Genomic DNA, 71,470 nt, shown 5'->3' with positions numbered 1-71,470 from the left:
TACATAAGCTTTTAGGAGCTTAATCCTACTCATTTGCAAGTCACTAGAAGCAAGCTAAGTTAAAAACTAAGTATGGACTAGCATGAAGATAATGCATGGACTTGCATAAGCAAAATTGATGGATTAAATAAAGAAATGCACAACAAAGTCAAATGGAAGTCAAACCCAAATGTAAAGTCCACAAAATGCAAACATAAGATGCTAAATATTGGATAGTACTTTGAATGCTTTGAGGAGCATGGGATGCCAAAGTGTGATTAATCGGGTGATTAAACAAGCATTAAATCATAAGCATTGGATACCATTTGATAATTAATCACAATTGAAGACAAACAAGCGAGAAACACAAGACCCCGATCGGGGTTGAACAGTCCGTGGGTGTGTTCAATGCTCCATCAAATGCATACGTTTCCCTTATGATCTCCTATAAATAGGGCCTCGAGGGACACCTTTGGCACCATCTTTTCTACACACTTTTACATAGAAATTCTCTCTAAATTTAGTAGTTAGTTTAGATTAGCTTTTAGTTTAGCTTAGTTTAGATTTACTTTATGTTATTTACATTTCCTATTTACATTACAAGTTATAAAACAATTTACATTTACAAATTATTTATATTACAAGTATTGTTCTTCCATTTCCATTTCCAATTGCAAGGTAATTTCTTATTCATATTTTCGTTATGTTTGTCATTTCATTTATCATTAGTTTAATTTACATTTCCACCATGTTAGAGTAGTTGCATTTGTCTAAGGAGTAAGGGAAGCCATGCATGATTAAGTAAATTGTAAATGTCAAAATGAGGTTAAGTTAATATTGATAAATTGTTTCTATCACATGTTTGCAACGTCACGTTTAATCTTTGGTTATTGGCCGTAATCGTAGATTAAGTTTGTTCATTCGTTCTAAAAGTCGAGAGGCATGGAATCGAATTAGACTAAGCATGTGTAGTAGGACGACCTAGTCATGGACGAGAGTTTCTCTAGGACCCGGTCTATGGTTGACACTTGATAAGTAGGAAATTTGTCGTCTACTTCCTATACCAAAACAATTTATAAAGCCCGAAAAAAAAAGCGTAGTATTTAGTCGGGGTCGAACTCAAGGACGGCGGGGGTTGCTACAAAGTTCGATTAAGAGTCAAGTTTAATCAAAATCAAAAGAAAAGGTTTTGGTTATAATCACTAGAGCAAAAGACAAACAAGATGATGATAATGAATACGGTTAATTAAAAGCTAGGGCTTTCGGGGTCATCAATATGGTCTAGGGGCAAACATGAAGATAAAAAAGGGTCAATGGTGAGAGATTAACCTAAGATGAAGAACCAATGTCTTGGGTATCTTAAGGATGGCTACTAATTTTCATTAAGTAGCCCTCCTCTCCTAACATACATCAAGACTCCCAAAAATTTTCATTTCAAAGGAGAATTAAGCAATAATGGAAGAAAGGCAAAAGCTTTCACTTGAGCAAATCAACAAACACCTTGAGTGCAATGAATAGGAAAGTTAAACAATTTCACCAAAGACCAAAATATTCAAAGAATCATGCCCATAAATCCCATAAAGAATCACCCTAAACCCTAGAAGGGATCTACTCACTCATGTTAAGGTAAATTATGCTAAATAGAGAGGAAAAGCAAACAACACAAGGAGGAGACATAATGAAGGTTGCAACGAAATCAAAAGACAAGGAAAATGTAAACAAATGATAAACAAGTAAAAGAAAGGAGAGAAATTATACCAACAAAAGAAAAGATGGAAGCTTGATTGATTAATAGGAAGGAAAACCCTTCAAAATCCCCAATACAAACTTCAACAAACAAGTGTAAACAATTGACTATTACTAGAACTAACTAATTCTTGCTAAATATTAATAATAATTATTGAAAGATTAGTGCTTGATTAAGGAGGTATTACAATAAATAAGGAATGTTTTTCAGATCTAGGGTTATGTGCAAAAGGGTTTAAGGAGGGGGTATTTATAGGCTATCATTGAATTAAGGGAGGAAAGAGTGGAAAAGCCCATTTGCGTGGTGTTCTGTGCTTGGCGGGCGGGCGTCTCTGCCGCCTCCTCTCTGCCGCAGCTGCGTTCTTTCAAAAAAAAAAAGAAAAATGAAGGTTGGGTAATCCCCTGCCGGTGGGCCGGCTGCCGGCCTGCCGGCAGAGAATTTCTCTTCTTGGGATTTTCTCTCAATTCTTCATGTCAGGTGCCTTCTGCCGGCGGGCCGGCTGCCGGCTACCTGTGCCGGTAGCGCGTTGCTTGAACTTTGGCCAAAAACTTCTTCAAAATTTGACTAAGTATGGGGATTGTGTTCCCTGCCGGTGGGCAGCCGGCTGCCGGCTCTTGTGAGAACACTCTCTTAGTCGGTTTCCTCTTTTTCTCCATATAGCCACATCCTCTGCCGGTGGGCCGGGCTCTTCACCTGCCCGCGGAGGATTTCTTCTTCAAAAATCCTTCATCTCCCTTTTCTTCATGTAAAGGCATTAGGATGCCTTTTCTTGCCCCAATTCCTCCATACTCGACTCGGTTCCTACAAAAGGACACACAAAATGACAAGTACGGGGATCGGGCACAAATGCAAGGAAAGGCACACGAAACCGACTCGTTATGAGCCGGAATGCGTGAAAGAAAGAGGGAAATAAGGTGCAAATAATTCATATATCAACCTCCCCACACTTAAACCTTACTCGTCCTCGAGTAAGTCCAAAATCAATGCACAAGTCCCTACTAAAATAGGTACGGAGAGTGAGTGCACAATATAAGCATCACTCAACTAAACTACTACTTAAGCCGATCGAGTATTAGCGCACTCAACGCCCCTTCAACTCACAATTTGACACTCATGAGGGAAGAGTGCCCTATTGCAAGGCAAGTTGAGTCTTGCTACAAAATTTTTGATGCAATCCTTCAATTAAGCACAAATCGACAAGTATGACGCATCACAAAAATCAAACCGCTTTCCTCATCTAAGCGGCCGTTTTACTTTGAACGATTAAAGGTTTTGGTCGGGAGATACCATCTCATAGTCTCGGCGGGTGTCAATGCCCTAATGGTGGCTCAAGCAACCGCAATTTGACAACCAAATGCCTAGGAAACAAATTCAAAGGCGGGAAAGGGGGAAACAAAGCCTAACCTTCGAGAATCACATGACACACTCGAGATTCAACCAAATTGACCCATGACTAAGGGGACCAAGACTACCGACTTCCTCACGGTTTTCACTAATCTCTCATTTCGTTTTTGGAACGGGTGATTTTTGTGCAAAAAGTAACCAAAATCACTCATCTACTCGACTCGTGAGACATGCCCGCAATCTAACATGGAATCTTCTCCTACAAGACCACTAATGAGACGCAAAAAAAAGGAAAATATGCATAAAAGAAACAAGGGTTGTAATGGGGTTAGGCGATGGGTCGAAACGGGATTTGGTGCAAGCACCGTTATGGGTTATTTGGAGTTTAAGATCAAGTTGTTGTCAAAATTTCCCTTCCTTCCCAACTTATCACAACAAATGAATGAATCAAAAAGAACATGATATTAGTTGCCTAAATCACACAAAAATTCGAAAATCCGACTCATTTGGAAAAACATCATTTCCCCTTTATTTTTGCAACGCCTTTTTCTACTCCTTTGATGAAGGAGTGTTGCTTGGCTTTTTCTCATCAACAAAGTAATAGTGCAAATTTTTTTTTTTTTTTTTTTTTTTTTTTTTTTTTTTTTTTTTTTCATTACATTTTTCTTTTTCTTATTTCAAAAACCTCTTTATTCAAAGCATACCAAACTAAACCATCATTCCGACTCAAAAGGATTGTGCACATCCACTAAACTAAGATTCAAATCCCCTTGCTTCATACTACCCAAACTCATAGACAACTTTCTTGATCAAGGTCGGTTGTTTTTGGGTTGTAGTTAGTATTGTAGGTATCAAATGAAAGGTCAAGGCTCAAAAGGGGTAAACAAAATCGGTCCTAGTCTAAAGGGTCGAAAAATTAGGCTTATTTGGCAATGTGAGGCTCAAAAATTGAAATGCAACTTGTTGTTTCAAAATATGCATAAAAATGAACATCTCATGGTCTAAAAGGAAAGGACGCCATGCTTGTGCGTCGTGATGTGACATGCCACGCGAGGAGCCTACTCACACCTAAAAGGGGGACCGGGTATGGATGTACCGGTCCCAAGGAGGCTCTAATCCTCACATTTGAGTAGCTAGGTCGAAATCTAGGTCTAGTCTACGGTCTATGGTCTCACAAGGTGGTCAAAACTCTCCGGTCTAGCCTCATTTCCCGTATATAACGAGGATGTCACAAGGTGCAAGCCAATAGGAGGGGAAAGACGTGGCCAAGACAATATCATCATTGAGGTATCATACTCCCTTCCTAGACCAAATTTGTTCAAAAATTTATGTACAAACTCGATGCAAAATGTAAATAAAGCAACAAACACGTATTCACAAGGTACGAAATGCATTTCTAAGTACTAGCAACCTAAATAAACATGCAACAATTGTCTAAACCTAGCAGCACGTAAGCAACACACACCAAGTTCCAAAATGGAACATCCTCATCAACATAGCCCATCCTCCTCCATACATACAATAATTGTAAAAGAAAAGGAATGGAAAAGGAGAAAGAGATAAGAAAGATTGAACCGAGCGGTCTTCTAGTCTCCTAATGCCTCAAATGTCCCGTATGTGCCTGCACCACTTGTTAGACAAACATATATATACAATGCAATTATTTTTTTTTTGAATTTTTGAATTTTTTCAATTTTTAGGCATTTTTTTGAATTTTTATCAAATTTAAAGGTGCAAATAAATATTCACAAAGTGGATATTTCCCTCCCCACACTTGAAATTTACATTGTCCTCAATGGAACAAAGTATAGGGAGAGAATAGGAAAAATAAACAACATATTTTTGGTATTTTTGTTTTTTGGAAATTAAAATGCATGTTTTTGGTTTTTTTTTTGGGGCCTCCCCACACTTATTCATTTACATGGGAGGGCAATTGAGTGAAATAAAATAACATGTTTTTGGTGGTTTTAGTCGTTTTTGAATTTTTTAGTTGGTTTTTATTTTGGAAATGCAATGCATGCTCTATTCTATATGCAAAATTTAAATGACAATGCAATCTATACTAAGTGAATGCAATTACTAAATGTGACAATATATTACAAATTGAAATCTAATGCAATTCTATATGAATGCAACTATATGAATTTCTAACTAAATGCATACAAAATTTAAATATGAATGAGAAGTTTGGATTGTTGGGTACATACTTGACATTTGGATTGAATAGGGAGGAAAAATAGGCCAAAGTCGAGGCCGCCTAAGACTCAAAGTCCCCGTCATCATCATCATCATTGTTATCATTATCATCATCATTGCCATCTCCTTCCACCGCTCCAAACGCGGACTTGCTAAGGAAGTCATCGGTGTTCATGGGTTCGCCGAAATTTCCGCCGGAAGAAAGGAAGCCGCCGGATGCCGCCCCGGAGCTACTCCCAACCTCGGGGCGGGAGAAAATGGAGGGTGTACCGTCGAACCATTGAGCATCATGCCCCTCCTCTTGAGAAGCGGGAGGGGGAAAAACGGGTGGGGTAAAATAATCCGGCCGGATATTGATGTCGGCGTAGACAAACCGGTTATCCTTGTGGTAACCACCATCCGGCTCAAGGTAGTAGGAGGGGTGAAGTTGTTGAGGGTGCTCGTAGTTCCTCCTCATATAATCATCATACATCGGAAATTGACCCACGGAGGTGTCATAGTAAATCCGATCCAACCTTTGTTCAATACCTCGCCTTTCACTAGCGGCGGTTTCCAAACCCAACCGCATGTCACTCATGAATTTGACCAAGTCGGCATGCATAGGAGGCGGGGGAGGAGGGATGTTGCTAGAGGTGCCTTCACCAAAGTTACCCCCCCAAGGTTGAGGTTGGAAGGTGGAGGGTGGTCGGAAGGAGGGCATGGAGTAGTGGAGGGAGGATGGAGTTTCCCTCCGGTTGTCACGACCATAGGTGATGGGGTTGGTCGGGGGAGGTCGGGTCTCATCGGGCTCTTCCTCAATCTCAAGGAGGTATGACTCCTCACCGGGCTTGATTTTGAATTTGGAGGCATTGGGAATTGGGACGGAATTTTTCTTCTGAACTTGCCAATACTCGATTCCATCAAAAGGATTGACCTTGATCCACTCTAGGTTTTTTGTTAACCATTGCTTGGTGATGTAGGTCTCCCCCCGGATCCACCTCATGTTGTTCAACTTGACCGGGCGGTCAAGGCATTTGGCAATTCGGGTTATTATCCCACCCACATGAAGAGGGACTTTTTGCCCCGGTGATTTAGAAAGTGATTGCAAGTGGAGGGCCAAATGGTGACCCACATTGATTTCATAGGTGGCCGGGGAGGTGAGCAAGTAAGACCCCAAAATCTCCAATTCGGTAACCCGAAAAACCCATGGCTCATGGGTCGCAAAAATAGACCCTCCCACAAATCGATGCCAAATGCGAATGGGGGCATTGTGGCACGCAATTTCCGGCCTTTTCACGCCGGTTTGGTCATCTAAGCCCGAAATGGCTTTCCACACCCGAGAAAAGTGAGCGGTCTCGGGTGCCTTGAATTTTGGGGGGTTGTTAAGGCCGAAAATTCGGCAAAGCCTTCCTAGGGACATGGAATGATCACGGTTCATCAACCGAAAGTGAATTTGCTCGACCATATGGGTTTGTCGGTGCTTATCAAGACGGAAACTACTAAGGAATTCCCAAGTGAGGCGGGGATAAGTTTCCTCATGCAAATCATATAAGCCTTTCATACCAACACCCTTAAACAATTCAAAGGTTTCGTTGTCTAGTCCCATATTTCTCATAGCCGGTCTACAAATGAATTTAGTCGGGGTCAAGGGGCGATTTTTGAACAAGATAAATTTACCTTTTTGCTATTGGGTGACGAACTCAACATCCGGGTAGTCGGGATCAGGGTTAGTGTCGCTCGCCGCCGCCTCAACCAAAAGCCGTTGAGCTTCCGCCATTTCCGACCTAGTTCTCTTGTTTGCCATGGATGAAGAAGGAAATAAGGACAAAAAGGGAAGGAGGATGAGGGGAATGAAGGAGGGTGAGGTGAGGAGGTTGATTAATGGTGATGCGGGTGGGTTAGGGTTAGAGGAGGTGAGGGATGAGGGAGATGTTGAAGAAGGAAAGAGAAAGGAATTTGAGTAAATGGGGGCTCTCGGGCAGTTTTCGTGGGTTATAAAGATCCCCTGCCGGTTTGGCGAACCGGCAGCCGGGTTGCCGGTAGGGGATTCACAATTCTTCAAAAATAAATCAACGCGCTGCCGGTGGAGGGCACCGGCTGCCGGTCCACCGGCAGAGGATTTCCCAATACTCCCTTTTGATGTTCAGCGGTTCCCCTACCGGTGAGCCGGCTGCCGGCCTACCGGCAGGGGATTCCTTCTTCAAATTCCCAACTTTTCACCAAGGCACGAGATCCTCTACCGGTGGGCGTGCCGCGCTGCCCGCTGGGGGAATCCTCCTCTCCTTGCTTCCTTCATATTTGGCACAAGAGCGCTCCTCTACCGGTGAGTGAGCTTCTTGCGCCTGCTGTAGAGGATTCTCCTCCTTCAACCTATCAAAGTTTTCAACAAGTACGGATCTCCCTGCCGGTGGGCCGGCTGCCGGCCTGCCGGTAGGGGATTCTCTTCACCTTAATTCTTTCAAATTTTTCACAAAAAATTTCAACGCGCTACCGGTGGAGGGCACCGGCTGCCGGTCCACCGGCAGAGAGTTACATCTCTTTGTTTTCAGCTTGTTTTTTTTCCCAATGCTCACAAATAAACTTCCAAGTCCTAATCTTGCCTATTTTTCGAGTTTTCAACTTTCAAACCGACGACTCGTGTCGGGATCTCGGGCGAGGCTAGGGGTCCCACCCCCAAATTCAACTTTGTCAAGAATGTCCAATCCAAACTATCTCACACTCTATCTACATGCATGCTATTTACAAATGGTGGTTCTTGTGGAACACCACCAAACCAATTCACTTTTGAGATTTTCAACTTTCCTCTCCTCGGGAGGGGTTCCCGAGATAGAGCACTTCAATAGGACCCTTGCTATCACCGTCATAGTATCGCTTGATTCTTTGCCCATTGACCCTAAAAGTTCCCCCTTCTTCACTCCATAGCTCGAAAGCACCATAAGGAAACACTTTCATCACTTTAAAGGGTCCAGACCACCTTGACTTGAGCTTGCCCGGGAACACCTTTATCTTGGAATTGAAAAGGAGAACGAGGTCTCCAACACTTACCTCTTTTTTCATGATCTTGGCATCATGCCATTTCTTCGTTTGATCTTTGTAGATTTTGGAGCTCTCATAAGCCTCCAATCTCAACTCCTCAAGCTCATTCATTTGGAGAAAGCGTACTTCTCCGGCGGCATCAAAGTCAAAATTCATTTCTTTGAGAGCCCACCAAGCCTTGTGCTCCAACTCCACGGGCAAATGGCAAGCTTTTCCGTACACAAGCTTATACGGGGTGGTGCCAAGTGGTGTCTTGAAGGCGGTTCTCAATGCCCACAAGACATCCGGGAGCTTTTGAGACCAATCTTTCCGGCTCTTGTTGGCTACTTTCTCCAAAATGACTTTGATTTGGCGGTTAGAAACCTCCACTTGCCCACTAGTTTGAGGGTGGTAGGCAAGTGCGGTCTTGTGCCGCACACCATGTGATTCAAGAAGAGCCTTGAAGGTACTTTTGCGGAAATGAGATCCGCCATCACTTATAACTACCCTTGGAGTTCCGAATCTTGGGAAAATCGTGCCTTTAAAAAGTTTCATCACAACTTTGCTATCATTGGTGGGAGAGGCAACCGCTTCAATCCATTTGGATACATAGTCCACCGCAACCAAGATGTATTCATTTCCACAAGAGTTGGGAAAGGGTCCCATGAAGTCTATGCCCCAACAATCGAAAAGCTCAATCTCCAATATGTTAGTCAAGGGCATCTCACTTCTCTTTCCAATGTTCCCGACTCTTTGGCAAGCATCACACGATTTAACCAAGTGGTGAATGTCTTTGAACATGGAGGGCCAATAAAACCCACCTTGGAGGATCTTGGCAATTGTTCTAGAAGTGGCCAAGTGTCCCCCGTAGGCGGAATTGTGAACCCGGTCAACAATTTCTAAGCCTTCCTCTCTAGACACGCATCTCCGGAACATACCATCCCCACACTTGCGAAACAAATGTGGGTCATTCCAAAAGTATCTTCTAGCATCATTTCTCAACTTCCGCCTTTCTCTTGGCTCCATTTCATCCGGCAAGAAACCGCTTACAATGTAATTTGCAAGATCCGCAAACCAAGGAGTTTTGGCGGTAACTTCCATGAGTCCATCATCCCGCAACCACTCATTGATGGGTCCACTCTTGTCTTGTATCCCATGGTCTTCAACGGTCAATCTAGATAAGTGGTCGGCGACAACATTTTCCGAACCGGCCTTATCTTTAATCTCTAAATCAAATTCTTGAAGAAGAAGGACCCATCTCAAGAGCCGGGCTTTGCATCTTTTTCACCATCAATTGTCTCAAGGCGGTGTGATCGGAGTAAACCACCACCTTAGACCCAACAAGGTATTGCCGAAATTTCTCCACGGCATGAACAATTGCCAACATTTCCTTTTCGGTAGTAGCATATCCACATTGAGTTTGATCAAGAGTCTTGCTTGTGTAATATATCACATGATGCTTCTTATCCACAACTTGCCCAAGTACCGCACCAACCGCGAAGTCCGAAGCATCACACATTATCTCAAAGGGAAGATTCCAATCCGGATACCGGATTATCGGTGCCGTGACCAATGCTCTCTTCAACCTATTGAAAGCTTCAAGACAAGAATCATCAAACACAAAGGGGGAATCCTTGAGGAGTAATGAGGTTAAGGGCTTTGCTATTTTTGAAAAATCCTTGATAAAACGCCGATAAAACCCGGCATGGCCTAGAAAACTTCTCACTCCCTTGACATTGGAAGGGGGTGACAAGTTCTCTATGACCGCAACTTTGGCACCATCAACCTCAATACCCCTACTAGAGACAATGTGACCGAGTACAACCCCTTCCTCTACCATAAAATGGCATTTTTCCCAATTGAGGACGAGGTTGTGCTCCTCACATCTCTTCAACACACTAGTCAAGTTCTCTAGACCATGATCAAATGAGTCTCCATGGACACTAAAGTCGTCCATGAAGACTTCCATGCTTTTCTCTAGAAAGTCCGAAAAGATTGCCATCATGCACCTTTGAAAGGTACCGGGCGCATTACAAAGCCCGAATGGCATCCTACGGTAGGCATAAACTCCTATTGGACAAGTGAAGGTCGTCTTCTCTTGGTCATCCGGGTGGATGGGAATTTGGAAAAACCCGGAATAACCGTCTAAGAAGCAATAGTAAGCATGGCCCGCGAGTCTCTCTAGCATTTGGTCAATGAAGGGAATTGGGAAGTGGTCTTTAAGGGTGGCGGCATTGAGCTTGCGGTAGTCAATACACATACGTCACCCGGTCACGGGTCTAGTGGGTAGGGTGGTGCCATCCTCTTGTTCAACCATTTGAATCCCCCCTTTTTTGGGTACCACGTGGACCGGACTAACTCATTTGCTATCGGTAATTTGGTATATGATACCGGCCTCTAGGAGTTTCAACACTTCATTTTTCACCACCTCGGCCATCTTTGGGTTAATCCTCCTAAGACCATCAACTTTGGGTTGACTCCCCTCTTCCAAAACTATTCTATGCATGCACAAACTCGGACTTAAACCTTTGATGTCATCAATGTTATACCCAAGTGCTCCTCTATGAGTTTTCAAGATTTCCAAAAGCTTCTTTTCTTGGGACTCACTTAGGTTAGCATTAACGATCACCGGATAGGTCTCTCCCTCATCAAGAAAAGCATATTTGAGTGAGGGAGGCAAGGGTTTGAGTTGTACCTTTGGAGGGAGAAAGCCCTCCACTTTCTTTAATAGTTCCTCATCAACTTCGTGATCCTCTTTCATTGCCTCATCATGCAAAGAGATTTGAAAGACCTCTTCCATCTCCGCCTCTTCACGGGCTACTTCGTGCACTACTTCATCAATTACTTCGATTGTGCTCAATCTTTCTATACTTGGACCTTTCATCAAATTTGGCAAGTTAAATTCAATTTTGTTGCCCTCAATTTGGAAGGTTAGCCGCCCATTCTTCACATCAATGAGTACTCCTCCGGTAGCCAAAAATGGCCTACCTAGGATGATGGGAGTGTGGCTATCCTCCGGAATATCAAGGACAACAAAATCGGTGGGAATCAAAAACTTTCCAACCTTGACGGGCACGTCCTCAAGTACCCCCATAGGGCGCTTGACGGACCTATCCGCCAATTGGAGAGTCATGGTAGTGGGAGCCAAGTTTTGAATGCCAATCCTTTTTGCAACTTTCAAAGGAATAACACTAACACTTGCTCCCAAGTCACAAAGAGCTCTAGAGATGGGAACACCGCCAACTACGCAAGGAATGGAGAAGCTTCCCGGGTCACCAAGTTTAGTGGGCAATTTGTTAAGGATATGAGCACTACATGCTTCTTCCATAGCCACTATTTCTTGGTCACCCAAGACTCTTTTCCTTGTCAAAATGTCTTTTAAAAATTTTGAGTAGGTTGGCATGTTCATTATCACCTCCGTAAAGGGTAGGGTAACCTCAAGTTTCTCAAGCATATCACAAAATTTGGCATACTTGAGGTTTTCCCTACTCTTTATGGCTCTTGAAGGGTAAGGAATTTTAGAAACAAGTTGGGAATTGGAAGATACCTTTGGAGGAGCCGAACTTTTTGTTACCTTTTTAGAATGTTGCAAAGGTATTTCTTCAATAGCTTCCTCCTCATAAGGGAGGTCTTCCACATATCCATCAACATCCTTGTCCACTTGAATTCCTTCTCTAGTCAAATCTTCACAAGCTTTCTTTCCTTTGGTGTCTTCATTAGCTTTACCCGAAGCCTCAATGGGTGAGCTTTCTTCTTCATCATCCATTTCTACCTCATTCCCCTTGGGATCTTCATCAACTTCCAACTCAAGGTCTTTGTAGGGGTCCTCAAGCTCTAAACCACTCCTTAGCACTACCGCATGAGCATGGTGGCTATTTGAGGCATCTTTGGAGCTTTGCCCTTGAGCCAACAAACCACCGGGTGGCCTTTGAGGGTTAGCCATAGCATGAGAAGCCATCCTAGATTCCATTTCCCTCATGTCCTTAAGAAATGTAGCTCTCAAGTTTGCTTGTTCTTGTTGAGTAGCTTTTGCAAAGTTAGCTATCTCTTGGCTATGTTGAAGTTGCATATTCTTAATCATCTTCAAAAGCTCCACTTGAGAGAGCTCACCTTGGGGTTCTTGATGAGGTTGGTTGGCTATGGGTAAAGGGAACCCATAGTCATATCTAGCATTGGGACCTTGGTTGTTGTTTTGCCCCACCTGGAGGTTACCTCTCGGACCATAGTTGTTGAAATTCGATCCTTGACCTTGTTCTTGAGACCCTTGAGCATACCCTTGCCCAAATCCTTGATTCGCTTGATTTACTTGATTCCCTTGGTAAAACCCTTGGTTGCTTTGGTTTCCTCCAAACTCTTGGTGCCCTTGTTGTTGGTTGCCATAGTTTTGGGGTGGATTGTTGCTTGACCATTGGTTTTGATTTCCAAAATTATTTCTTGGGTTTGGGAGAATTCCCCTTGGTTGAGCAAAACCGGGTGGATTGGTTTGGGTTTGTGGTTGGAGATGTTGGGGGTTTTGAACATTGGTGCTTTTGTAACTAAAGTTGGGGTGGTTCCTTAACCCGGGGTGGTAGAAATTGGTATTTGGATTGTAGGTGTTTGGGTTGTTGTAAGGAGGCCTTGGTGGTCTAGGATTGTTGTTGTAACTTTGAAAAGCGTTCACTTCTTGGGCATTCTCTTCATAGGCACCATTGTAATTGTTGCCACACAAGTCATATGTATGACCACTTCCTCCACAAAGTTCACAACTCGCGACTTGAGCAACTTCTTCCATGGGTGGCCCATATGAGGTCGCGGCTTGGTTCACTTGATTCTTTGAAAACTTCTCAAATTGCTTTGTGAGCAAGTCGAGCTTGGCATTTGTTTCGGAGTTGGAGGCATTTTCCTTAGGATATTTCCCGTTCCTTCGTAGCATGTTCCCTCTAGAACCATAGTTTGCCTCCGAGTCTACCATTTTTTTGATCAATGCCGTGCCCTCTTCATCATTCAAGTGGTCAAAACCTCCCCATGGAGGCATTTACCATCTCCTTAGTTCTTGGTAGTAGAGTTTGGAAGAATGTTTGAGTAATGTACCATTCCGGTATTCCATGGTGGGGGCAACTTGCTATCAAATCTTGATAACGGTCCCAAGCCTCACCTAAGGACTCCCCATCCTCTTGTTGGAACGTATGGATCTCGTTGCGGAGCATCGCGGTCTTTGAGGAAGGGTAGTACTTGGCCATAAATGCTTGGGCTAAGTCATCCCAAGTAGTGAAAGTATCCGGTGGGTGAATGTTCAACCACCGGTCCGCTTTGCCCGTCAATGAAAACGGAAATAACATCATTCTCAAGGTGTCTTCGGACACCCCATTCTTCTTCATCATTGATACTTTCCTCTTAAACTTCCGGAGATGAGCATGGGCATCCTCTTCAAGATGACCTCCAAACAAGTCCTTCTCAACTAACCCGACTTGGGCGGGGTGCATTTCAAAATTGTTTGGGGCCAAAGTGCCAAAGTTGATGGGATTACATGAATCATTATGGTTAGGCCGGTTGTGATCTCTAAGAGCCATTTGTGGTGGGTGGTTCGGTTCTTGATGTGGTGGTGTTTGAGGTGGACTATTGTAATTAAGGAAGTTATGAAAGGGGTTCTCTACTAAAGTCTCAATTGTGGTATTTGGTTGAATCGTAGTTGTTGTATCAAAATTTTGTGGGATGTGTGAGTTTGGTTGATCAATGTTTGCTTGGGTGGAATTATTCCTCACTCTTTCAAGAGTCCTAGTCCTCAAGGTTCTAAAAAGCCTTTCGGGGTCGGAGTTGAATAGGAGAGCTTGGTGATTCCTTCTAGGCATACACTTGACAAATCGTAAGTCTCCTAGTGTTTTTACACACTAGGGAAATGCAAAAATCACACACACTCTACAAACAACAATCAACTACTAAAGCAAAATGACAATTTAGACAAGATTAAAGCAAAGACTCTAAATGAAACTAAGCATAACCTAACGCCATCCCCGGCAACGGCGCCACTTGATAAGTAGGAAATTTGTCGTCTACTTCCTATACCAAAACAATTTATAAAGCCCGAAAAAAAAAGCGTAGTATTTAGTCGGGGTCGAACTCAAGGACGGCGGGGGTTGCTACAAAGTTCGATTAAGAGTCAAGTTTAATCAAAATCAAAAGAAAAGGTTTTGGTTATAATCACTAGAGCAAAAGACAAACAAGATGATGATAATGAATACGGTTAATTAAAAGCTAGGGCTTTCGGGGTCATCAATATGGTCTAGGGGCAAACATGAAGATAAAAAAGGGTCAATGGTGAGAGATTAACCTAAGATGAAGAACCAATGTCTTGGGTATCTTAAGGATGGCTACTAATTTTCATTAAGTAGCCCTCCTCTCCTAACATACATCAAGACTCCCAAAAATTTTCATTTCAAAGGAGAATTAAGCAATAATGGAAGAAAGGCAAAAGCTTTCACTTGAGCAAATCAACAAACACCTTGAGTGCAATGAATAGGAAAGTTAAACAATTTCACCAAAGACCAAAATATTCAAAGAATCATGCCCATAAATCCCATAAAGAATCACCCTAAACCCTAGAAGGGATCTACTCACTCATGTTAAGGTAAATTATGCTAAATAGAGAGGAAAAGCAAACAACACAAGGAGGAGACATAATGAAGGTTGCAACGAAATCAAAAGACAAGGAAAATGTAAACAAATGATAAACAAGTAAAAGAAAGGAGAGAAATTATACCAACAAAAGAAAAGATGGAAGCTTGATTGATTAATAGGAAGGAAAACCCTTCAAAATCCCCAATACAAACTTCAACAAACAAGTGTAAACAATTGACTATTACTAGAACTAACTAATTCTTGCTAAATATTAATAATAATTATTGAAAGATTAGTGCTTGATTAAGGAGGTATTACAATAAATAAGGAATGTTTTTCAGATCTAGGGTTATGTGCAAAAGGGTTTAAGGAGGGGGTATTTATAGGCTATCATTGAATTAAGGGAGGAAAGAGTGGAAAAGCCCATTTGCGTGGTGTTCCTGTGCCGGCGGGCCGGCTGCCGGCCTCCTCTGCCGGCAGCGCGTTCTTTCAAAAACTGAGAAAAATGAAGGTTGGGTAATCCCCTGCCGGTGGGCCTCCTCTGCCGGCAGCGCGTTCTTTCAAAAACTAATATCGTAAGGTGGGTGTCTTTAAGACTAAACAATTGACAATATTGTTATTACCGAGTTTAACATAATCATATATTTACGTAATTGACATGTGTGACCCGACCTCCCTAGACATTTTATTTATTATTGTTTTATCACTCAACCCAATCAATCAATCGATAATCTACCAAGGTAAAATTCAATCCATAACAATTAATTAATAACTTCCGTCTCCTTTGGGTTCGACCCCTAAGTACTACATTCATTTGTTGTTTAGGATATAAATATTATCTTTGCATAGGTGTGCAATAGCCTATCAACATGCTATCTGTTTGATATCGAAGAAACAGGTTCATAATCATAACCAGGACAATAAGGATCATATCTAGAGATTTACCAAAGATGCATATGCTAAAGCCAGAGAGTAAATCGTCGGATAACAATCCAAGACAGCAACAACAACTTCCTCAGTAACTTGAGGAACATGTATTGAACAACAACAACAACAACATCATTAGAGCCTTAATCCCAAAATGATTTGGGGTCGGCTGACATGAATCATCATTTCGAACCGTCCATGGGTGAACGCACGCCTCAAAATGCGAATAGAAAAAGGGAAGATGAAAAACAAAAAGGAAGAACGAAAATGTAATGGAAAGTCAAGGTGAACTTAGGGGTTTTAAAATCGAATTCCGTCTTTCTTTTATAAAAATTTAAAATTTAAATCGAGAGAAAAGATTAAAACGATATTTAAAAACCGAAATAGAGTTAAGGATCCGGAATGAACCAGGTAAAATCTATAAGAAAGTGGTTGTTGAAAAAGTGTGAAGTAAAGGAGAGAAAAATAAATAAATTAATTTCTTTAAATTAAATAAATAAAAAAACACTAAATCTGTCAAAAAACATCAAATACTAAAAATCCACATGTATCATTTCCCTCCATTGTGCCCTCTCCGTCACCATACTCTCCTCAAGCCCCAGAACTCTCATATCGTCCTCTATCACTCTCAACCATGTCTGTCTCGGTCTTCCTCTGCCTCTAGGGACCTTTTCTGTTCTCCAAGTCTCCAGCCTCCTAACTGGTGCGTCCATAGGTCTCCTTCTCACGTGGCCAAACCATCTTAGTCGGTTTTCCATCATCTTGTCCTCTATTGGCGCCACTTTTACCTTTTCCCTAATAACCTCATTCCTTAACCGATCTTTCCTTGTATGTCCGCACATCCACCTCAACATGCGCATCTCCGCCACACTCATCTTTTGAATGTGACAATGTTTCACGACCCAACACTCGGAGCCGTAAAGTAGGGCAGGCCTAATTGCCGTGCGATAAAATTTTCCCTTTAATCTTTGGTGCATATCTTTATCGCATAGAAACCCTGAAGCACTCTTCCATTTCAACCATCCCGCTTTAATTCTGTGAGCCACATCTCCGTCTAACTCCCCATCTTTTTGAATAATAAATCCTAGATATCTGAAGAAATCTGAACCCTCAACAACATTCCCATCGAAAATAATACTCCCCGCCTCTGTCGATCTCAACCCCGCCACCTTACTCAGTCTTACTCCTGTTCAGCCTGAACCCACGAGTCTCTAAAGTCTGCCTCCACAATTCCAACTTTCTCTCCACCCCCTCTTTTGTCTCATCAATCAACACAATATCATCAGCAAACATCATACACCAAGGGATGTCGTCCTGAATATCCCTTGTCAACTCATCCATAACTATAGCAAAGAGAAAAGGACTAAGTGCGGAACCTTGATGCACCCCGATGGTAATAGAAAATTCTTCCGTTCTCCCAACATTAGTGCGAACACTTGCACTAGCCCCCTGCATGAGTTGGGTGGCAAAGAGATCACTAACAGTCATCTTATCAACTTCATTACACTTATTTATGAATTTGTTGTACTCGAGGCAGTGAACAGCGGCATGACAATTAGCTAAAGATGAATCCAGCTGATATTGGTCAGCGATTGCCAGTGTGAGAAAACCATAACGATGAAGAGTGTCACTTAAGCCACTTGTTCTTTGTACGTCAAACCCATCCAAGATCTCCGCAGAAAAAGCAATTTGAAATGCCAGAAGGAAAAGAAAAGTATTAGACAAGTTCAGAATCCTACTCCCTCCGCACATAAGTTTTCACCCCATTTCTCTAATATATGTGAGGAGTATTTTATTAAAATGGGGTGAAATAGGTGTGCCGTGTGTGGAGGAAGTAATATTTTTAGGTAAAATCGAAAATCACCCTTTGATGGTAAAATGAAGAATTACTCCCACCAAATGGCACCATCAAACAAGTTGGTCTTTAAAAATTCTATCAGAATCGTTAGATCAATTGCCTATTTTTTTCTTTAATCACAAATTCATAGCGTTCCCCTCTTCTAACTAAGCCATGGAGTAATCAAATGTCTTCCTGGACAATATGCTGCTCGGTGACTAAGATGGAGGAGTTTCCCCTCCAACATAATATATCTCCAAGCATGTAACACCCCCAACTTTTAAGCTAATTTATAAATTACATTTTTCATTAAATTTTGCTAAAATACGGGGATATCACAATTAAATACAAAGTCTCTCATTACAAATTACATTTTCTTTATACAAAATGAAATAAAACTTCTATAAAGTCTTTAATCAAAAGCTGTGACTTGAAAATCTTTTGAGCGGCATCACAAGACCTGAAAATAAACCATCGCCATGATAGGTAGCCCAAATGAGACAAACACGAGCTCTCTAACACTACACTACCTCATGGAAATTTAAACATTAGAACTAATAGAACAGAAAACGAGAATTTTTAGTTTTATATTTCCAATGATAAAACAAATGAATTAACTTTGTCTCTACAAAATGGTTGGTCAGAAGAGAAGACAATTCAAGTACCTCCTCGAGACTAACAGGTAAACAAGACTGGTCAAGTCAAGAGTATATGAATATATAATGACTGGCTGTCGTAGGATTCACTATACCTTATAGGACTAGTAAAGACACTTTTATATGCCCGGCTCGCCACTACGGGTTATGAACCAAACTTTAATCTTCCTCGGCATTTTTATATGCCCGGCTCGCCACTGCGGGTTATGAACCAAACTTTAATCTTCCTCGGCATTTTTATATGCCCGGCTCGCCACTGCGGGTTATGAGCCAAACTATAATTCTCGGCATTTTTATAAAGAAAACTGTAACACCCCCATACTCCAAGTGCCTTACCAGGACCACTCAGGTATGAAGACATTACCATCTCGGTTACCCGAGGCAATAATAATCAAACAACAATGAAGAAACAACGTTTATTATAAATGATTAACGAATAGTTACAATCCTCAAAACCAAACCAAAAGTACGATACATGTTCTCAAACCGATCGTTCTAATCGAAATGTAAATAAACTAAAAGCTACAAATGGAAGACTCCTGTCATCATGTCGTGGCATCCCAGGCTATCCCAAGACTCATCTCAATACCGCTCAATATCTCGCTCATCATCCCGAATGGATCACCGCAGTTTACAAAACAACACCGGGTCGATACTAATCACACAATCAATATAAACAACAATGATAAGATAAATGCAGATGCGACTTAATCACACACACGCACACAACCAACCAATTCCCATCATCTCAATACGATCGTCCCACCGGACCACCGCCAAAGTGGGGGACCGCAACCGTACCCACCAAATCCCCGCTCCTCATAATGAGCGATAACCTGTCCATTAATGTGCACATCCCTTCTGTGGCGGGTTCCACAGAAGGCGAAACTAGGCGTGAAGCCACTCCCGCAAGTGACCCCACTCGGTAGAGGCCACGCCTCGCGAACCATCAACAACGATCACAACCACAAACACAATACAATTATTATATCAAACAACCAAATACAACACATCAACCAATATCCCATTATGGGACTAATACGAGTAGAAAATCCTACCGGTATGCACACAATCGACGGTCTCTACTGCTGAGTCAAAAAGCCTCTTCTATGAACCCTCCTCCTATCATACAACACATAGAGGCTACCAAATCACATACTACACATAAAACCCCATTATGGGACTAATACTGAGTAGGAAATCCTACCTGGTATGCACACAATCAGACGGTCTCTACTGCTGAGTCAAAAAGCCTCTTCTATGAACCCTCCTCCTATCATACAACACATAGAGGCTACCAAATCACATACTACACATAAAACCCCCAATCTCTAAATTAGGGTTTAACCAAATCAAAGGAAATGCAATAAAAAGGGTACACAGATCTTACCCTCGACGCAAGGAACTCCACGATATAATCAACGACAAGAACCGACCGTCTGAACTCCGGGAATTGCTAAGAATGCGATTAAGAAGATGAACTTGTTTGCTTTCTCTCTTAAACAGTAATTTAGGTTTTGTAAAAGTGATTTAGAATAACGACGACGAAGCTTAAATACCTTAATCGCATAATTAACAAAACCCGAGAAAACTCCCCGTAAAACCGGACACTCGATCGAGTACCCAAGGTACTCGATCGAGTACCCAAGGTACTCGATCGAGTACCCCCTTACTCGATCGAGTGCCCCACTACTCTCGATCGAGTACCCAACAGTCGAAACTATTTTATTTCGCAACTTACCCTTACTCGACAGAGTAAGGCCTACTCGATAGAGTACCCCAAGACTTATAAATACGGAGTATTACAGTCTTCCCTCCTTAAAAGGAACTTCGTCCCCGAAGTTCAAACCACTACTAAACAAAGGTACTCCCATAACATTCCCGACTCAACAACCAAAACAAAATTCACATAAAACATGTTACTAACCCAACTCGTCCCGACAACCATACCGACACAACATATAAAAGGGGTATAAAACTCTTAAAAACTGCTCGCGATCATCTCCTACCCCCTAAAAGAAACAAGGTTACGTCCCCGTAACCATACATACCGATCAAAAGGAAAGGGTAACGCTCTTTCATAGCTTCCTTCGGCTCCCATGTAGCTTCCTCGGTCTCGTGGTTAGACCAAAGGATCTTAAGCAAAACTGTCTCACCACCCCTAGTCTTTCTAACCTTTCGGTCTAGAATCTGCTTAGGCACCTCAAGATATGATAAGGACTCATCTAGCTCTAAGCTCTCTGCCTCTAACACATGTGACGGGTCACTCACATACTTCCGCAGCTGCGATACATGAAACACATTATGCACTCTCTCTAACGCAGCTGGTAAAGCCAGACGATAAGCAACTTCCCCAACTCGCTCTAAGATCTCATAAGGCCCTATAAACTTCTGACTTAGCTTGCCTTTCTTCCCAAATCTCATAACCCCGCACATAGGAGACACTTTCAAAAGAACCTTGTCCCCCAATTTGAAACTCTATGTCCCGTGATGTAGATCTCGCATAACTCTTTTGTCGATCCCGAGCCGCTCTCATCCATTCCCCGATCATCTTAATCTGTTCCACCATCTCATGCACCATCTCTCGGTCCTAAAACCACTTTGCCAAAGACTATCGTCCCAACAGATTGGACTCCTACATCTCCTCCCATACAAAGCCTCAAACGGTGCCATACCTATACTTTGGTGTGATAGTTTGTTATTGTAATAAAATTCTATCAAGTCCAACCTCTGCTCCCCGCTACCACCAAAATCCATCACACAAGCTCGCAACATATCCTCAAGAGTCTTGATTGTTCTCTCGTCTGCCGTCTGTCGCAGGGATGAAATCTCAGTACTCATCTTCAAAGTTGTTCCCAACGATTCCTGCGACTCCTTCCAAAACCTTGATATAAACCTCGCATCTCTATCGGACACTATGTCCTTAGGGACTCCATGTAACTTAAGCACGTTCTTTCGATAGGCCATAGCCAATTGTGCCTTAGTCCATGTATCTTTCATTGGAACAAAGTGAGCGACTTGGTCGACGATCCACTATCACCCAAATCATGTTGTTACCTTGTTGACTCTTCGGCAAACCCACAAAGAAATCCATGGAAATGGATTCCCACTTCCACTCGGTACCTCTAAAGACCGAATCTTACCTTGTGGTCGTCTCTGTTCCCCTTTAACTCTCTCGGCATGTCAAACAACGGGACACAAACTCAATTGTCTCTTTCTTCATCCAGGCCACCAAAACGTTTTCTTCAAATCCTTGTATAGCTTGTCTCCACCGGATGAATCCGAATATGGTGTGCAATGTGCCTCTATCATGATAGTCTTTTTCAACTCCTCATCATTAAAACACACCACCTACCATCAAACCTCAAACTACCATCTCGTATGAATAAAAAACCGGACACTTGTCCCTTTCTCTACTCCACTCTCCACTCAACTATCTTAGGATCCAAAGCACCGCTTACCTCGAATATTATCATAAAACTCAAGTCATCTTTGTCATATCACCCATGGCATCTCCTTTCGCATCATCTCGTATCCCAAAACTCGCTACCTCATCCTCGGCCTCATCAAGGATGAGCTGCATACGAGAATGTACACTCTTCCTACTCAAAGCATCGAGAATAACATTGGCCTTCCCTTCATGGTAGATGATTTCCATGTCATAATCGCCAATCCGCTCCATCCACCTCCTCTGTCTCATGTTCAACTCCTTCTGCGTGAAGATGTACTTGAGACTCTTGTGATCAGAAAATACCTTAAAGATTGCTCCCTAAAGGTAATGTCTCTAAATCTTGAGAGCAAACACCACTGCACCCAACTCCAGATCATGAGTAGGGTAGTTCTCCTCATAAGGCTTCAATTGCCTAGAAGCATAGGCAATCACTTTACCATTCTGCATCAACACACATCCCAGCCCATTCTTCGAGGCATCCGTATAAACCTCAAAGTTCTCGCTCCCTTCAGTAATGCTAAGACTAGAGCCGTGGTCAAACGCTCCTTTAATGTTTGGAACGCCGTCTCACAACTCTAATCCCAACGAAACCTGTTCTCTTTCCTCATCAACGCCGTCATCGGTCTAGCTATCTTGGAGAAATCTTTCACGAACCGTCTGTAATATCCAAATAAACCCAAGAAACTCCTAACCTCAAAGAACATTCTTTGGTGCTTCCCACTTTGTCACTACCTCAATCTTCGCGGATCCACGCTACCCCATCTTTAGAGATCACATGCCCCAAAAAGCAACTTTCTCTAACCGAACTCACACTTGGACAAACAGCATACAACTCATGATCCCTCAAAGTCTGCAACACGATCCTCAAATGCTCCTCATGCTCCTCCTTAGTCTTAGAGTAGACTAAGATATCATCGATAAACACCACTACAAATTTGGTCCAAGAACGTCAAGATTCTGTTCATCAAATCCATAAACACTGTCGGCGCATTAGACAACCCAAACGGCATCACCACATACTCATAATGGCCACACCTCGACGTGAAAGTCAGTCTTTGGTATGTCCACCTCTCTAATCTTCACCCGATGGTACCCCGACCTCAAATCAATCTTAGAAAAGACTGTTGCACCACTCAACTGATCAAACAGGTCATCTATCCTTGGCAAAGGATACTTGTTCTTTATCGTCACACGGTTCAGCTCCCTGTAATCTATGCACAACCTCAAACTCCCATCTTTCTTCTTCACGAAAAGAACTGGTGCTCCCCACGGCGATACACTTGGTCTAATGTATCCCTTCTCTATCAGCTCATCCAACTGCTTCCTAAGCTTCTCCATCTCCTTAGGACCCATACGGTACGGTGCCTTAGAGATTGGCCCCGTCCCTGGCTTCAACTCAACGGTGAAATCTATCTCCCTCTTCGGTGGCAACCCCGGAATCTCCTCTGGAAAAACATCTGCAAACTCTCCCACCACTGGTATCTCATCAACTGTCGGACTCTCTATCCGGTCATCTCTCACATGGCACAAGATTAAAGGACATCCCTTCCTCAGATAAGACTTCAAGGTAACAGCTGCAATCAACTTAACTTTGGGTTTGACTAGAAATCCACGATAAGACACACTAACACCCTTAGGACCTCTGAAAGACACTTTCTTTTGATGACAGTCTATCTTAGCTTTATACTTTCCTAACCAATCCATCCCGACTATCATCTCAAAACCGTTAAAAGGAAACTCTAGCAAGTCTACAAGGAAATCAACTTGCCCAACTATCAAAGATACATCTCTAACAATCTCCCACACGATACGGACTCACCCGAAGGTATGAAAACTTGGTCACTAACGACTCATATACTCTCAAACCCAACTTGTTTGACATGACTCAAGACACAAACGACCGAGAAGCCCCCGAATCAAACAAAACAAAGGTAGGAATACCATTAACAAGGAATGTAGGTGATAACGTGCGCATCTTCCGCAAACCGCTTTCTTCTCCATCATGAATAACTTGCCATCGGTCTTCCGTCCACCTCCCCGGACAAGATCTTGGTTGAGGTGGTCGCTTAGCACCCGACCCCTTGATTGTTGTTGTTGCTCGCCGGTGGTTTCGATAAGAATTACCGCCGTTGCGGTTGCCTCCACTCTGGTAACTCGACTTCCCCGTTTGGCCATGATCCCGCCGCACTGTTGCTCGCGAAGCTCGCGCAGTCTCTGGAAAGATCTCGGTGCACTTGTGCACACATGTCTCTTGTGGCCTACACCACCACAAACTATAGCAGTCACTCCCCAACTATTACTCACACTTCCACGGCCACCCCCAAAGGAAGCTTCAAGATCGAACCCGGACCCGAAGAAAATCCCTTGGACTGATTGTGGTTGCCTTTCTTGTGATTCGATTTGCCACCACCCTCGCTCTCAGACTTCCTCTTCTCACCACCTAACCTCTCCTGAGCCATCTCCACCAACCTCTCAGCTCTCCCAGCCCTCTCATAAGCTTCCTTAACATCAGTAAGGACTCCCACGGGTAACTTATCCATAATCTTAGGGGTCAACCCCTCTCAAACCTCAATGCCGATTCTCCTCACTCAAACCCATATCCTCAAAGATACCTAGACTTCTCATTGAACGACTGTAGTACTCGGCCCACGGACATCTCGGCGGTCATCTTAAAACCATCAAACTCTTCTCTCAACTTACTCCTTACATGTTCCAGTACAAACTCCTTCCTCACCGCCCTACGAAACTCCTCCCAAGGTATAGCAGGTAAGCCCTGGTTTGTATATATCTCCTTAGCACTCACCATCACTGAATCCCACCACTTGCCACCGCCTCCCTCGGATAGAACGCACTGTTCCACTCTCATCTCATCAGGACAGTGAACCAAATCTAATATGTTCTCCATCTCTCTCAGCCAACTATCAAGAAGGTTAGGCTCCCCAACTCCCTTGTACTCTTTCGGGTTAAACCTCGCTATATAGAGGCTGATTTTTGAGTGATCAACCTCCTTCTCCTTATCCTTATTCTTATCCTCATTCACTTTCTTTAGGGTCTCAGTAAGAGCATCCTGGTGCTCTAACATCTTAACGATGTCATCCATGGTCATAAGCTCGGCTCTCACATACAAAGCGCTTCTTGGCGGCATCTTGAAGCTATATATAAGAAAGGGTAAACATAAACACACGTACTAAACCTCAAAACACGAAAACACGCTGCCCAGAACCCACTCGATCGAGTTCCCAAACACACTCGATCGAGTAACTGGCTACTCGATCGAGTGCCCCTCGTACTCGATCGAGTACCCAAACATCAGACCCCAAACAGACCTTCTGATCTCTTACATACTCGACCGAGTGGCTAGGCTACTCGATCGAGTGGCTAGGCTACTCGATCGAGTACCCCTAGTTACTCGATCAAGTGCCCCAAAACTCGATTCTGAACTCAAAACCGTCAAAAACCCACCTGATCGAGTCAGTCCCACTCGATCGAGTCATGCTAATTCATAAAAGCTACCCGCATGTTACGTCATATGCTAACATGCTAAACTTTATAAACCACATTATATCATAATAAACATGCTACGCATCTTTTCTACTATCTACGAGATCATTTCATCATGTTATTGAATGCCACATTGTAAATCATCCAACATGTTATCATCTCATCAACTAGTTCCCACATATCACCATTTTCTTTCACATGCTCAACTTTCTACTTCAACACCCAACAATTAACACATTTCATCACATTCTTACACAAGTTAACCAAACACACATACGACTCGACAAACACTTCCCCCATGTGACCTGGTTCAAAGTTCTAGGGCGACCCTGCGACTTTAGGACGTCTCCCAAGCCTTTGCATTAGCTCCTACAACTTTTACCCCGGTTCATTTTAATTGACTCCCTATGTTCATTAGGTTCATTGGTTACAGTTTCAAGATCGTCGCTCGATACCATTTGTAACACCCCCATACTCCAAGTGCCTTACCAGGACCACTCAGGTATGAAGACATTACCATCTCTGTTACCCGAGGCAATGATAATCAAACAACAATGAAGAAACAACGTTTATTATAAATGATTAACGAATAGTTACAATCCTCAAAACCAAACCAAAAGTACGATACATGTTCTCAAACCGACTGTTCTAATCGAAATGTAAATAAACTAAAAGCTACAATGAAGACTCCTATCATCATGTCGTGGCATCCCAAATATCCCAAGATGCTCATCTCAATACCGCTCAATATCTGCTCACCATCCCCGAATGGATCACCGCAGTTTACAAAACAACACCGGGTCGATTAATCACACAATCAATATAAACAACAATGATAAGATAAACAGACATGCCTTAACACACACACACACACACACACAACCAACTAATTCCCATCATCTCAATACTTGATCGTCCACCGGACCCGACCACCGATGGGGGACCGCACTGCACTACCACCAAATCCCCGCTCCACATAGTGAGCGATAACCTTGTCCATTAATGTGCACATCCCTTCGTGGCGGGTTCCACATGAATATGAAACTAGGGCGTGAAGCCACTCCCGCAAGTGACCCCACTCGGTAGAGGCCACGCCTCGCGAACCATCAACAACGATCACAACCACAAACACAATACAATTATTATATCAAACAACCAAATACAACACATCAACCAATATCCCATTATGGGACTAATACGAGAGTAGAAATCCTACCCGGTATGCACACAATCGACGGTCTCTCTACCGCCGAGTCAAAAGCCTCTTCTATGAACCCTCCTCCTATCATACAACACATAGAGGCTACCAAATCACATACTACACATAAAACCCCCAATCTCTAAATTAGGGTTTAACCAAATCAAAGGAAATGCAATAAAAAGGGTACACAGATCTTACCCTCGACGCCAGGAACTCAACGATATAATCAACGACAAGAACCGACCGTCTGAACTCCGGGAATTGGTAAGAATGCGATTAAGAAGATGAACTTGTTTGCTTTCTCTCTTAAACAGTAATTTAGGTTTTGTAAAAGTGATTTAGAATAACGACGACGAAGCTTAAATACCTTAATCGCATAATTAACAAAACCCGAGAAAACTCCCCGTAAAACCGGACACTCGATCGAGTACCCAAGGTACTCGATCGAGTACCCCCCTTACTCGATCGAGTGCCCCAGCTACTCGATCGAGTACCCAACAGGTCAGAAACTATTTTATTTCGCAACTTACCCTTACTCGACAGAGTAAGGCCTACTCGATAGAGTACCCCAAGACTTATAAATACGGAGTATTACAAAAACAGTATAATTTCTTTTAAGAAAATAACAAAGCCCGCTTAAAATAATCACGGCTCGAAACCAACTCATATTATCATTCTTAATAGACATAACCTTGTAGCTCAAGGTTCAAATAACAATTTTTTGATCTCTCATTGTAAAAGCAAAGTGCTACTCTCCCTATGATATCATGATCCAACAAGAACACTACTAGCAATTTCATAGCTACAAAATCACGAGTATATAGTATTATGGTTATCCTTTTATTAATCTTTAATCAACACTTTAAATATTCATCATTACATTCTGACAAGCACAATATAACCAAAAGAAAAATGACTACTGCTAATTTAACTAATACACATAAGAGAACCAAGTACCGTATCGAGTTCAAGTGACGTTCAAGTGTACTAACGCTAAAGCCGCAAAACAATATTTAAATCTCAATATAGGTCTTAATCATAAAACTCGTCTCAATAGTAATACCATGGTCACACATGGACCTCAAAACAAAATGGTAAAAAAAAGCCCCATATCTCAATACCAATCTTAATATCAATATTCGTATCATCAAATATCCTTTTTTTGAGAACTACTCAAACTTCGGGTTAAATAACTCCCCTCACCCACGAGTCAAAGTTGACAAAATGACACAATATGAGAACATTACGATAACTTGTTATAAGACACAATGTCAAGACTTAGCTTAGATGTCAACCACATTAGGAGTCTAACTCTACATTTTATGTCCATATCTCATACAATAGTCCTTGCTATAATTCAAGTACTCCACCAGGCCAACTATAATAAGTTTATGGAATCTCTTAGTGTTATTAGCTACACTTTCTTAATTACTTAAGAATAGAGTATTGATTTTGTCACTTAAGCCCCACTCTCGAGCCATCTGATTCTAGACTTATCCATCTCACCGAAAATACATATTCAAGTCAAGGTCAAAGGAATCGACAAATCGAACAAACTATCGAAACAATCCACGAAATATTCATTGCTCAAGTTACCAAATCCAATTGTCGTACATGGCTAAAATCAAATAACATCTTAAATCTCCATCAATATTAAACAAATAACCACTGCTGCATATAACAACATAATACTTGAAGTGGCTGATAAATTCTAACTCTCGTCTACTTTATTTATGATCATGGTGTGTACAAGATTCTCCATTATGATGAGCAAACTATCTGATTTTCAGGGGTTTACGCAACAGCCCGTCTCCAATACAAACTAGCTTATAAAGTAGATCAAACCCAGTAGCCTTTTCTTAAAACCTAATCAACATACAATCTTTATCTCATCTCACCTATTATAATAGCAGTATAGAAAACACAATATTATAACTACTGATAAAATTAATTATCACAATTACTACAAATAATTGTCATAAACAGTCACCTTGATCATCGTACTTGATGAATACAAACAATCAGCACATAATCAATTAACCCCAAACAATATATAATAATTAATAAGATCGGAAGAATCGTACTACCTTTAATTAAGAAATTAATCCAAATACTCGTTTGCAAATGTACCAAATACGAACTTAAAAATAAAGGAGGTAGATGGTGCTGATTCTAGAGACAACCCAACAAAGGAAAGCATGGCCGACGAAGAACGACATGTGAGGATCTCATGTGATAAGATTAAGCAGATTACCCGGCCCATGAGTTTGTAATAGATTAATAGTGGTGAAAATAATCAAGGATGGAGGTATAACCAAAAAAAAATTGGTGTAGTAAATAAAAGGGAGTTTGACATCTCTTAGGATTCCAAAGTGATAAGTGTTAAAGCTAGTAATAGCAAACAAAAGGAACCGACCTACAACCAACCAACATGAAATCTTTTTTTTTTTTCTTTTTTTTTTTCAATGAACATTTAAAATTATTTCTGAAAAATCTTAAGGAAAATAAAAAATCAAAATGAGTATTTAAAATATTTGGGGTATTACAAAGCATCAGCTCATCCAGCTTAGACTACGTCCAGCCTATCCTCACCGCACTACATTGAGGACAACTCTAAGGAAATAACCATTTTGATGGAGATTTGTATTGTAATATAACTTGTAGACACCTCGTTTCTGCACCCCTCGCAAACCACCCGGTGATGATTGGGCCGCATGTTTGATTCGCGGAACGATTAGTGACAGTTCGTAAGATTATCGTCAAGTGATTGCTCAAAAATTAATGTCAACCTCTTAGTTGTCATCTACGTCCGATCTGGTCGTTTTGGCGATAATTAGAGTACATTCGAGTCCGGTCAAAAACCGTCTCCATTTTCTCGATAGTTTGTTAAATCCCGAGTCGAAATGTTACGGAATGTTCCGGGATAATTCTATTCCATATTTCTCAAATTTTATCTTTTGGCAAATAATATCCCGTAATATTCAAAAGATAATCGAATTAAATCCGTCCTACCATAACTTAAACACGGAAATCTTTCTTAAACAGAGGAAACCTCACGGGAATAGACAACGCAGTCTTTGCGCCTCTTCCAAGAGACGATGTGGGCTGCTGCGCCTCTTCCCAAGCCCTTCTTTGCATGATTTACGTATCTTTTTTATATCTTTCCGAGATTCACTTCCAAAGAGTCTCTGAAACCCTATTCCTCCGTGTGATTAGTATAAATAGGAGCTTTCGTTCCTCATATTTCTCACGCGAGTGTCCGCCCTTCTCTTCTCCCTTTGCATTCTAGACTTTGTTCTTACTAATTGGCGCCTACGTGCTTGAACATTCGACCACGTAAGCTCGGATCCTTCCGGTACCACCTCTCCGTTGCATGACCGACCAATTTGACCACTACACTCAATCAACCTAATTAATCAACTTGTTAAATCGTTTTCCTCTTTCGAGGGCACTCTTTCCTTGCATTCGCGTCGAGCATCACTAATCGATTTTCTTAGTTCTTCTCGTTCCGTCAACATGTAAGTCTGAGGGTGTAAATCTCTCTTTTTATTTATTGTTATTTATTTTATCGTATCACCATTGTAAGATTTATGTCGAAAACACCATTAAAACCGATTTCTAAAACCGTCTTTTAAACCTTTTTTTTTTGCGGATTTCCGTGAGACGAGACGAAGAGAAAGGACGCGAAAGAATCTGCGCCTCTTGAAGGAGCGCGGCACTTTGCGCCTCTTCGTGAGGGCCGCGATTCTCGCTTCCTTTCTTCTTCCTTCGTCTTCAGTTATTCGTTCTTGTTTTGTTTATATTCGTTTGTTCTGTATTTCTTCGCCATATTAGCATATTATTCGTATGTATATCGTATATAATTCATTCACATGTTTAATTGTTCCGACTTAAATCCTAAATAATCAATATTTACGGGTTTTTCGTCATTAATATTCAAACCCGAGTTTTAGAAGTTCAATTTCATCATGTTGAGTTTAAAGATTCGTCATTGATATATTTGCATCCATGTTCATCATGTTTAGTCTAATTAATTGTTTAGTTTGTTTTATTCATGTTAGTTTAATTAATCATTCATTAACATCGACCCTTCACATAATTAATCCGTCTAATTTCCGTCTCATCCATGTTTTACTGTTTTTATGACTTTAATCATATGTAAATAATCCATTAATCACTTTCATCCGAGTAATTATTATCAATCAATCCTTAAATTTACCCATTAACGTTAACGGTTTGCAGTTCCGGCTTCACAGCCAGAACTCACCTTTGGAACAGACGCAGCAACTGCTGCGCCTCTTCCAAAGGGCGCAGTGTCTGCTGCGCCTGTTCCAGGGTGAATTCTGCCTCTGAACTCCTTTTCTGCCTTGACCTAGTTTAATTAGTCTACGTATTAATCTACTAATATTCGTATTATCACCTTCTGATCTGTCGTGTTTTATCCTTTTATTTCTTTTTCTCAAATCATCCGTTTTAAAGGTATTTTCGACATAAATCGCCTATCCATTGTAATTAATGTAATTTTCATTATTGTAATTCTTCTTTTATTTTATTTCTTTTATCGCTTGTATGTTTTCACATGTAATCAACATTAAATCCAACTTCGACCCAATTGTATGCTAACTAATTGTTCACCGACTTAGTTAATTCTCACATGCTAGGATTAATCTAATGGATGTTGCATTGCATGCATATAGCCGACGATATATCAAGTACGAATAACTTCCCTAATCATTAGTAGAGGCCGCTATCGAGGCGGGCGGGATTAGGTGTTCGATCAAAAGAGCTTCCTAATACGTACCCTCACCCCTTACTCCAGATCTCCGTGAGCACCCGTGTTCATTGGCATCCACGAGAGTCATTCTAGACATAGAATGCTAAGGGTAACGATTGCTTAGTGTTCATGTCACTACTTTGTGTCTTGACATGACACGAGGTACTCGAACGGTTCCAATTTCCCATAAAAATTGGTGGCGACTCCTTACAAAATGCAAACGCTTGTTGTTTCCGAGCTCCCCTCGTCCCAAGCGCCCCGTGGGCGGCCCGTCATCCACGGTTTGGCGACTCATTGGGAAATACACTTACGTGTAGCTAAGGGTGAAACTTGAACAAGGTTAGGGAATAAGTTTGTACAAGACAATTGTCGGTTTTCATAACTCGGTCTTCCTAGACCGTTTAATTCGGCCTTCCTAGGCCCAACCCAACCCATTTGACCAATCGTCCCGTCTAAACGGTCCTAATTCTTATTTGGGCCTAAGGATGGATAGCGATTGACGTCATCCATACCATGATGCTTACTCTTGTTTGTATCAAGGGCCTTCACTACTTGAGGAAATGGACTAGGAATCGGCCTTACTCTTGTTTGGCACGAGCCTCTCCACAGACTTCGGGTTTGATGGTTCGGTATGGCAACCCACCCTTTAAACCAAAACCCTTCTAAACGCACTCAGCATCCCGTTATAATGCTTGTATAAATATGCAAAACCTTATGTGATCACCATTTCTAAACAAAACCATGACGAGTTTTCAAAAAATCAAAACCCGTTTTCAATCAAGAATTTCGAAAATAGGGCCTTTAATTAGTACAAAGTTCGGTCAAAACTCTGTCCGTTTGTCAAGTCAAAATTCGGACCACAAGCCCATTTCAAACCTCACTTCGAGTCCACTCCTACAACTACACTACAGTTGGCTAGGACACACATTTTCAAAGACCTTGTCTTTCTTCAAAAACTCACTCAACACAAGTGGCACACACCCACTTCACGAGTCAAAACTTTTCCTCTTTTAGCAAATGTGATAGAACGGTCGATCGTGTTTTGATTCGTCGCCGGTCTTTTTATCCGATTTCAAGATGCCTGGGTCAAGTGATGATACAAACCTCCAGCAAATTCAAGAGAGTAATGATCGAATCCTGGCCGCGATAACCCAAATGCAACTCACTCAAGAACAAACCTATGACCGCCTTGAGCTTATCGAAGGCCGCATCTTTGATGTAGAGGGAAAGCTACCTCCCATTAAAAGTGAAGTACTAGGTTTTTCCGATGACGAGTCCAAAGATGAGAATCCTCTCATGGGGACAACTGCGCAATGAGAAAAGACTCCAATACCTAGAGGAGCAATTGATGTACCTTAAGGGGGATGACATTTACAGGGAGAACAATCGTAAGTATGAGGCCGTCAATTCCAAATTGCCCACTAACTTTAGCATGACGGATATCCCTAAGTTTAAAGGACATGAGAACCCTTTGAACCACATCCGCGCCTTCAAGGACTACATGTCTATCAAAGGCATCAAACCCGAGATGTTCTTAAGGATCTTTCCTTCATCTCTTGACACCATCCCAAAGCAATGGTTCTACACTTTAGATCACAAAAAGGTCGCTACTTGGGAAGACGCCGCCATTGAGTTCTCGAAACAATACGCGGATAATGCCGAGATCCAAGTCAACATGCGCACTCTAGAGGTTCTTACCCAAAATGACAAAGAAGGATTCACCGACTTCCTAAGTAGGTGGAGGAAGACTAGTACTCAACTAGTAGAACGTCCAGATGAGGCCACCCTTGTGGAGAAGTTCGTGGACAATCTCAAGCCCATATATGCCAACCATTTGAGATATCAAAACATCAAGACTTTCAAAGACTTAACCGTGTTGGGGACACGAATTGAAGATGACATCCGTAAAGGGCTCTTGTCCAAAACGGTAGGTCGAGGATATCAAGGGTCCACAAGTCGTTCATACGGCTCTACTAGCAAGACCGACGAAGTTAACCTTCTCGAGCCATCCAAGAAAACTAGCCCACCAAGGAAGTTCACAAACCTTGGGGACACATACTCCAATGCTCTGAAAAGGTTAATGAAGCAAGGCAAACTCCAACCCATTGGACCTACTCCCGAACCCGAAAGGAAGTCCAAGTTCTGGGATGAAAACTCTTACTGTGAATACCATAGGGGCAAGGGGCACGACACAGAAAAATGCTACAAATTGAAACATGTGCTTCAAGATATGATTGAAGATGGTCGGCTCCCAATTCCACCAGGAGGTAAGCCCAACAACACTCAGAATCCTCTTGGAGTTCTAGTGATTACAAGTGACGAATCTACCTTAGATTGCTCACATCTCATTTCTCCCACCGAAAATGAAATTCATGCAATTGAGAAAGAAAGACTCTACTCTACCATCTCCCCTACCATTTCCGACTTCATCGCATGGGCAAGGAGTGTAGATAGACAAGTGTGGGAATTAGAAAACATGGTAATGATCTTACGCGATCCCAAGGCAACGCCTAAAGAACGCGCGCCTTTGACCTTCTCTCAAAATACCACTATGCAAGAAGTAGTCTCCGTGGTCGATAGACTAGTCGATCAAATCATACGACTAGAAGGTGACATCATGAGGATGAAAGAACTAGCTGCAATTAATGGGGTTTGGGCCGATGACGATGAAGACGAGTATCTCATCAAAAACTCCTTAGTCAAAGAAATAGTCCAAAATGGCGAAGACCAAGATGTGGATCACCTAACTCGCTCGGGCCGTCCATACCAAAACACTACTCAAAACAGTCCAACCAATGTCATCACACCAAACGACAACGAAGACGATCCCACCGATCATTTGCTCAAGCAATTACAAAGAACCAAGGCTGATCTTTCAGTCTGGCAACTAGTGGTAAGCTCATTTCCACATCGCCAAGCTTTACTGCAAGCTTTGGCCAAATTGAATGTGGCACATAACTCTACTCCCGAAGATGTAGTCAACTTGGTCTTCCAAGAATCACCAAAGTTAAGTAATCCTATTACTTTCTCAGACGAAGACTTGCCACCTTTTGGCGCTAGTCACAACCTCGCTCTATACATCACTGTCATCTGTCTAAAGAAAAATGTGCCAATGACATTGGTAGATGATGGTTCCGCGGTCAACGTCATACCCCTCAAAACGGCATATAAACTAGGCATGAAAGAGTCGGATTGGACCCCTACAAGTCAAGGTGTACGCGCATATGACGGTACGCGACGAAAAGTGGTTGGACTTGCTAGCCTAACCATAGCCACGGGACCGATCGAGCGAAAGGTCAACTTCCAAATAGTGGACATCGAAGCTTCATTCAACATACTTCTGGGAAGGCCTTGGATTCACGCTTCCAAAGCGGTAAACATCCACCCTTCACCAAAAGATCAAGATCCCACTCAATGGCAAAGTTGTGACAATCACTTCGTCGCCTATCAAGGCAATAATCGAGAAACAAATAAGCAATCAAGTCCTTACGGATCCCATATACGAACTTGGGGGCTTCCAAAGTGTAAGTGTCATAGAAAGCGAGTTGGCACCCTTGTACTACAATCCCTACTCTAACTTGGTGGTCAATCACATACTCAAAAATCAGGGATACTTCCCTGGAATGCCTTTGAACCCAACTCGGAAGAACACCTTCGCGCCATACAAGAAAGGCAACTCATCAAGAATACCACTTGGACTAGGGTACAAACCCACAAACCAAGAAGTTCTCGAAATGCTTGCTCAAGTCCAAAATCGCAAGTATGTAGGAGTCCAAATGAAGCCATATCTCCCCACCTTAAATGGATACTTCATTCAAGAAGGAAGTTCGGAACTCTATCACGGATTTCCCGAACCTTGGCATTACCTCGAGAGGAAGTTAGCCGGAATCGAGATCTTTCACGATTGCTGCTTCATACCTCCAGAAACGGTTCCTACCGTCAAAACCCGTCAAGCACCTTGCTTAGACGAACAAGCTGTTAGCCTCCTATTTGGAGAGGACCGATTTGTTAGGGCCGCGCAGGATGAGATCATTACTACAATACTTCAAGACGATCGCTTCAACCCCACCGCATTAATCACAGAAATCGATACAAAGCAGCAGAAAGGATGGAGAAAATCAATCAAATGGACCAACAATCAAGGAAGACTCTTCAAGCTCACCACTGGAGAAGGAGAGATGTTCAAGGAAGAGCCGGAAGACGACGAGTTCGAATCAGAGTCGGAGTCGGAGTCAGAGTCAGAGTCTAGAGAAGTCATTAGAGAGTCTACTCCTGTCGTCATCCCCACTCCTTTCGTTTCTCCTAGCTTACTTTCAAGTAGTCACAGTAGTTCGGGAAATGCCCCAACTACTGTCCCTTTGCCGCCACTGACCATGGATCAGTTGGCTTCTTTGTTTCAACTTTACTCAAATCTTAATATGAATAAATCGGGTTACGCTTACTCTTCGCGTTATCTTGAGTGCAATTCTGTTTATGATGATACGAGGATGACCAAAACCCGGACTTGACCGAAATACCTCCTTACGTAGCCAAAGAAATACTACGGAAAGGGAAGGGGGACCGATGAATTGAAGACACCGAACCCATCAATGTAGGAACTGAACTAGAACCCAAAGAACTTAGGATAGGGACTACCTTGAGCTCTGCCGAACGGGCCGACTTCATAGACCTCCTAAATGAATTCAAAGACGTTTTCGTTTGGTCCTACAAAGACATGCCAGGGATCGACAGGGATATTGCCGAACATAGAATTCCGATTAAGCCAGGTTTCAAGCCTGTAAAACAGAAGCTTCGACGGATGAGAACAGAATGGGCCCTAAAGATCAAGGAAGAAGTGGATAAGCAATTCAAAGCCGGTTCATCAAAGTTTCCGAGTATTCTCGACATGGGTGGCTAACATAGTACCCGTACCCAAAAAGGATGAGAGAATCCGAGTTTGTGTTGACTTTAGAGATTTGAACAAAGCAAGTCCGAAAGACGACTTTCCTCTACCCCACATCGACATATTGGTGGACAATACTGCAGACCACGCGTTACTATCCTTCATGGATGGATATGCGGGTTATAACCAAATCAAAATGGCCATGGAAGACATGCACAAGACCGCGTTCGTCACCCAATGGGGAACCTATTGCTATACTGATGAATGCCGTTCGGATTGATCAACGCTGGAGCTACATACCAACGCACCGCAACTACACTCTTACATGACATGATGCACAAAGAAGTTGAGGTATATGTAGATGACATGATCGTCAAATCCAAAGAGAGAGAGGGACATATTGCGAACCTTCGCAAGTTCTTCGCAAGGCTACGAAAGTACAACATGAGACTCAATCCTCAGAAATGCACATTTGGGGTAACGTCTGGCAAACTCCTAGGATACGTCGTTAGCCAACGAGGTATAGAAATAGATCCCTCGAAAATCAAAGCTCGATTGAAATGCCACAACCTCAAACAGAAAGAAGTCGAGGATTCCTGGGAAAAGTTCAATACATAAGTCGATTCATATCGAAACTTACGATGATTTGCGAGCCTATCTTCAAGAAACTCAAAAAGACAGACCACACCATGTGGGATGATGATTGTCGAAAGGCGTTCGACGAATCAAGGAGATATTGGCTAAACCACCGGTGCTCATGCCACCACAACCGGATCAACCTCTTGGTTTGTATCTCACGGTAAAATCAAACCGCCATGGGTGCCATGCTAGCTCAAACCGTAGGAAGTGAAGAAAGAGCTATTTACTATCTAAGTAAGAAGTTCTTGGAATACGAGTGCAAATACTCACAACTCGAAAAGACATGCCTCGCTCTTGTGTGGGCAACAAAGAAGCTACGCCACTACATGCTTAGCTACTCCGTCAAAATATTCTCCAAGATGGATCCAATCAAATACCTCTTCGAGAAACCCGTCCTCAATGGACGCCTAGCAAGATGGACCATGATGCTCTCGAAATTGACCTCAAATACGTGCCACTAAAAGTAATAAAGGGTCGCGCCGTCGCCGAATTCTTTCGCAAAAATCCCATCAACGACGCACAAACCATAGATACTTGGTCATTTCCCGACGAGGATATACTTCAAGCAGATGTAGACTCCTTGGACCTATACTTTGATGGAGCATCAAACCTAAGAGGATTTGGGATAGGAGTGTTGCTCATTTCTCCCGAAGGTGAGCATACACCGATCGCCAAAACTCGACTTCGAGGTGACAAACAACGCCGCAGAGTATGAGGCTTGTTTAATTGGACTACAAGCGGCAGTAAGCTTAGGCATCAAAAACCTCCGAGTACATGGAGATTCGTCACTAATCATCAACCAAGTTACGGGATCCTGGAAAACCCGAAGCGAAAGCCTAGCACCCTATCAAGCTAGGATTGACCAAGTCGCTCAATTCTTTGATCACGTAACCTACTTGCACCTACCTTGAGAGGAAAATCAATTTGCAGACGCTCTTGCGAAACTTGCATCTTTGATAAGTATGCCAGATTACATGATGGAAATGCCTTTGTGTATCGAACGACGGTCAGAGCCGGCTTATGTCCATCAAATTACCGACGAAGAAGAAATCGCACAGGAACCCTGGTTCCAAGCAATCCTGAACTTCAAGCTCAATGGTACCTATCCACCGGATATGGATAAGAGGGGACAACGAGCTATACGCCTACTAGCTTCACAATACGTCCTCATGCAAGGAGAATTATACAAAAGAACACCTCTTGGTGTAGTCCTGCGTTGCCTTGATCATTCACAGGCACGAAAGGTGATGGAAGAAGTCCACGATGGAGAGTGCGGTCCTCATATGAGTGGACCTATGATGGCAAAGAAAATCACACGTCTAGGGTACCATTGGACCACAATGGAATCCGATTGCATCAAATATGTGAGGCACTGCCACAATTGCCAAATCTTCGGGAATGTACAGCATGTCCCTCCTTCGTTGCTCTATACGATGACATCTCCTTGGCCATTCTCCGCATGGGGAATCGACATAATCGGGAAAATAACCCCAGCAGGAACAGGAGGTCACTGTTTCATCCTAGTAGCAATCGACTACTTCACCAAATGGGTAGAAGCGGCTTCCTACACCGCTCTCACGGCCAAAAATGTAGCCAAATTCATACAAAATAACATCATCTGCCGATATGGTTGCCCACATGAGATCATAAGCGATAATGGGTCCCACTTCCAAGCCGAAACCGAACAATTGCTAGCCAAGTACAAGATCAAGCATCATCACTCATCGCCCTACAGACCACAGACTAACGGCGCGGTAGAAGCGGCTAACAAGAATGTCGTCACAATCCTCAAGAAAATGACTGACAATTACAGAGATTGGCCGAGCAAAATACCCTTCGCTTTGTGGGGGTATCGAACATCCGTCGGGGCGCCCACCGGGCTACTCCTTTCTATTTGACTTACGGCATGGAAGCCGTACAACCAATCGAGCTAGAAATACCGTCCTTACGTATTCTACTCGAAAGTCAAATCCCTGAAGCCGATTGGAAGAGGGATAGGTATGAAGAACTCATCCTCCTGGATGAACGTAGGCTTCGTGCCTTACATAATGTCGAAACATATCAAGCACGTATCAAACGAGCTTTCAACAAAAGGGTTAGGCCAAGAAACATCAAAGAAGGAGATTTAGTTCTCAAATCGGTCAGAGCTCTTTTACCTGTCGACCCAAGGGGAAAATTCAAACCTAACTGGACCGGACCATATCTAGTCAAGTCAATACTCCCAGGGGGTGCGGTTAGAATCACAGACCTAGATGGGAATGAGTTTTCAAACCCCACAAATCTCGACCAACTGAAACGGTACTATGCCTAGGATAGAACAGAAACGCGCCTCGCGTAAGCCCACGTGTCGCTCTTGCGGCACTAAATAAACGGCCCCTGGCCCACCTGAATGTCACTGTGCTCTTGCATCTTGGCAAACTTGTCATCCTCATATCATCAAACAAACTAAATTCGCACCTCCCGAGTAAGCAAAAGCTCATGCTTATTTTCTATGTTCATTACAAGCTCTTGCTTCGAACAATTATTCTTTTACATTTACTCGAACTACGCGCAAGGGTTTGATTTCGCTTTTTTTAAGTGAATACGTAGGCAATCCTTCACGGGATTCAACCCACCATTTTATTTAAAATGTAAATAGAAGGACATCTGCATTGCATTTGAAATTCGACAAGAATAATTTAAAGAAAATCACAACGGTTTCGTAACCACTTAACCTTTTTATTTCATTCAATTTCTAGTAATAATAATACGGCAAATAATAAAAGTAGACTAGGCTAGGATTCTAAAAATCCCTCCTTTTATTACAACAATAATAATAATAATCAAATAATAAATAAGACTTGGGCTATTCCTCCATCTTTCCCTTGCCCTTGTCGTTTTTGTCATATTTCCGGTCACGACCTCGAGCCGGGCGCTCTTGCACCACTTCAGACCTAATCACCAACGGTCTTTCTCGAGGCCTGACTCTTCCGTTCTTGCCAACCACCACCTCTGCGACAGGAGTAGTCTTCGATTTCTTCGAAGGATGAATGACTTGAAAGCCGGCTTCTTCTTTTCCTTCGGTCAGATGCTTCTCTTTCTCTTTCTCTCCTTCGCGCACCTTGTAGTCAACGGGCTCACGCTTCCTCAGTCTTTCGCGCTCTTCCGAAGTTGCGGCCTTCCTCCATCTCAGATAAGAATCCGACACCCACAAGGCATTGGAGGAGAAACTCAGGAACCACATGTTTCTTTGGGCCCACTTCATAGCCCACTCTCTTCGGCTCTCGGTAGTCAATGCCATGGCAGTCTGCGGGACGGTGTCAAGCCTAGGAATCATCTGCTTCAACCCGACTTGCCTCATCAACCTTTCCGGAAAGATGCATACCATAAACTCCAATCCGGGAATGCGCACGGACCTAGTAGGATCCAAAGAAGACACTCCGGTGGAGACTTGAGATGCCACCACGGTACAATCCACCTAATCAAAGGGCCATCGTCATTCTTCAGCTTGTTCTTCCAATAGTCACAGACCCGGGTGAAGTCCACCATGTACAACCTCGTCCTCATCGAAATCATACGGGCATGATAGGAAAGTGCATGAACTGGGGGCTCGAGCAATCGGAGCCGTTCCATAAGCCAAACCTACCAAAACAGGTATTAGACACCCAAAGAAAAAAAAAAAACGAAAAAAAAAAAAAAAAAAAAAAAAAAAAAAAAAAAAAAAAAAAAAAAAAAAAAAAAAAAGGAGTCTTTTACCTGTAAGATGACGGGACTGCCCAAGAATGGAAGATCGCGGTTGGATTTCCTGTTATCCAAACCCAAGATAATCTCCCCTAAGCACAAGCAAGCTGGGCTCCTGCGCAGCTCCATTTGCTCAACAAGACCCAATAGGCGGGGGTCACCTCTCAAATCTTCATCAACATGTCCCTGAAAGACATAAACGTGAAGCAAACAGAAGCCAAATGCTCTCCTTCTAGCAACATAAGAGACAGTAGGGTCGGCCCTGTTTATGAATCGATCCATAAAGTCTAGCATCCGCACGCCTTTCGAAGTAACAAGACGATCTACCTCAAGCCTAGTAAGTCCAAGCAAGTCTCTAAACTTGCTCTTATACCCTTGTGAAGTGGAGGGGATGGCAGGTAAATGTTCAGGGTCCCACCCGCCAATAGCAGCAATTTCCTCCGGAAAAGGACAAATATCACCTCCTGGGAACGCGAAAACATGGTAATTTGGATCCCAATAATCAAGACAAGCATCCAAGAACGGCTTTACTACCTTAATGAGCTTCAAACTCAACAGAGACCCAAGGTTGTAAGCACCCATGTCATGTTTCTCAATATTCGAAAACTCGTTAGTCCATTCCTTCAAGCGAATTTCTAGAGTATTCATGATGATAATTTTCTCTTGAAAATTTACGGGGAGTTTTATATGTGAATCAACGAAGAAGAGACGGAAGAATTGTATGATTTAAAGCTTCATCGACGCTTCTATTTATACTAATTGTTGTTTCCAAAAATCATGTCGAACCGACCACAGGGAACAAAGGCGCGGCACTGGCTGCGCCTCTTCAAAGGGACGCAGCTCTTGCTGCGCCTCTTCCCTAGCATCACTTCTGTGATTTCCGTGTTTGGATCTTTCCTAATTCTATAAACGAATAATTTCCTATTCCTACGGGACTTTATTTTGGTAAATCCGCGAAATTTACCATGCTTCAGGTTTCCTTGATCCAGGAACGCGCATTTCGAGGCGACGTCAACATTTTCGGCCATTTTTTATATTTAGTTCTCATTTTAATTTCTTTTTTAATTCTTGCTTTTTTCATTTTCACTTTTATTTAGTCATTTCACTTCTATTTTCTTCATTTTCCAACTTATATATTTCTTTTTTCTTTTTTTTTGCGGGGGTAACCCTCCCTACCGTCCGGTCATTTCCGACAAAATTTTTGCATTTTCGCGTTCTTTTCGAGTCTCATTTTTTTGCACCAATTAAAGGCCTTATGTGTATATAAAAATGTAAATGAATGTGTTTTTCTATGTAAATTTCGGCAGCATGACGGTGCAAACCGTTGTCTACCAAACTTGTCCAAAATCTAACCTGCAGGTACAAGCAACACAACCCAGCAGCACAAGGCACTCAGGCCGTCGTATATACAACAAAAAGCAAATGTACAAGCAAACTGGGGGCTTCGCCCCAAACAAATCCAGATGTGCAAACTGGGGGCTTCGCCCCAGACAAATCCAAGTCTAAATAAACTGGGGGCTTCGCCCCAAACAAAATCCAAAAATGTTCAAAATCAAGACTACAAAAACCACGAAGACTACTGCTGAGCACCTTCCAACTCGGCAACCCTCGCCATAAGAGCAGCGATCTCGGCATCCCGAAACTCGAGCTCCCTCGACAAACGAGCCGTCTCCTCCCGGGACTGGGCTAACTCTCGCTCCAGCTCACGATCGGCCTGAGAACAGCAGCAAATTGACTCATGTCAATCGATTCAAACAAAGAACAAAACTGGAAATCAAAAATCAATCAAAAGAGATCAAATAAGGTTCATACCTGACGACCTCGACCACCGACGAGTGCCTCGATGGCGGTAGCTCGCAACCGGTTGGCCACCCTCCATAGTGCCACGAACCGAGATGGCGCGACCTGCGTTTTCAAAAGAAATTCTCAGCAAATTGAACAAGTTTAATCCAATGCGTTCTTACGCAAAAGGTGAATAAGCCAGAGGCTCACCCTTCGAATCAGATGCTGCCAGTCGTCGAGGCCAGCATCCGTCACAGCCACGTCAAAGTCACGCAACTCGGAGATCGTCGTCCTCCCGGTCGCGTCGGTGTACTCGAGAGTCTCGGGATACACTGGGGGCTCGATGCCCGCCGCCTCAACCTCCTGCAAAGACAAACGACTCTCATTAATCGGTGATCTTTCATCGAAATTCCCAAAGTCAATCAAAGAGAAATAAAAGGATACTCACCACTCGGCGACGCCAACCTCCCGTAAAGGAATGCCGAGTAGTCCTCACCAGCGAGAAGGAGGTCGTCACCACTGCACCGGCCAAGTCCGCCTCCCTCTCAGCCTCGGAAGGCTCCCTGAACATCGTCCTAGGAGGATCAACGGGAACCGTCAACGCGCCCCGAGAGCACTGACGAGCCAAACGCTCGCCTAGATACCACACCGGACCCATCGACGTCCACAACAACAGCCGACTCGGGCTCCTAGGTCGAAGGACCTCGGCAACAAAAGGAGGTGCCTCGGCATACTCCGCCCAAGGTCTGGGCACCCACTGCAACAAGATAAAGACAGAGATCATTCCTGTGATCAGATGAAGGGAAAGAAGTATAAATGCATACAAACGGGATACTCACGCTGCTCAGCTGAAGGGCGTTCACATCCCGCCGGTAGACATTGTGAGAAGAACGCTTGCTCTTCGTCCGGCACATGACCCAATCTCTCACCACGGGATAGGCCCTCTCCAACGGCTCCGTCCTCTTGGGCGCGAGGCCCGGGAAGTAAGAGTACACCCACGCCTGTAAAACGGAATAGTCAATGACGATCTTTTGATCTTTGATGAAAGAAAGGAATTTATTTTGGTCCAAGGGAAGGTTCATACCTCCAACAATAGCCCAGGTCCGACAGCGCCAGGAGAAGTCCCCTTCTCCATCAACTCCGGACGAACCATGGCCCTCATGAAGCGGATGAGGACCGCAAAACCAGCAGTGACCCAATCCCAACGCCCTAGGGAGCTCAGGTCAGCAAGAAATGGAAGAAGCTTCGTCGACAGCCTCTCACCCTTGTCTCCGAGGTAAATCGAAGACAAGAACCACCAAAGCCACAAGCGAGCCCTCTGCTCAGCTGTACAAGGAGGAGGAATCGTCTCCCTCCCATCGATCACCACCGATGCCGGGGTCTTCCCCGCGAAGTAATCTCGAACATAGGTACTGGGTACCAAACCCGGCACCGCAACAGCCTTCGGCGACAGGTTCCAGCCGATCAACCTCCTCGCCTCGGCCGAATCCGCTCTCATGCCAGTCTCCGGCCACACCATCTCCTCAGTCCCGCACGGCAGACCAGAAATCATGCCGTAATCCTCCAAGGTGACTCCCACCTCACCAAAAGGCAGGTGAAACGTGGAAGTCGTATCCCAAAACCGATCCAAGAAAGCGCGGACCAGGCTAAGGTTGGCCCGCAACTTCCTCTTCACGATATCCCTCCAGACCTGAACCAGAGGACCGAACGCTCCACGCTCGATCATGGCCCTCTCCTCCTCCGACAGCCGCTCGTAGTGCTCCATCGCCGTCGTGTACCCCGAGAACGACCGGATATTCCCGGCCTCCTATTATGATTCGAAATAAAGCTATCTTTAGTTTTGCAGTAAATTTGAAGGAAATTAAAAACAGAAAGAGGATAAGTAATGAGCTAGGGAATTCCTATTTACCAAGCTCTTCACCGTCCTGTAGGACAAGTGACCCTCTGCAGCCCACACAAGGTGCCTACTCTCCCAGGTCTCAGCCCACGTGGAGCTCCTCTCAGCTGACGACCCCCTCGTCCGAGGTGGGCCCGTCGCGGAATCTCCTCCTCCTCAGGAACCTCGTCTGCGGCAGCCATTACCGCGTCGGTGAAAGCCTGCTCCAAAGCCTCCTCAACCGCACTGGCGTCTACCTCCATGGGAGTCCTCCCGGAAGTGGAAGCATCATCGCCTGCGACATTAAAACAAGTTTAGGCCGCGTCACGTGACGGCGAGCCTTTGATTAAGAAGTTTTCGAGCCTCCGGAGCCCTGGAAGCTATCCTTTCTGGCCATCCTTGGCCATGTTCTCACCAACTCAATCGCTCATGTGACAAATTGGGTCAAGTCAAGTCAAAGTCAAAGCCTAGTTCTGAGTTCGAGTCGAAAATTCGGCAGCATTTCGCTATAATGGCGGTTATGCCCTAAAAAGTGTCCTGAAAAAGTTGTCACCAACCAAAATTCCGAGATGACAGGAAGTTTACCCATCACCCAAGGGTCCCAAATATCAAGTTTCATCACGAATGGGCAATCCTAAGGCCATTTTCGAAGCTATTTTCGATCTAGTCTAGTGAAACTTAGTCTCAAAATTCGCTCAAGGGCTCAAAACTCGATGGAAATTTAAAGTGAATACATGGTTATGTTCCTAACATTGCCTACTATCCATTTCTAGCATCAATTTGGCAAAGCAAACCCATTTGGGGGAAAAGCCCCAAATTTTCGAGTAAAAGGGTCGAAAACCCTAATGTTTGCAGCTCAAAATTCGACAAATACGGATGATTAATGCAAGATTAAAACACATACCTCGATTAGTCATATTTCAAGCAAGCTTTTGAATCCAACCTTGACGGAAATGGTGAAGATTTGAGAGAGAAATTGAAAAATTTGTGTTTCGAAATAATGAGATAAAACCCTTCTGATTTCGCGTTTTTACGCGGAATCAAATTGGGGAAAGGACGCGGCGGGAAAGGCGCGCCTCTTCCAAGAGACGCAGCTCTTGCTGCGCCTCTTCCTTTTGTTCCCTCCTTACGAATTTTCGAAAATTCGTTATGAGTTCGTTATTTGTGGGCCCATCTTTGGTGCGCCTTTTCCTCGATGGCATTTGTATCATTTTGGTCCGTTTCGACGATTTCTTCGTTCCGGCCCACATTTTATCCAAATAGCGACAATATTTTGCGATATCGTCCAAATTCATTTTATCCCTCGCAGATTTTTGCGGTATTGCTCAATTTATTCTATCCAAATAGTGGTATTTTGCAAGATCTTGCTCACTTGGAGTTTCTCCCATGACGATCAAGATGTTCCTAATCGTCAAAATAATCACCCAACGAGAGTTTGCTTGAGGACAGAGACAAGCGATTCCCGCCAAAATCATCGATATATTCCCCAACAAGAGTTTGTTTGAGACCAACGCAAGCGATTCACCTCTAAATTTCGCCAAAGTTCGCTTGAGACCGACGCAGCAGACTTCCCCAGCAGTTTCTACCGACGTCCTGTTGTTATTTTTTTTTATATATATCTCTTGTTCCCGCAGAGTTCGACCAAAGCTCCCCGTGACCTCCTAATGCCTTCGGACACCAAGTTATCTTCGCAGACCAATGAATTTTTCTTTCAAGCGTCTTGATTCCGCTTCACCCGGGGTATCTCGGTATGGTCTCTTCTTATGGCTGGCGAGCTTCCTTACGTAGTCTAATGGACTTTAAACGACCCTCCCCCGATAGTCGACGACTCTAAAATGTTCCCGACGACAGTCCTTGGTTCACCCCTTGAGCGCCTCGCGTCGCCATAGTCGTCGGGTTGTAATCTTCGATTGACCTGATGGCTATACTTTGACTTTCGCCTTGTCCAAGCCTCGGTCAAAGTGGGGGCTCTGTAGACACCTCGTTTCCGCACCCCTCGCAAACCACCCGGTGATGATTGGGCCGCATGTTTGATTCGCGGAACGATTAGTGACAATTCGTAAGATTATCGTCAAGTGATTGCTCAAAAATTAATGTCAACCTCTTAGTTGTCATCTACGTCCCGATACGGTCGTTTTGGCGATAATTAGAGTACATTCGAGTCCGGGTCAAAAACCGTCTCCATTTTCTCGATAGCCGTTAAATCCCGAGTCGAATGTTCGAATGTTCCTGGATAATTCTATTCCATATTTCTCAAATTTTATCTTTTGGCAAATAATATCCCGTAATATTCAAAAGATAATCGAATTAAATCCGTCCTACCATAACTTAAACACGGAAATCTTTCTTAAACAGGAGGAAACCTCCTGGGAATAGACGCAAGCAGTCTGCCGCGCCTCTTCCAAGAGACGCAGATGGTGCCGCGCCTCTTCCCAGCCCTTCTTTGCATGATTTACGTATCTTTTTTATATCTTTCCGAGATTCACTTCCAAAGAGTCTCCGAAACCCTATTCCTCCGTGTGATTAGTATAAATAGGAGCTTTCGTTCCTCATATTTCTCACGCGAGTGTCCGCCCTTCTCTTCTCCCTTTGCATTCTAGACTTTGTTCTTACTAATTGGCGCCTACGTGCTTGAACATTCGACCACGTAAGCTCGGATCCTTCCGGGTACCAGCCTCTCCGTTGCATGACCGACCAATTTGACCACTACACTCAATCAACCTAATTAATCAACTTGTTAAATCGTTTTCCTCTTTCGAGGGCACTCTTTCCTTGCATTCGCGTCGAGCATCACTAATCGATTTTCTTAGTTCTTCTCGTTCCGTCAACATGTAAGTCTGAGGGTGTAAATCTCTCTTTTTATTTATTGTTATTTATTTTATCGTATCACCATTGTAAGATTTATGTCGAAAACACCATTAAAACCGATTTCTAAAACCGTCTTTTAAACCTTTTTTTTGCGGATTTCCAGTAGACAGACGAAGAGAAAGGACGCAGCAACTGCTGCGCCTCTTCGAAGGAGCGCGGCACCTGCTGCGCCTCTTCGTGAGGCTGCCGCAGTTCCTGCTTCCTTTCTTCTTCCTTCGTCTTCTGTTATTCGTTCTTGTTTTGTTTATATTCGTTTGTTCTGTATTTCTTCGCCATATTAGCATATTATTCGTATGTATATCGTATATAATTCATTCACATGTTTAATTGTTCCGACTTAAATCCTAAATAATCAATATTTACGGGTTTTTCGTCATTAATATTCAAACCCGAGTTTTAGAAGTTCAATTTCATCATGTTGAGTTTCTGAGATTCGTCATTGATATATTTGCATCCATGTTCATCATGTTTAGTCTAATTAATTGTTTAGTTTGTTTTATTCATGTTAGTTTAATTAATCATTCATTAACATCGACCCTTCACATAATTATTTCTGAAAAATCTTAAGGAAAATAAAAAATCAAAATGAAAGGAATTTCGAAAATAGGGCCGAATTTATGATGGTGAGAAAACGATTTTCTTATCTCTTCTTATTTAGTTTGCATGCATAAGATCAACAATTTATTTTATGACTAAATAAATTAATTCATATATGAATATGTAAATGAATGAGATTAATGATTTCTAACAGATACAACTTATATGAGATATAGAAAACAAGTTGTGATGAACCGCAACGTCTGATGCGCCAGTTATTTTGTACCATGACTCACAAATAGGAAGCTTTAAGGGAAGTAAGACACTTAGGAAGAATGATATATAAATATGTTATAGGGTATGAAAAACATTTCAAAGTGAAAATTCTTACGCGGTTTTTATGCTGTCAGCTCCTTCACAAGCATTTGCATCACCTTCTACCACATAAATTATCTTTTTAATTCCAGTTCTCTGAAAGGATCATTGCAGTCTAATCAGACTAAGACACCATAAGCCAGTTAGCTAGTTACATAAACAAAAGAGCTGCTGATGATGAACAGCGCTCGAACCAAAGGTACCAGTTCGTATTTGAGAAAGCACTAATGATTTTTACATGCGATTTGAGTTCAATAACAAGGATCTATTTACTTCAAATGACTTTGCAAGTTTATTTGACTGCAAAATGAAAATCAACAATCTTGGAATAGAACTAGACGCTATCAAAAGATTCCTTAAGAGATCTGATGATTGTGATAACAATAAAAATTTCACTGACTTAACACTAAAGTCGTTTTCATACCATGGAACGGAATGCACATATAAATTCTCAAGAACAGTTTACAAAGGTTACAGCAAAAAAAAATGGATCACTGAACAATAGTTCAAAAACTCTTAAAAGTTAGGTGATCACCACGTTTTGGTAGAAATCAATTACTGTATTATATGATTATATCAAATCTCATACCCACTCCCCTCCTTGGGTATGAGAAACCCATACCTCATGGGTTTGAGATATGGGTATGAAACTCCCAAACACTTGGTATGGGTTTGACTCATTCTAAACCAATAACTCGGGAAAAGAATCTTACGTACACTTTGGAACAGTCACAATTACTCGATCCCATTCAACAAAATTATTAACGTTTCATTGAAATACTCCTCACAAGAGAATAAAAACGTAAAGAACCTGTTGAACGAGAGAGAGTCCTACAAAAACAAAAAAAAAACCGGGACATTTCAAAACTATTGTTATGAACATTTCAAATCAATGAAAGGTACATTCTAAAATTGTTCTTACCGAATGTAGTGTTCTTACCGAAACTTAACCCCCTATATAAATATTTGTAATAAGCTGATGATTTAATAAAGCCTAATTGGCCACACAAAAATATCTAAATAGACTAATGTTGTTAATGTACCTAATTAGATTATGCCATCAATCAATGGGTTACAAACTATGGTTAATTTTATCTTAATTAATGCTCAGATTTTCAGCAAAATAAAATGCAAACCTAATCCCCCTACTACTAAGAGAATAAAAATTCTCTTAGTTTTCCCTCCAAAATACATCTAGCTAAATAAGGTAACAAGTAAAAAAAAAAATCATTACATTATTATCTTTTCAATTAATATATTCTTATAAATAAACTCTAATCTTTTAATTAAAATTCATATTTATGACTTTTTCATCAAAATCCATAATTTATTATAATCATTTCCATTTCCATTTCCATTGATATTATTCTTCATCAGTAACACTCTAAAATTACGCAAACCTGCTTCTTATGCAGTCTTTAACATAATTATTGTCATCACGTACACCCTAAAATTACGTAAATCCGTTATTAATATTATCATTCATCAGTTACACTCTAAATATGGTGTATATTTTAAAGGACATAACAATTTTTTTGTATTTTTTTAATTAAAAATAAAAAAAATATTAGTCTAATTATTCGTAAATCGACTTTTTAAGTGTGTGGTATACTGTTTTTACCTGTTTTTGTTATAAGGTTTACACGCGTTTTAATTAGATTTTACATTTTTACATCACTTAATTGTAATTTAATGTCATAAATTAGTTTCATGCAATGATATAGCATTATAGAGTTAATTTTTATAGTAAAGTAAAAATGGTTTAAGACAAAAATAACTTAACTTAAAGTGTCTTTTGATGATAATAATCCTTCATTTTCTACCTCTTACTAAGATTATATTAGTACATTATAACATTAAAGATACAGTTAATTTAAGCAATTAATTTAATGAGAATGTCTCTTTATAAAACAAACTCCGCCTGTGAGTGTTTTCGGGCATTCGCTGCCGGTCCCAAACCCGGATAAAGGAGGAGGGTTGCGGTAGGTCTGTGGCAGCCAGCATAAAAACTTAGTCACATTTTATGGACATGAATCGGAATTTGAACATTGTTGGGGCGTCTCCTCAGAAGCGACGCGCTGCACTTCTTAGACCCGGGTGTAGTGAAAAGTATGTGAGGGTTGCTAGGTCGTCGCCCGGAAGCGACGCGCCATCTTTACATCTGGGGGTGGTGTCAAATAGGCAAGGGTGCGCTACATCTTCTAGACCCGGGTGTAGTGAAAAATATGCAAGGGTTGTTAGGTCGTCGCCCAAAAGCGGCGTGCCACCTCGAAGTATGGGTGTGGTGTCAAATAGGTTTGGATCTAGGAAGCATGATCAAGAGCGGGTAAAGAAATCAGGACATGACTTTAGGAAGGGTAGTAGGTTACGTTTTGGTACTTGGAATGTTGGCTCTTTGACAAGGAGATTAGCTGAGGTAGGGGAGGTTATGAAAAGGAGGAGAGTGCATATAATGTGTCTACAAGAGACAAAGTGGGTCGGAGATAAAGCAAGGGTGATAGCGCCTTGGGGTTATAAGCTTTGGTACACGGGTAAAGACAAAAGTCGCAATGGAGTGGGTATTGTCATTGATAAAGATTACATTGATGATGTGGTAGAAGTTGATGAGTCATAATTATATACATATTTATGCCTCCCCTTAATTGCTTTGATACGATTTTCGTGCTAGTTTATAGCATTTACATGCTTTTTAAGTTAGAATGTCGATACTTCCGCCTTTTAATGTTTAATGCAGGAATGATGTATTTAAGGAGCAAAGGAATGAAATGGGCATAGCGGAGTGGGCATGAAGGGATACACGAAGCATGACACGAGAATCCATAAGAATGAAGGAAGAGAAGTTAAGAAGAAAACACGAAGAAAAGAGCTTCTTATTACAAGTGCCTACTTTGAAGAGCCATATCTCGAGTTCTACAACAGATTTTCAAGTAATTATAATTAGAGGTGAAAGCCTATCCTCTTAGCTTTCTAACGCCACGAAAATCGCTTGTTTCTGACAAGTAACGAAGAAATGGCGGCCGTTTGAAGTTCAGTGCGCGAAGCAGGAAATTGGTGCCTCGATCGAGTCAACCTTGGCTCGATCGAGGAACTTCATGCTCGATCGAGTCACCCTCGACTCGATCGAGGAACCAACCTAATAAACTAAATTTCGCAATGTCGAGAGTTGGGTGTTCTTGAACTTTGGTGCCTCGATCGAGTCACCCTTGGCTCGATCGAGGAACCCTCCAATTTTATAATTCCCGCAACTTTCCTTAAGTCGGTTATGTATTGCTATAAATACCAAAACTCGTACCCTAGGTTATTTATGCCTTATTTTCAGTAGGTTTAATATAGCTACCTTAGAAAACTCTCTAAAATACTTAGTTTAGTTTATTTATTGTTCTTACTTCCGGATCTAGCTATTTACGGTATTGTTCTTAATCTTTCCTTTATTACTAATCATTTATTTCATTGTTCATCTTTTATGCTTGCAATCATGTTTCTTATTATTCTTATTGTTGTTCTTCTTTCTATTATGCGTAGCTAAATCTCTTATCTAGGATGAAAGGGGATCTAGGTTGTTAGAAAAGGGGTTACTTATGAATTGATTGTTAAATTGCTTTGACTCGTTAGCCATGAAAACAAAGCAATTTAACAATCAATTCATAAGTAACCATGTCTTTTCCTTTATTTTGAGTCGAGTCTTGGTGAATTAGATAACAATGTCTTTTCCTTTATTTTGAGTCGAGTCTTGGTGAATTAGATAACAATGATGTTAAATTGCATTGTTTTTGCATTAGAATCCCATATAGTTGTTCATGTACATTGTTTTGACTCGTTAGCCATGAAAACAAAGCTCATAATTCAAGTCTTAACTGTATTTGACATGCCTTATATTGATTAGATTTGACACAATTACGTTGGTAAACTATTTAAATTCTGAGGTCTATAGAGCTTCCTAGGCCAGGATCATCAATAAACTGGTCTCATTGTCAATTAGGCTTGAGTGTGGTTTCTCCTTGTGGAATGTGTAATATCAAACTGCATAAGTGTGACATTGATTTCTTAATACTTCTATTGCTTTTCATTTGACTAAGTACATGTGGATAGGCGATTCTTATCGTTCAAATAAGCCATACATTACCTTTTGTTAGCCCGTTTGAACTCTTGTAGCCAATATTAATTACATCCTATGAGCTACAATCCAAGAATTTGCCTACCTTTTCGGGACAGTCGCAGTTGCTTGTTTATCATGTTTATTTTGCTATTATGGTTGGGTTGGGACTTATTGTTGTCATGTGGGTATAGCAAAATACTTTTAGCGATTGTGTTGTATCCTTGTGTTGGAAAAAGAAAAATATGAAGCGAAAGAAAAAGAAAAAAAGAAAAAAAAAAAGAAAAGAAGAAAGAAAAAATAGAAAAATAGAAAAAGAGGAAAGAAAAGAAAAGAGATTGCTTCATTTGGTTTTGTCAAGGATCAAAAAGATGGTTGTTAGAGTCTAATGTATAATTGGAGAGTAGTTTGTTAGCTCTCATATGTTGTAAAGTTGAGATCATTTCTCTAAGTTGGGTTCATTTGTTATTTTAAGATTTAGATTTGGTTTGGGTTAGCGCTGCGACTACCGTCTTAGCTCCACATATCCATAACGTGCTTTGGCACAAACCACTTCTATTCCTTTAACCCATTTGCCACCCTTATTGTCCTTGATACATGTACTTTTGTCTACATATGATGATTGCATATTAGTTGGGGAAATCCCTATCACATTAGATTGCATGCATGTTTCATAAGTTGAGCGAGTGTTTCTACTTCTTTCTATCTTCACATATAACTCACCCTATATACTTATGAGTGCATGAGTGAATCCGCGAGAATCCGACTAATTTGTCTTGCAAGATCGAAAGGTATTTGGCATTTGTATCTAGTATGGTGACTTGAGACTTGAGCTACGTTTTCTATTTCCCGTACCTTTGAATTTGTTTTATTGGTACACTTTAGTCATTGCTTTGTTACAAGATATGGATAGCTTGGGATTTGTATGTGCATCAACATTAGCTCTGAGTTATTTATTTGCCATTTGTATGATTGCCTTTTGTATTGTGTGTTGCTTTACTTGAGGACAAGCAAAAAGATGGTTTGGGGGAGTTTGATGAGTCATAATTATATACATATTTATGCCTCCCCTTAATTGCTTTTGATACGATTTTCGTGCTAGTTTATAGCATTTACATGCTTTTTAAGTTAGAATGTCGATACTTCCGCCTTTTGATATTTAATGCAGGAATGATGCATTTAAGGAGCAAAGGAATGAAATGGGCATAGCGGAGTGGGCATGAAGGGATACACGAAGCATGACACGAGAATCCATAAGAATGAAGGAAGAGAAGTTAAGAAGAAAACACGAAGAAAAGAGCTTCTTATTACAAGTGCCTACTTTGAAGAGCCATATCTCGAGTTCTACAACAGATTTTCAAGTAATTCCCATTAGAGGTGAAAGCCTATCCTCTTAGCTTTCAAACGCCGCGAAAATCGCTTGTTTCTGACAAGTAACGAAGAAATGGCGGCCGTTTGAAGTTCAGTGCGCGAAGCAGGAAATTGGTGCCTCGATCGAGTCAACCTTGGCTCGATCGAGGAACTTCATGCTCGATCGAGTCACCCTCGACTCGATCGAGGAACCAACCTAATCAACTAAATTTCGCAATGTCGAGAGTTGGGTGTTCTTGAACTTTGGTGCCTCGATCGAGTCACCCTTGGCTCGATCGAGGAACCCTCCAATTTTATAATTCCCGCAACTTTCCTTAAGTCGGTTATGTATTGCTATAAATACCAAAACTCGTACCCTAGGTTATTCATGCCTTATTTTCAGTAGGTTTAATATAGCTACCTTAGAAAACTCTCTAAAATACTTAGTTTAGTTTATTTATTGTTCTTACTTCCGGATCTAGCTATTTACGGTATTGTTCTTAATCTTTCCTTTATTATTAATCATTTATTTCATTGTTCATCTTTTATGCTTGCAATCATGTTTCTTATTATTCTTATTGTTGTTCTTCTTTCTATTATGCGTAGCTAAATCTCTTATCTAGGATGAAAGGGGATATAGGTTGTTAGAAAAGGGGTTACTTATGAATTGATTGTTAAATTGCTTTCTATTGTTGTTCAATTATCGTATTACTTCAAATTAGTTGATTACTGATCAAAATTGATTAATTAGTCTTGCATAAACTAGGATTATCACCGACCGGGTTAAGACTAGTATAAGCCACGATAATTGAATTAGACCAACTTAATGATAGCGATCGCATGTTAAGTTAGATCTAAAAAGACATATTAGAATCGACCGATCATATGACTTTCGACAATATAAATTGCTCAATCAATGAGTTAAATTCTACCCTTTGATGACTACCTAGTGAACCCGAATCCCTAGACTCTTTAATATTATTGTTATTCATCTTTTATTTACTTGCAATTAGTTGATTAGCATACAAACAATCAAACCCCCAAAACTGGTTACCTTAAGACGGAATTAAATATAAACAAACTAGATAATCACCGCCTCCCTGTGGATTCGACCCTGACTTACCGCTAGCTATTTTGTTAGTACTAAGCTAGGATTTATTTTGATTAAGGCAAACGACTGAAAACAACCTTATCAGAAGTATCGAGAAAGAGTGATAGGATTATGAGCATTAAGCTTGTAGTCGGGGATGAGGTGGTGACGGTTATAAGTGCTTACGCACCTCAAGTAGGTTTGGATGCTTCTTTTCGACGAGCCTTCTGGGAAGATTTGGAAGAGGTTGTAGAACGAGTCCCTATTGGAGAGAAATTGATCATTGGTGGTGACCTCAATGGGCATGTGGGTACTAGTCGAGTTGGCTTTGAGAACATTCATGGGGGTTTTGGGTTCGGGGAGAGAAATGAAGCAGGAAGTGACATATTGGATTTTGCTTTGGCATATGACTTGGGTATAATGAACACTTGGTTCGAGAAAAGACATTCTCATTTGGTGACGTATAGAAATGGAGGTAATGCTAGTCAAATTGACTTCCTTTTGGTAAGGAATGCGTGGAGGAAAGAGTACACCGATTGCAAGGTCATACCTGGGAAAGTGCCGCAACACAACATAGACTAGTGGTTCTTGATTTTCGGGGTAAGAAAGGCTTGAGGAAGAGAAAGATAATCGGTGAGGCACGGATCAAGTTGTGGAAGCTACAAGGGGGAAACCAACAAGCGTTTTTGGATAAGGTTGGAAGTAGCGATATTTGGTTGGATTGCGAGGAGAAAGATATTGATGCAACGTGGGATAAATTGGAGCATGTTGTAAAGGATTTGGCGAGGGAGGTGTTAGGGGAATCTAAAGGGAATAAACCATCAAGTAAGGACACATCTTGGTGGAACGATGTGGTGAGACAAGCGATAAAGACTAAACGTGAATGTTATAAGGTTCTGGGGAAATGCATGAGTGATGAGAACTTTGAAAAGTACAAGGAGGCTAGACGAGCCGCTAAAAAGGCCGTACGGGATGTGAGGGCAAAAGTTAACCAAGAAGTGTATGCCAGGTTGGACACGAGAGAAGGAGAGAAGGATATCTATAAACTGGCTCGCATAAGAGATCGAAAGACGAGAGATATTGGGAGAGTTTGGTGTGTGAAAGATATGGACGGCAAGGTTCTGGTTCAGGATAACGAAATAAAGGCTAGATGGAGTTCTTACTTTGATAATTTATTCAATGGACATCAGGAATAAGGTTTTGGGGATGTAGAGGTAACACCAAGCATGGTTAATCGGGAATTTGTGCGTAGAATACAAAAGAGTGAAGTTAGAAAGGCGTTAAGGAAGATGGGGTCAAAGAAAGCAGAGGGACCGGATGGTATACCCATAGAAGTTTGGAGGTGCTTCGGGGAGAAAGGGATCGAATGGGTAACCATGCTCTTCAACAAGATTTGGAGGAGCAACAAGATGCCATCGGCTTGGAGGAGAAGCACTCTTGTCCCTTTGTACAAGAACAAAGGTGATGTTCAAGAGTGTTCCAATTATCGGGGAATTAAACTTATGAGTCATACGCTGAAGTTATGGGAGCGGGTAATCGAGCAAAGGCTTAGAAGATGAGTAGACATCTCGGAAAACCAATTTGGATTTATTCCCGGAGACCGACTATGGATGCGATTTTTATCATGAGACAGTTGATGGAATATCATCGGGACAAGAAGAAGGACTTACATATGGTTTTTATTGACTTGGAAAAGGCATATGATAGGGTACCAAGAGAAGTACTTTGGTGGGCTTTGACAAGAAAGGGTGTGTCGCGAAAATATATTGACCTCAAAAAGGACATGTATGAGGGGGCTAGTGCAAGTGTTCGCACTAATGTTGGGAGAACGGAAGAATTTCATATTACCATCGGGGTGCATCAAGGTTCCGCACTTAGCCCTTTTCTCTTTGCTATAGTTATGGATGAGTTGACAAGGGATATTCAGGACGACATCCCTTGGTGTATGATGTTTGCTGATGATATTGTGTTGATTGATGAGACAAAAGAGGGGGTGGAGAGAAAGTTGGAATTGTGGAGGCAGACTTTAGAGACTCGTGGGTTGAGCAGGAGTAAGACTGAGTATTTGAGGTGTCAGTTCACTAAGGTGGCGGGGTTGAGATCGACAGAGGCGGGGGAGTATTATTTTCGATGGGAATGTTGTTGAGGGTTCGGATTTCTTCAGATATCTAGGATCTATTATTCAAAAAGATGGGGAGTTAGACGGAGATGTGTCTCACAGAATTAAAGCGGTAACCCTGCTCTGCAATATATATACACCCATAGAACAGAAGAAAAATCTATCGGTTTTTTTCCCCTTACTGTTAGGAGTAACCTAGTGTCCTAAAAACCTCTTTGTAAATGAATAAAGACACGGCAAACTTGTATAAATTGGATCATTGGACTCACTTTATGTGAAATATCCGGGCACGGTTGAGCAATGAGGTTGTGATGATGTCGCTAATTACTTATATATGATTATTCTTGAAAATAATGCGGAGTATAAAGTAATGTGGGATGGAACTGGAGGGCTGGAGGCTGAGAGAGGAGTGTTGTAAACTTGTAATAGTCTTGATGTGCCTCTGGTTTTACTCTACTACTTCTAACAAAGATGGTTTTGTACAACTTGCCTGCACTGTAATTCTACTAGCATAGTTTAATACTCCTAATGTGTGCTGATTGTTGAGCTCAAAGTGCTGTAGAGACCGAGTGTAGAGACCGCACCTTACAAAAGTCAGGATACTACTTTTTTTTTCGTTAGGAACAAGGATAAAGTTATTTATATCTCTCTGTACCCGCAAAATTCAGGTGCTTTTAGCAATGGGCTAATAATGATATTGACGGGATGATTAACCTTGAAGATAACCAAATGCAGGACAAGATCCGGAGGCAGTGAGAAGTCAGAAATCATATATTGAGACTAAAACTGCAATGTTGAAGACTGAAAATGGCCGCTAGCTTAATTATATGGTGTTTTTTGCAAGAAATACGATCTGATTTTACTGTTAATTTTATGAAGAAAAAATGTCTATTACAACTTGCCTACATCGTAATTCAATTAGAATAGTACTCTGTATAATACATTATCTAATAGAACTTTTTTCTCCGGAACATGAAAAACAAAATAATCTTGACACCGACACGCTGCTCATACTACACGTAAGTTGTCACAAGCACATTCACATCATTGCGTAAAAATAACATTTTCACATACATAACTCTTGCTAATCAGTATCTCTTTGATGAAGTATACGTACAATCAATCTTTGTGCTACATTAACATTTTTTTTTTGTATAATTAAAATTCCCCCTTACCTCCTTGTAAAAATGCTTTAATCCTAATGACTATATATACTTGGCAATCTAGGTAGGTATCCAGCCAAAATGCTGCTGAAATTGGCTAATCTTCCATCCTTTTTCACCTCTACTTCATCAAACGAAACGAATCTTCAACTTGTCTTGTATTTGAGTTCACAAACTGCATATGAAAAACCAACATTAACTTTAAGCTACTCTCGCGAAGATGTATATGTTGCTGTAAGATTGCAAAACTAACCTCTAACTTTAGTTCTTTCTTTGTTGCTTGTATTCTTGTGTATCCAAACTTTGAGATCCCTGATAGACTCCAGTCATGTACCTGCCCAATGTAGAAGAAGATCAGTTACTTGCCCTTATGTTATAGACGATGATTGTAATCTCATTTCCAATACATGTGTGCTTACATTGTCTGAGAATGGATCCAATGTAAACCCTGCCATTCCTATAACAGCTTGAACTGGAGCAGTATAGTTTGAGTTATTGTAAGTATCGATACCATTCTGATCTTTAATTGGCATGGCCTTGCATTACACTTAATATATCGCACAAGTTCTCTCGTAGTTGTGAACATGCCCAAACAAGGCTAAATCAACCTAAAATTGGCAGTCACAACCAACAGGACGAGTTATAGCAAGTACAATACATATATTAATACTAAAGAATAGGACATTAGTAATAACTAACAAGTTCATGCAACGTGACTGGTATTCAGAAGGATCCGAGCTTACGTGGTCGATCGATCAAGCACGTAGACGTCAATAAGCTTAGAGCACGGTCTTAGAATGCAAAGAGGGAAGAGAAGGGCGGACACTCGCATGAGAAATATGAGGAACGAAGGTCCCTATTTATACTAATCACACGGAGGAATTATGGAATGACTAAAACTTTGGAAACAAATTTCGAAAAGATCTGAAAATACGAAGAAAAGGGCTGGGGAAGAGGCGCAACAACCACTGCGATCCTTCGAAGAGGCGCAGCAGGTGCTGCGTCCTTTCCCCAGATGTTTCCTTCTGCGGAAGAAAGATTTCCGCGTTTCTTTTATGGAATTGCGGTAGATCTCGACTTCCTTATTCCTTAAAATTAGATTTTCGGGAAATATTATGCCAAAAGAATATAAAAATAAATTATGGAATAGAAATATCCGGAATATTCTAGAACATACCAAGGGGTAGACACAAGTATTTGAGCTATCACTTGATGATAAACTTACGAACTGCCATAAAACGTTTCGTGTACCAAACATGCGGCCCAATCATCACCGGGTGGCTTGCGGGAGGTGCAGAAATGAGGTATCTACAGGTTGTTGTATTCCTGCACAGAATGCAGTCTGCTGGTGCACTAAATTGAAGCTGAAGTCTTTGATGAAAAGGCAGGTTGTGTATGTTGTTGTGGTGGCCTTGATTTATTTGATCTGGATGGTGAGGAATAGATGTAGGTTTGAATAGGTAGTTGAACACCCGTCAAGAGTGTTGCAACAAGTGAAGCATCAACTCAAGATGCGGATAAATAGAAGGTATGGGAGTGCTATTGAAATCAGCTGCAAAGGATTGGCTTCTAAATACTGGTCTTGTGTAGTTCTATTCATATCATGTAAGCTGTTTGTTTGATCAATGATGTAGGTTGGAAAATGTATTACATTGGTGGATGTACTTCATGATTATTATTAATACAAATTTAACATTTCACCAAAAAAAAAAGAATTCACAGATACACAATCCAATACACAAACCAATCCAACTGTAGTAATTAACCATCCTCCAAATAGTAACCAGTAACCGACTACACACCGAAGTGTATAGCCGTGCCAGGTTACCCATCGCAACATGTAACCCACACCGCCAGTGGGGGACCGCAGCCTTGCCCACCAAATCCCGGCTCATCATAACGAGCGAACTCAGATCATTAATGTGCACAACCCACTAGTGACGGGAGCCACATGAGGTTGAAACCATCTCCCGAAAATGGTCCCAAAACAATGATACCAATCAACAATATAATCTCAATCAATCTCCATCCAAACGATACAAGTTACACAATCAATCTTAAATCAATTATACAATCAACTGAGTAGGGAAATCCTACCATTTCACAATTCCATAGAAACGCATCAATCACACCATGTCAAGCAAGACTTCATATCATATCCTACAAGCAACAACCGTATCCTATCACTAAGCTATTCAAGACTGCAAAATACACAATTATTCACAAACTCACCTTGAAGGACAAAACGATGTCGAAGACGGCGACACCCGACTCGACGACCTCATGCATAGGCTATCCCCTCACGGATTAGGGTGCAAGGCTACTTAAGATTGGTAGAGAGGGATGAAAGAATTCGGAAAGAGAGAGTTCAGGTTTTAGAAATGATAATATGAAACGTCGAAATGAATTATGTTTTAGTCACCGCGTTTTATAATAACACGCTGTCAGACGAGGTACTCAGTCGAGTATGGACATACTCGGCCGAGTACACCGCACTCGGTCGAGTACCCCAGTTACTCGACCGAGTGACTGCTACTAGGTCGAGTATCGAGTTACGATGATAACATAGTATCCCTTTGTCTCCCTTACTAAGGGCTTCTCATGGTCAACAGGTCGGTCCATAACAGGGCGGGTATTACATATATATTATCTTGATGCAGCCTACATTCATTCCTACAAATAGGCCACCATTTTTGTAATTGAAAGTTTACCCAAGCACCACAAAAACTTTAAAAAAATTGAATTTATTCACACTCCAACTATATACCCCTATTTTTACGCGATCTGATCTCGAAAATTAAACGAAGTTTCTCAACAATGGCGATGGTTTAGGTCGATCTTGCTGTGATAAATTAAACGAAGTTACTTTGATAAAATTAAACGAAGTATTATACGATCTGAGCTCGAAAATTAAACGAAGTTTCGCAACGATACCTAAATTATGGCAATATTTATGTTTCTTTTTATTTATTATTTAACTTAATCTATCCTAGTCATCTTTCCGGTGTCATGTCAACTTTTTCCGGCTAGAAATTTACTCTGATATCTCCACTTGGGCTGAATTGCATATCGGAAAATGAAATTGGTAGCAATTTGTATGCACTAATGCTAAGTAATGTAATAATTTTAGGAGTTTGTTTTATAAGGTAGTAATTTTTGAAAACTGGTATTTATAAGGCTGTAAAATTTAATTGAACTAACTATTTAATCGTGTAAGAATTGAGCCCAAATCTAGTTCCATATTGAAAGTCTTCTCAAATGCACGAAATGTTTCGATTACTGAATTAATTCTTTCATCTATCTGAGACAGGTTGCCCTGTGTTTATGTTGCGCAGTGGACATGGAGGATAGTGAAACTGCATCTTCATCATCTTTAGTAGGCATTCCTATTGTTAGTAATGGAGAGAGTGGTAAGTCGTTACACATGGATGGTATGTAAAAGATGAATGTGATATGAATGAGAATTGTATATTGAATGAATTGATGTGTTTCTATTGACAAGACGACGTGTGTATATATACACTTACAAACGACGCGAGGAAAAACCCTACACGAGACATGGGTATCGGCCCAAGATACAAAATATGGTAAAATACCAAAATACAAAGATATCGACACGAGAAAATATCTCAACACCCCCCTCAAGTTGGAGCGTGGGGATCAAGAACGCCCAACTTGGAAAGTAGAAAAGCAAACTGTCGTTCTCCCAAAGCCTTCGTAAGAATGTCTGCAAGTTGATCAGATGTATGAACATAAGCAGGTTGAATAAGACCATCGCGAATAGCATCACGTACATAATGACAATCGATCTCAATGTGCTTAGTACGCTCATGAAAAACCGGATTACGAGAAATGTGTAAAGCCGCTTTATTATCGCAATGCAGAAGTGCCGGAGAACTGGTCGAAACACGCAAAAATTGCAAGATACCGTGCAACCATTTAACTTCACAAGTGGCAGCACGCATGGCGCGATACTCAGATTCAGCGGAAGAAAGAGACACCGTAAATTTGCTTCTTGGTCTTCCAAGAGATCGGTGCGCCTCCCAACAAGACAAAATAGGCAGTTAACGAGCGACGGGTAATAGGACAACTGCTCCAATCTGCGTCGCAATAAACCGTCATATCAAGAGAAGAACGATGCGAAAACAACAAACCTTGCCCCGGCTGATTCTTGATATACCGTACAACACGCAGAGCCGCTTGCCAATGTGATTCCCGTGGTGCGTGCATAAAACAAGATAAAATATGGACACTAGAAGACAAATCGGGGCGAGTATTTGTCAAATAGAACAAACGGCCCACCAAGCGACGATAGACCTCTGGGTCTGGAAGCAATGCATCGGTAGCCAAACCAAGCTTGTGGTTTTGTTCAATTGGAATAGAAGAAGGTCGTGCACCAAGAAGACCAGTCTCAGTCAAAATTAGAGCAAGGTTACCCTAATTTTTTTTATGAGTACTGAAATCCACGAAGAAGTTGATCACTCCGAGTCCGAACACGATTCCGCAGCAACTCAAGGAGACGTCAATTCCTCCGATTCCGATTCCGATTCAATCGATATGACGAAAGAAGGTAAACTCAGTCCTTATTTTCTTTCTACTTCTGATAAAGCGGGTGACAAATTAATAATCGTTACCCTAAAAGGCGACAATTATGATGAATGGGCATTGAAAATGCGTGGAGCCTTGCGCTCAAAGAAAAAGTCCGGATTCATTGACGGGTCAATAACAAAACCTGCTGATGATTCGGATGAAATTGAGGACTGGTACATGGTTAATGCCATGGTAGTTAATTGGATATTCAATTGTATTGACCCGGATTTGGGGTCTTCTATCTCTTATGTAGAAGAAGCAAAAGTTCTGTGGGACGATATTGAGCAACGCTTTAGCGTTGATAATGGTCCGAAATTGCATAGAACAAAAGGCTCGATTATGGCCTGCAAGCAAGGTGAAAAGGAGACAATTACTGAGTATTTCGGTCGTCTCAAGAAACTTTGGGATGAACTCGATAAATTCGATCGTCAACCTACTTGTACTTGTGGTGGGTGTAAATGTGGATTAAATAAACAACTCGACAAGAAGCGAGATGAAGACAAATTACATGCTTTTTTGTTGGGCATTGATGCGGCCTACTCTACTGTGGTCTCAAGTTTACTACTACAAGAACCCCTTCCATCCCTCAACCGTGCTTACTCCACATTGATTCAAGAAGAAGGTGTTAAAGGAAAAGTCACTCCGTCACTTGGGGCTCGCAATACTGAAAACAGAGGAGCACCGATTGGGGGTTTTGCGGCTCGTTATTCACCCTCGTACAACCCTGCCCGTACACAGGAGACAGAAGAGAAAGATATTAATGACGGTCGTCCTAAATGCGACCATTGTAACAAGTGGGGTCATTTGAAGAAGTCTTGTTTCGAAATTATCGGATACCCCAAGGGTTGGCGTGACAGGGGCAGAGGTAATGGTGGAGCTTTTGGCCGTGGCCGCGGGGGTAGCAGCAACAACACGGGTGTTGGCCGAGGTAGTGCAGCAGCAGCACGCGTCAATGATGATGCGGTTGATAATAAAGAGCAATTCGTAAGCATTCCCAAGGAGCAATGGGATGCTTATGTGAACCATACTAAAGCTTCTTCTTCGAAAGTCCGCATGAATGGTAAGACAGAACAACTAAATTTATGGCTTCTCGATTCTGGTGCAACGCACCACATGACGGGAAATCTTTCTTTATTACGCGATGTGCAAGATATTGATGCTTGTATGGTTGCTCTCCCCAATGGGAAATTTTCGAAATCTACTAAGGAAGGGACGGTTTCAATTGGTTGTGATTTACACTTGAAACACGTTTTATTTGTCCCTGACTTTAATTGCAATTTGGTATCCATATTTCAATTGTCAAAAGACATTGATTGTGAAGTTAAATTTAGTAACAACACTTGTGTTATTCAGGACCGCATGTCGAAGAAGACGATTGGCAAGTGTGAGCAACAAGGAAGGCTATATCTTCTGGAAGGAGAGTCGAAGACTGAAGTACATCTTCTTTGAGGTACACGCGGTACGCCAAGGATGATGTGGAGTTTTGGCATCGTCGTTTAGGCCATCCTTCAAGAAGAGTAGTAAATTTATTACCTTTTATTGATAATAATAAGTCTAGTAAGCATGATTATTCGCTTTGTGACATTTGTTTACGTGCCAAACAAACTCGGGAAAAATTCATTATTAGTGATAATAAAGCCAAATCTATTTTCGAGCTTATACATTGCGATTTATGGGGTGATTATCGGGTTACTTCTTCTTGTGGTAGTCGATATTTTTTGACCATTGTGGATGATTTTTCTCGTGGTGTTTGGGTCTATTTGGTTAAAGCGAAAAGTGAAGTTGCTCAACTGTTGCAAAATTTTGTGGTTATGGCTAAAAGACAATTTGATGCTAATGTTAAAATTATTCGAACATATAATGGAACAGAATTCACTTGTTTAAAAAATTATTTTGACACACAAGGCATAATACATCAGACTACTTGTGTTGGTACTTCTCAGCAGAATGGACGGGTGGAAAGAAAACACCGTCACATCCTTAATGTTGCTAGGGCGTTACGATTTCAGGCGGGCTTGCCAGTGGAGTTTTGGGGCGAATGTGCTTTAACAGCAGGTTATTTAATTAACCGTACTCCATCTGTATTGCTCCAAGGGAAGACACCGTATGAGGTATTATTTGCCAAACGTCCTAGTTATGATAATTTGCGTACTTTTGGGTGCTTATGTTACGTTAAACATCCTCGAAAAGATGGAGATAAATTTGCTTCTCGTAGTAGGCGTTGTATTTTTGTCGGTTACCCATTTGGTAAGAAAGGATGGGAAGTTTATGATTTGGAGACAAAAGAATTTTTTATCTCTCGTGATGTCGTATTTGATGAATTTAATTTCCCGTTTCTACCCGAAAATGGGACCCCGCACGCTGTGCCTGACACGAGAAAATATCTCAACATGGTAGCTTTACTTTTCGTCATTTCGATTATTCTTTGCCTGATATTGTTTGTTCCCTTTGCCTTAATAAATTTGATAAAATAAAGCAAAATGACTCACTAAAGTGCTGCTCTTCTTTCTATTGTCAAGTAGCAGTCATTTGATGCAATTCTCGACGAAATTTTCATCTTGGGTTATTCCGAAACAACCTCTTTGTGTTGCTAACACATGACGTACATCCGACCTCCCCGTACCCCGCTATTTCAGGGACCCATTGAGGCACTGGAGTGATGTTGTTCTTGTTGCTGTAAGTATCTTAGATACTGCAGTCTTTTAAGTTTTAACCATAACGATATTGCTGAAGTGGTTGTTTCCTTGACAAGTTGAAATTGAGTTGGAGGGTTTAATGGTCTATACATTCTCCTAGGGGTATCACTCTAATGATGAGAAACCGCGCCTGTTCAGGATTTAAAATAGAAGAAAACCTTGTCCATAATGCATAGAATCTTAAGAGTCATGATTTTTCAGTGTAATGCATTCAATGATTGTTCTGTTAATATCTAGTCTCTTTCTCTTATTCTTGCCTTTATCTTGTATATTAGGTGCTCATGAAAAGCTGCTGGCTTGCTTGCCAGTAACTCATGCCAGTGGCTCATCTGAAGAGGCTTGGTTTGATGACGACTGTGATAATGATCTTGAAATGAACAAGGAATGGAAGCTGCGCCGAGATAAGTTCTACTCTGTATGTGCCAAACACGAGCAGTAGCTAATTCAATTGGTTGTAGCGAATTTATTGCTTTGTTTTATGCTCTTCTATAATGTTTCATTAGGAGGGATACCGGGAAGGTATAATAGAGGGGCAAAAGGACGCTGCACAACATGGCTTTAATCAAGGCTTTAAGGATTCTGTCATGTTTGGATTCAAGTGGGGTGCTGTTAGGGGGGTCACCAGGTAAATAAATAGGCCTAGGCCTGCCTATTCTTTTGTTGTTGCCTTCCTAATTCTAATGTTTGCGAGCTCAGAATTGTGTTACTTTGACTCTGCTGTAAATGTCGGACACAAAATTTGGTGAATGTGTCCATGTTTTGCCTGAAGTGAGTGTCAAAGTACTTTGTCAGAACATCAGTGTTCGACACATGACAGATAATCCAAAGTGAAGTATCAAAGTAACATAGATTCAGAATCTGTTTTGCATATACTATTGTATTCAAGTTTGTCCCCTTTCTTATCTTCCGTCTGTAACCTGGCTGAAGTTCTTTAGCCCATATACCGGACGAAGTGAAAGAGAAACTTGTTGAGAACGAGGAAGTGAGAAGAGAGATGATGAACTTACATACACATGTTGATGCTATTACAACGAAGGATGCACTTACACTCTATTATGATCATATCCGGAGAGACAAATATGCAGAGCGGAAGAGAGACATCAACCCTGCTCTTTCTCTTACTCAGCAAAGTGAATACGGTGGCTTGGAAACATATGTTAAGAAACTTGAGTTCATCTTAACCGAATCTTGTGTGATCAGTGTGCCCTTAGAAGCGAAAAAAAATGCAGGATCTTGATGTTCTCATAGCGCTACCCTAGCAGCATGTGGCTTTGAAACGAGGAAGAGGAGCAAAACATTTTTTTTCGTTATGTTTGAGGTATGTTTTAGATTATGAACAGTATTACAAGGTACCTGTCGTAGCTCCAGTGTTTTACTACTATTGCTTCCAGGAGGTAGTAGTCTCCAGGATCTCTTTTTTTTTTTTTTTTTTTTTTTTTTTTTTTTTTTTTTTTTTTTTGTGCGTGGTATTTGCACTCAATGTATTGTAAAAGAACCTCAGATAATTATCATATTTTCTACCATTACTCCCTTAGTTGTGCTTTGATTCTTGTAAACAACTTCTAAATCCTAAGAACGAGTATTTGGCCCCTTGGAAATGGAGACAGTTTATCGGCTGTCAAGAATAAAAATAGATCTGATGAGTTATTTGTACAATTTCTAAGCTGTCTGCCAATCTGCCATACGTTATTACTTCAACTATGCATATTACCTTGCGTACCATATCTGACTCTTGACATTCCGGCTCGTATGACATTAACCACTTCATTTAAGCCAAGTTGGACACTTACACATACCGTGTACAAAAATTCAAACCATTTTGAGTAACATAGGTTGCATAGTTGCTGGTGCAAAACAGCATACGGTTGGCATACCAGAATCGAATTAAAACTGGGGAGGAACCGATAAGGATAATTATATAGGGACAAATCACACAAATCCATCATAAATCATAATTTATGTTACAAATACCAAATATAAACTTGTTACAACATCCAAAGTAATGTCAGATACTCAGATGTTTGCAGTTTAGTACACAGATACTTGAAAGTTGAAACTAATGTACTTATTGCTTCTAGTATTCAGTTGATCGATATAGTTTATCTCTGAATTTCTCAGTCCTTGGCAGTCTTGATCTCTTGAGGTGAGAGTAGGTACAACTTCCTACTTTGTAATTTCATTTACTGGAATCTTGATGTATCAGAGTTGCATCTGTTACTTTCTGCAATTTTGATTCAATAAATTATAAGTAAAGAGCAACAATGCCCAGGTGCTTCAAGGGCTCGCGCAAATGGCGGGTAAAATAGCCAGATATACGCAGCAGCCTTACCCTTGTTTTAACTTTTAACAATGCCGAGAGGTTGTTACTGCATGATTCAGAAGGAAAATTGTGTCATGAATGTTTGCTACTTCACAAAAAGAAGAAACACATCTAGTTTTGCAAATTATTTTTCTTGATTCCATCAAAATCCAAAACCAACGAATAGTAATTCTTTGGCTCAATTGGAAATTAGTGAAAATTTTACTTTTTAAATTACTCCCAAAAAAAATAGGTCCCTTTTAAGAATTATTAAATAGGTTATGCCACATTTACCTTCTTAAAGAGGAACTTTAGCGGCAAGCTTGAATGCGTCTTGCCTGGGAAAAGCTCGATGAATCTCTTCGCATCTGAGGCTCATACTTTGGTATCGGCAGTACGGATTCGAAAGCTTCAACCAGTAAGGCAACCTTTCTCTTTCGAGCAATGGCGAGTTGGTTCACTGTTTTCTGGAGTGCATGATCAAGCATCCATTCTTCTGCATTTCTCCGCTCTTCCATGTCTTGGTGCCTGAGATCTACCTTTTCTGCTTCTTGCTCGGGTTCCACAGGTAGAAAGTTTGGTGGTCGCGGGTTGAATTCTCTAGCATCCTCATTTTCCTCATCTGATTTTTTGCATCTCGCTGATCTCTTTAATTTATTGCAGGAGTCGAAAAGCTCATCAGTGGATTCTATGCCTTTGCCGGAATTGCCCTTATGGACTTTCTGACATTCATTTCTGATGGCTGGTATAGCTGCTTCATCCTTTTCCAGGTTACTGTCTTCTGTTTCTAGCTTTGTTACTTGGACAGTATGATCTTCAAATGAGTGAAGGTTGTTAACCTTTGAATTTTGCTCTTGATTAGAATTTGTTGAGGTTTCATTGATTGCTTTTTTGGCTTCAGTCTCATACTGTTCTTCAGGTTGCTGAGATTCAGCAGAAATGCTAAGACTTGCATCTTCATTGTTACTTGTTTCACTCAGTTCGACTTCAGCTTGACTACCATTATCAGGCATGGGGATTTGTTCTTCTACAGCAACATTTTCTTCCTTTTCTTTCTCCATCTCACTTGATACATTTTCTGCCATGACAACACCATCTTTGGTTTCCTTACATATATAGAGGTCCTCATCTAGTTCTCCATTTGTTTCTTTTGGCTCGTGGAAAGAATCAAGTTCTCCATTGCTAGCTTCCGTAATTTTCTCAAAAGGGTTCGAGAAATCACCGTCTTGTTCTTCAATGGACTCTTCTTTTAGTTCGGTAGTGCAAATAATTTCATTATCCACTATTTGCTCTTCAATGTCATCTTCTGCACAGTAATCAAAGTTGTAGTCGTTAGCAGCAGCGTCTAACACCAATACACCATGTGCGAGAGTTACTTTGATACTGTACTTTTTATAGATTATTTCGCACTTCATCATATCCGAAATGATAAATTGTTCAAACCTTGAGTGAAATTTTTTAACCTCGGATTACTAAAGTGGAATTAGCCCAAAACTTGGATACCAATTTGAAAATTACCTTCTTAATAACATTTCCGTATGTAGAAGATACCGTGAGTAATGAATTTAACAGCTTAAATAGGCCATAGAAATTACCTGTGAGGGAGGACTCAGTGTCTGATACAGTATCTGTGTCACTGAACAGTAGGCACTCCATAATTTCATCATGAATATATGGCAACAATTTCTCAGCAAGGAACTTCTCTAACTCAAAACCAGCTTCCCTTTCATCATCACCATTAGCTTTATCAACCGGTACCTCGACTTTCTCGTCATGAACTTCTGTATTTTCCCCTTCTTCCCACTCCATGTCTGAGATTTCTCCAAAAACCTGGCCTAGACTCACACTAGAATCACTGTCCATCCCCTGGTCAATCGCATCATCGTAACACTCGAAAGATGCTTGATTATGAACAAGGGTTGATGGATATTCTTCATCTATTTTTTCTTCACAACTGAAATTCATTTCTGACAAATTAGCATCATCCTGGAAATAATCAATCTCTGAAATTTCTGCAGAATCATGTCTTGGGACGTGAATTTCAACAAAGAAATCATCCTTTCGATCTTCTGAGATCTCTGAACCACCACTTAAGACGAAACACATCTTAGAATCATCTTCTGTTGTGACCTTAGCCTCAGCCTGCTTTCGTTTACAAGGAGCAAAAGCTCCTGGTTTAACATTTTTCTGGGTTTTTAACATCCTTCTCCTTGAAGACAAGAAAGATTTCAACGGAGGTGCAACTGCATGGTGATGACCGTTAAGAGAACAGTAGTTATAAGGGCAGACCTTCATAACTGAGGTACCTTGAGCTTCAGTTGCACCAGGTGTAAGTTTGAGGTAAGACGGGAATTTCGAATCTTTTAAGGTTGATGAACAGGTAGCTCTTCGAGCTTCAAGATTCTCACATAGAACCATCTTCTTTTTATGTTTAAAGGTAGGTGACTTTGTTAAGGTCCTAACTTTTTTGAAACTAGATGATTTTCCAACCCTCTGAAGTTTTAAGGTGGATGAAACACTTAGCTTCTCCTTTCTAGCTTCTGAACTACTTGTACCCTTCATATAATTTGGTGAGCCATAGGGCGAAGTTTTGTTACCTGATAATGGTTTTTTTGGACTTGGTGTTTTGGTTAGTGTAGCTACAGTAGTTGGCTCTCCAGACTGTCCGAAAACTTGTTTGTTTCCTGATAATGGTTTATTTGAACTTGGTGTAACTAAGGTAGGTGGCTCTTCCGGCTGTTGGAACACTTGACGAGTTTTCACCGGATAACCGAGGTTAAACTCAATCTCTGACCGTTTGATGAAGCGTGATTTCTTCATTCTTTTGGACTTCAAATCAGGTACTTTGATCTTGACATCATAGTTTTGGAGGGAAGGGTTTGGTGTGACATTCTGCCTCTTCTCTGTTTGTATAGGTTGGATACTAAGCTTGTTAGAGACCTTCCTTTGCTGCACCATCTTCTTCTTGTTCTAATAGATAAATAAAAAAGAGGTTTGTTTTGGGGTTTTCCTTCCCTTTGCTTGAGAAACAAAAATTCATTCACAAGACATGGAAAAGAAGATTGCTAGAGAAAGAAAAGGTGTGTGCATCTTTTGTAATAAAGATACGTCTTTTCTCCCTTTTAGCTTAATGTTGGGTATAATTGTACTAGTACTCCGTAATGTTTACGCTTGGTTATGGAATATTTTGTTGGTTTTCTTTCGTTGTTGGTCTGAAATGAGGTATAGACTATAGAGCGAGTAGGCCTCGACCATACGAGATGGGTTTTGAACTTGCGACCTATCAAGTAGTGGTTATTGTTTCCATGTCCAGAATCCGTAATCTATACTGTAACGCTAAGACATCATTGTTATTTATTCCGCTTATCTCAATTATTTGTTTACATTTAATTTAAATAACGTTTGTAGCGAATGCAAAAGTATATGTTATATTTGGACTTGAGGAGTTTAGGTAGTGTATAATGAGTAATATGATGGAAGTGGGTAGGTTGTTTGTCTTATTTCAACTGCTGTGTGATCATAGTAGGTTGTCACATATACTTTTGAGTTTTGAATAATAGGAGCAAGGCTGAAGATAAGGAGCGTCATGCCGACTTTTTTCAGTAATGGCAACTCCTTTTTTAGTGGGGCCTACTTTTTGCATTTTCTTTCGTTTTTGTAATGAAATGCAAAAATTAGTGGATGATTAATCAACTAAAGAACTAAGCATCAACAGCAAAAATACACGACCATTGAAATGTGGAAACATTGGATTTTCAAAAGCCACCTTCATTCCATGGTTTTGTTTAACCATCTCACTTTGCCACCAATTATGTTTGACTTGACTTCACCCTTCTCCATTTCACTCCACATTCTCTACTTCATCTTTAGGGGTTGTATTGTCTGGTACGTGTAAATGATGACAGCCCACTCGACAAACCCTTGGAATTATTCGGGCGAAGTTTGGCTTGAGTTTCGTCAACCGATCCCAAACTTGGTTCAGTTGAGCTTTAACTAAATCCAATCTGAATTTGAGCTAGTGAGCTTAAATCGGGAACTTGGTTGGACTAGTTTCTATATGTATTTAAGATTATACTCCCTTCCATTTAAACCAAAGGTAACAATTGCTGAATAATGCTAAAAAAAAATTTCCACGACCATAAATAGTGCCAAAAAGCAAGTGTTACATTTGGTTTGGATGAGAGGACGTA

At 41.4% G+C, this 71,470-nt stretch overlaps 4 protein-coding genes, 2 long non-coding RNA genes and 1 other non-coding gene across 11 annotated transcripts in view; 3 read left to right on the top strand and 4 right to left on the bottom strand.

Annotated features, from left to right (window-relative positions):
• LOC141611783 (uncharacterized) overlaps positions 1-6 on the bottom strand; it is a 12,844-nt gene extending 12,838 nt beyond the window's left edge. For both annotated transcript variants that reach the window (XR_012528737.1, XR_012528736.1), the window contains exon 1: positions 1-6. This exon is cut by the window's left edge and continues 1,502 nt beyond it. This is a non-coding gene — a long non-coding RNA (uncharacterized LOC141611783).
• A 13,333-nt stretch (positions 7-13,339) lies between these two features.
• LOC141615736 (small nucleolar RNA R71) lies at positions 13,340-13,446 on the top strand. Its single transcript, XR_012530139.1, has one exon. It is a non-coding gene; the product is annotated as a small nucleolar RNA R71 (small nucleolar RNA).
• A 4,458-nt stretch (positions 13,447-17,904) lies between these two features.
• Positions 17,905-29,080, bottom strand: LOC141611781 (uncharacterized). 2 transcript variants are annotated; one of them, XR_012528735.1, is made up of 3 exons: positions 28,515-28,840; positions 19,482-19,547; positions 19,349-19,396 (listed from the first exon to the last, which is right to left on the bottom strand). It is a non-coding gene; the product is annotated as an uncharacterized LOC141611781 (long non-coding RNA). The 2 variants fall into 2 exon arrangements; XR_012528734.1 differs by lacking the exons at positions 19,349-19,396; positions 19,482-19,547 and adding an exon at positions 17,905-18,078 and having other exon boundaries at positions 28,515-29,080.
• Positions 29,081-57,556: 28,476 nt separating this feature from the next.
• LOC141614963 (putative inactive purple acid phosphatase 24) lies at positions 57,557-58,231 on the bottom strand. Its single transcript, XM_074433606.1, has 3 exons — positions 58,115-58,231; positions 57,949-58,029; positions 57,557-57,870 (listed from the first exon to the last, which is right to left on the bottom strand). Exons 1-3 carry the CDS (start codon positions 58,226-58,228, stop codon positions 57,817-57,819), a joined length of 249 nt encoding a protein of 82 aa, XP_074289707.1. The 5' UTR covers positions 58,229-58,231; the 3' UTR covers positions 57,557-57,816.
• A 3,913-nt stretch (positions 58,232-62,144) lies between these two features.
• LOC141613621 (uncharacterized) lies at positions 62,145-63,724 on the top strand. The gene is made up of 2 exons (XM_074432365.1): positions 62,145-63,345; positions 63,639-63,724. The coding sequence occupies exons 1-2, from the start codon at positions 62,145-62,147 to the stop codon at positions 63,671-63,673; spliced, it is 1,236 nt and encodes a 411-aa protein (XP_074288466.1). The 3' UTR covers positions 63,674-63,724.
• Positions 63,725-64,736: 1,012 nt separating this feature from the next.
• Positions 64,737-66,530, top strand: LOC141614962 (uncharacterized). Of its 2 annotated transcripts, XM_074433605.1 has the most exons (4): positions 64,737-64,961; positions 65,257-65,396; positions 65,485-65,606; positions 65,909-66,530. In XM_074433605.1, exons 2-4 carry the CDS (start codon positions 65,355-65,357, stop codon positions 66,216-66,218), a joined length of 474 nt encoding a protein of 157 aa, XP_074289706.1. In that variant the 5' UTR covers positions 64,737-64,961; positions 65,257-65,354; the 3' UTR covers positions 66,219-66,530. The 2 variants fall into 2 exon arrangements, with proteins under 2 accessions (XP_074289706.1, XP_074289705.1); XM_074433604.1 differs by lacking the exon at positions 64,737-64,961 and having other exon boundaries at positions 65,034-65,396.
• A 349-nt stretch (positions 66,531-66,879) lies between these two features.
• LOC141611778 (uncharacterized) lies at positions 66,880-70,518 on the bottom strand. 2 transcript variants are annotated; one of them, XR_012528733.1, is made up of 4 exons: positions 68,876-70,449; positions 67,575-68,586; positions 67,311-67,347; positions 66,880-67,202 (listed from the first exon to the last, which is right to left on the bottom strand). XR_012528733.1 is itself a non-coding variant. In XM_074430399.1 (3 exons), the coding sequence occupies exons 1-2, from the start codon at positions 70,236-70,238 to the stop codon at positions 67,592-67,594; spliced, it is 2,358 nt and encodes a 785-aa protein (XP_074286500.1). In that variant the 5' UTR covers positions 70,239-70,518; the 3' UTR covers positions 66,880-67,202; positions 67,575-67,591. The 2 variants fall into 2 exon arrangements, 1 of the variants encoding a protein (XP_074286500.1); XM_074430399.1 differs by lacking the exon at positions 67,311-67,347 and having other exon boundaries at positions 68,876-70,518.
• Positions 70,519-71,470: the final 952 nt, after the last annotated feature.

This window comes from Silene latifolia, chromosome 11 (assembly GCF_048544455.1).
Source record: "Silene latifolia isolate original U9 population chromosome 11, ASM4854445v1, whole genome shotgun sequence".
Lineage (NCBI taxonomy): Eukaryota > Viridiplantae > Streptophyta > Magnoliopsida > Caryophyllales > Caryophyllaceae > Silene > Silene latifolia.
Note: the sequence above shows the minus strand (reverse complement) of the source record. Positions and strands in the feature narration are given on the sequence as shown.

Bases quoted from the DNA above. Each gene is read 5' to 3' on its own strand.
- LOC141614962 (XM_074433604.1), top strand. From the start codon at position 65,187: ATGCATTCAATGATTGTTCTGTTAATATCTAGTCTCTTTCTCTTATTC. The intron at 65,397-65,484 runs GTATGTGCCAAA...ATGTTTCATTAG, and splicing joins GCCGAGATAAGTTCTACTCT to GAGGGATACCGGGAAGGTAT. The intron at 65,607-65,908 runs GTAAATAAATAG...ACCTGGCTGAAG, and splicing joins GCTGTTAGGGGGGTCACCAG to TTCTTTAGCCCATATACCGG.
- LOC141611778 (XM_074430399.1), bottom strand. From the start codon at position 70,238: ATGGTGCAGCAAAGGAAGGTCTCTAACAAGCTTAGTATCCAACCTATA. The intron at 68,587-68,875 runs GTAATTTCTATG...ATTACTGTGCAG, and splicing joins CACTGAGTCCTCCCTCACAG to AAGATGACATTGAAGAGCAA.
- LOC141614963 (XM_074433606.1), bottom strand. From the start codon at position 58,228: ATGCCAATTAAAGATCAGAATGGTATCGATACTTACAATAACTCAAAC. The intron at 58,030-58,114 runs GTAAGCACACAT...TACATTGGGCAG, and splicing joins TGGATCCATTCTCAGACAAT to GTACATGACTGGAGTCTATC. The intron at 57,871-57,948 runs GTTAGTTTTGCA...TTTCATATGCAG, and splicing joins AGAAAGAACTAAAGTTAGAG to TTTGTGAACTCAAATACAAG.
- LOC141613621 (XM_074432365.1), top strand. From the start codon at position 62,145: ATGAGTACTGAAATCCACGAAGAAGTTGATCACTCCGAGTCCGAACAC. The intron at 63,346-63,638 runs GTAAGACAGAAC...TGTGTTATTCAG, and splicing joins TTCGAAAGTCCGCATGAATG to GACCGCATGTCGAAGAAGAC.